This window comes from Tiliqua scincoides, chromosome 9 (assembly GCF_035046505.1).
Source record: "Tiliqua scincoides isolate rTilSci1 chromosome 9, rTilSci1.hap2, whole genome shotgun sequence".
In the NCBI taxonomy this organism is placed as follows: Eukaryota; Metazoa; Chordata; class Lepidosauria; order Squamata; family Scincidae; genus Tiliqua; species Tiliqua scincoides.
Window position 1 is genome coordinate 26,736,282 of NC_089829.1, and position 72,089 is coordinate 26,808,370.

The 72,089-nt window shown below is 45.3% G+C and overlaps 1 protein-coding gene across 1 annotated transcript; it reads left to right on the forward strand.

Moving 5' to 3' along the window:
- Positions 1–3,918: 3,918 nt before the first annotated feature.
- Positions 3,919–11,189, forward strand: HSBP1 (heat shock factor binding protein 1). The gene is made up of 4 exons (XM_066637155.1): positions 3,919–4,065; positions 5,588–5,654; positions 6,478–6,603; positions 9,138–11,189. The coding sequence occupies exons 1-4, from the start codon at positions 4,021–4,023 to the stop codon at positions 9,146–9,148; spliced, it is 249 nt and encodes an 82-aa protein (XP_066493252.1). The 5' UTR covers positions 3,919–4,020; the 3' UTR covers positions 9,149–11,189.
- The last annotated feature ends 60,900 nt before the right edge of the window (positions 11,190–72,089 follow it).

Sequence of the window (72,089 nt, forward strand, 5' to 3'; positions counted from 1 at the left end):
GAATTAAGTAACGCCATTGCTGGGCTACTTGGGTTACCTGGGAGAAGGGGACAAAAGTCCCCTTTTCCCGAGGAACCGCTGGTGGTGCCTGCGAAGTGCGCAGGATGCAGCAGCAGCCATTTTCAGCGCTGCTGCAGCCCTGGGCGCCAGGCAGCTCAGGATTCGGCTGCCCAACAAGGTCCTCTAACCACGAATGTGGTAAGACCACCTATGATCACATGTGAAAATGATTTCCTGCCATCTTTAACACTGGATGAACAAATCCTTACTTTTTTGAAAAGATGAAAACTATGCAAGCTTCATCTCTCTCTCTCTCTCTCCTCCTCCTCCTCCAGATACCCTTGGGCAGCAAGATATGGCAAACTCCAAGGTGTCCATTTGAGGACACCTGTTGCACCACCACCAGCAGCATATTGGAAGTCAGGTGAAATGATATTGTGTGAACTTCATTGCTTAATGTCATGTCAGTTCAGGTTAATTCCTTCTGGGACAGAGTTTTAAAGTCTCTGGAGCAGTATCACGTTCAGCAGAAGCAGAGCTGTTTTCTTCCAGGCACTGCAAAACTTATCGCAAATTACATCTGTGGATGTTCTGCTTTCTTCTGAGATCATAAACGAATACAGTCAACCTGGACAACATCTGAATGAATAAATTCTCTCATATGCTCTTATTTCTGACTCTCTCCCCACTCCCTTATTTTTCTAATTTTTATCCCTGCTAAATCACAGGCAGTATATTTGCCTCCCAAGGTTACTAACATGGTTAGCATTTTATTGGTGATTGTAACTAGCATAGTAATTCAAATATAGTCTTCCCTGTGAATCTGGAAAGATACGAATCTCTTTCGAATACTAAATCTGACTAATTGTTTCTCTAGCCTATGATTTTAGGAAGGGGTACAATTAAGTTGAAATGATGCATAACAGGTTAAAATGCAGAATAGATTCCCTGTACACAACAGCAGCCTGAGGAAGCAGACATGTTATGTGAAAATCCCCGTTTTCCTTTTAAGTTGTGTTTTTATATCTGGTTATGTTATTATGGACTAAAATATCATACGGGCCAAGCAAACAGACCCAATTTCCAAAAACCCTGGTAAAAGTCACAAGTTTACACAAACTCCAGCTCTCCATGCACACAGCAACAAAGACTTTAGCAGCAAAGACTTTAGCAGCAAAGTCTAAAGAGTACATTGTTGTCTCAATCACTGTAAATCGTTGCTTCAGTGGCTCCTATTGTTTTAAGCCTAATCCAATCACTGTTTATGTAAACCCATTTAAACTTCTCACACAGGCCAAATTCAGGTAAAGTCACCAGCTCACCATGACTCACAAGGAGACTCACAAGGAGTCTGGCATAGCTAATCATTGTTTAAATATTTCCTATTGTTGTAGCTTAATCACTCTTAAGTACCGTATGCAAACTGCCCCCCCCCCCCGAGGTCAGCCATGGCTGGTAGCTGACTTCCTGATCTTTGCATGCTCCCCGTGCCCCACTGTGTGTAGTGAGCAAGCGCATCCAGCTCTAGGCCATATCCGGGTCATTCAGGTCAGCATCCAGGTCAGCAAAAACCCTTTTAAGAGAAGGCTGGCACATGCTAGCTCTCTCTCTGGCTGCCCCTCCAAGGCAGAGGTCCTCCTCCATAGGACTCTTCCCCCCTCCTATCCAACTGCTCCTCAGGACAGGTAACTATATCTGCATCTGGAACTCCTTCCTTTCTCCCCCCCTTTTCTCCCCTTTTCCCCCATCTTTAGTTAGCAACTGGGTTATGCAGACCAGGGACCCCTAAAATCTTTTCCTTTCTCTAATCTTCTCGGATGCACTAAATACACTCTACATGCAACCACCATAAGCTAGGTACACTAGATGCAAGTGCTAGGACCAAGGCTCATCATTTTTCATGTGCATTGTGTTTACCTGTGTGCTTTGTAATAAAAATATAATCTTTTACTGAAAGTTATCTTTCTCTCAGTCTCTTTTCAAGCTAAAAAGGAATTTCTTTGCATTACGCTGTCTTGTTATCTAGACAAGCGATCCTGAAGTTTCCAAAAAGGGTAGTTTATTAATTCCCCTAAACAAAACAGCCCTTTTGGTAACAGGCGGCCTTCAGAGAGACCAACAGAAGTAGCAATTAAGCTTTTAACCAGAAAGATGTATATTGGAAGAGACAAGAAGCAAGATGAGAGACTGAAGAAAAGACATTGTTCAACGTGTCAAGAATGAAAGTCCACAGCACACAGCAGGTTTGCAGCACCAGGAGGCAATGGACCACACTCTGAAAAGAAGACATACTCACTGAAAGAAGGCAGAGGGATTTATGCCCTGGTAATTTGGATGATGATTGTGTGTCTTCCATAGCAACCACGCAACTCATTTTGTATGGACAGAACACTTTTGCAAATCAAGATCAGCTCACGCACATGTGCCAACTGACAGCCCAATCCTATGGCTGTTAAATGCTAGGCCACAGCTAAACTGCATGGCAACCCTTCCAAACTTCTGGAGGGCCAAACTACACAAAGGCAATTCAAGAACCGATTATTTCATTTATGGTACTTATTTTCCACTTTGTCACGGAGGGAGTTCAGGATACTTTACCACCCACCCACACACCAACAAAAACAGAAGAAGAAAAAATATAGAAAAAAATTATAGACATTTGTCTATAGAATTATAGATGAAAAAATTATATAGAAAATTATGAAAAATTATATAGATATTAAAAATAGATGAAAAATTAAAATTTATATAAAAATTTTAGAATTATAATATATATAAATTATAGAAGTCTATGAAACATAATGGAAAATAGATATTAAAATAGATGAAAAATTATAAATAAAATTTTATATCTAACAATTATAGATTATATATTTATATAAATTATAGAAAATTATGAAAAATTATAGAAAATGAATATTAAAACATGAAAAATTATAAATTATATAAAATTTTATCTAATAAAATAGAATTATTTTATATATATGTTATAGAAAATTCCAAAAAATTATAGAAAATAGATATTAAAATAGATGAAAAATAAAAAGTATTATTATATACAATTTTTAATATCTATAAAAATATATAATTACTATAAATCTATAGAAATTGTTATTTTCTATTAAATTATAGAAAAAATTGTAAGATATAAATCTAGATAAAATGCCAACTGAGCATTAAATGCAATTAAAAGGGTGTCACACTTGTTCAGTAGCCACTGAAAACAGCCCTAAACATGCTTACTAGGGAGCAAATGCCATGAAGTTCAGGGGTTTACTCTTGAGTAAGCCTGCATGAAGCTCCCCCTGCAGGGATGACATGCCCTGAACTGTAACTCTCAGTTCCAAGACTTGGCTCCTTTCTAGGGGCATTGCTTGTATTGTAGGCTCTTGCAAAGGCTTTCAGTCTCAATGGGACTACATCCCCCACAATACACCTCCCCCATACGTCATAGAGATGAGGAAGACTAGAGAGTCAACTAATCGTCAGCCAGTTCCGGTCTCATGTTGGAAAAGGCGTTCCGCAATGCTTGCAAAGTATGCGCTCACCATAGAGATGACGCCTAGAGCGACACCTCTACTCACGCATAGGAAGCGAGAGTTAAAATGGCGGCTTTGCGATATGAAAAAACTACACTTTCCCACAATGCCGCGCTTCTTAGGACATATAAAAACTACATTTCCCATAATGCAACTCCAATCTTCCTTCTCCCTCCACAGACTATTTTTAAGATATTTTAAATTTCACTTTGTGGCCTAAATGGGCCCACAAACCAGATTCAGGACAACCACAGAAATTAAAAATAAAAACAACATATCCACTTAAGCCCCTGAAAGGTGGAGAACTACACTTCCCAGAATGCCACGCTCCCGGCCCGTCCCTGTGTTCTCGCGAAACTTGCTGAGAAGTCGGTCCACGAAGAATTGAGGCGGCGAGGGCAGGACGACTGGGAGGGAGCGGGAGGAAGTTTCGTCGGCGAGGCTCGGAAGTGTCGCAGAGACCGGACCGGAGAGGACCGACATGGCCGAGACGGACCCGAAGACCGTGCAGGACCTCACCGCCGTGGTGAGGCGGCCTTGGGTCGAGAGAGGGAGGCGGGCGGGGCCTTGCTGAACGGCGTTGCTATGGTGACGGGCGGGACGTTAAGTTGCTATGGAGACGGGCGGGCATGCCGTTGACGTTGCTATGGGGACGCCGAGGGAGTGAGCCGTTAGAGTAGGGTAGGGTAGGGTGGGGGCTCCTGTTGCTAGGGGCAACGCAGGGCTAGTGGGCGGGGCGGCTGTCAGAAGGAGCCCAAGAGGCCACGCCCCAACTGCCAGCCTTTCTGGAAGGGGGTTAGTGAGGGGTTAGGAGGAGCTGCCTGGTGGGCTCTTCCCTTCTTTTGGAGAAGGGGGGCACTGCCATGGTCATGAGGACCCCCTCACTGCCTCAATACTTTCTGCTCACAACAACCTTGTAGGGTAGGCCAGTTTGGAACACAGACACACACACGTTCAGTCCCCACAGGCTCCCACGGCACTCTCTGCTGTCGCTGAGTGAGGATTCAAATGCGGCCCCACCCCAGGCCCAAGAAGAACATCAGAGCCCTGCTGGATCAGGTCAAAGGGGGCCCGTCGGCTGAGTCTGGACCTTGATCCGTTGTAAGAGCATAAGAAGAGCCCTGCTGGGTCAGGCCCAGGGCCATCCAGTCCAGCATCCTGCATCTCACAGTGGCCCACCAGATGCCTCAGGGAGCACACAAGACCACCAGAGACCTGCATCCTGGTGCCTTCCCTCGCACTTGGCATTCTGAGGTGCTGCTTCTAAACCAGGAGGCTGCAGGTCCCCAACATGGCTTGAAATCTGTGATGGGCCTCTCCAGAAATCTGTCCAATCCCCTCTTCAATGCATCCAGGTCAGATGCCGTCATTGCATCCTGTGGCAAGAAGTTCCACAGACAAAGTACCCACTGAGTAAAGAAATACTTCTTTTTTCTCTGTTCTGACTCTCCTGACACTCCATTTTAGTGGCTGTTCCCTCATTCTGGTGTTTCGTGAAAGGGAAAAGAACATCCCGACATCCACTCTGTCCATCCTCTGCATAATATTTTCCTGCATATCATGTGGCAAGAAGTTCCACGGTTATTTCCATGGTTAAAGCTTAAAACATTGCTGAACTTACACTGAAGTACACTGAACTTTCTGTTGAATGCTGGAGGGCAAATAATAACAGACACCTGTTGCCTTCATGCCTAGTTTACAAGCCTCACAGGGGTATCTCATTGGCCCTTGTTGGACACAGAGCATTGGAATGAACTGATCTTTTGGTGCAATTCAGAAAGGTACAGTGTTAACAGTGTGCAATAAAATTGTGCAACTCTCCTCTAGGTTAATGCACCATATCTGTGTACTATGACTCTTCTTCCCCAGTGTCCATAGGAGTCCCAGGGCTGTTAGATATATATATGCCATCACTTTCTCTTTAAATTTATTTTCATTGCATCTAGCACTTTTTTTTTTTTTTTGCATAAGGAAGTTTGAGGGATGAGAAATGAAATTTCAAACAATTCCTGTTTAAAGCAAAACTTTTTTTTTTACCCTCCCATTAGGTGCAGACACTGCTGCAACAGATGCAAGACAAGTTTCAAACCATGTCTGACCAGATAATTGGCAGAAATATCCTTTGGTTTTCTATGTTATAAATGATACTCTTTGTTTCTTGCCCACACTTGCAGAAACCACTAAATCCCCAAATGTCTGGCTTCCTGCAGAGGCGTCCACCCTCCATGATTTGTATTAATGTTAAATTATTTGAGCCATTGTATAATGACTTTTCAGCTGTGTTACAAAGCAGTTTATAGAAAACAATTATGATAACGAGCATCAGTTTTAAAATAATCCAACAAAACATCAAACAGCGTAACGGCAGTGCAAAATCCAGTTGTGTGTCAAAGGCTAGCATCTGCTAAAAAAGGCCCCTGTGTGTGGGCTTGTGGAAGATGCATTAGTTGAGGTCCTTTCCCACTTCTGAAACTCTCCAGAGGTACAGAAAAGCCTGAGAATCTTCCATTTACTTCTTGGAGATTTATTTCTTTGGACAGATGTTTAATAAATACTTTTCTTTAAATAACACAGAGCATCTAGACATGACTGCAGTGATTCTTAAAACAAGCCAGAAAGTTAGGTTAGTGTTGTTATTGTGTTGTTATAATGTTAGTATTGCAAACGGAAGATTGAGAGAAAATCATGGTTTGCTAAAAAGCCAAATGGAAGATTTCGACAGAATTTGAACTGGGGGCTTTCTGGCTAAGAGCTACTTAGTAACTTTTTGAGTTTGTTTTTGTGAGATTCTATCTGAATCTGTCGTATTTAAACCTTCGTTATTCTTTTCATCCAGCACCTTCAGGAAATCTTTGTAAGTAATGACTTCTTCCAGATCAATTGGTGTCCCTCTGGAAGTTGTGATCCTCCAGTTTTATTTTCTTTAACTGTGCTTCACTTGATGACATGAGCTGTCGCATTGACGACCTGGAGAAAAACATCGCGGATCTCATGACGCAGGCGGGAGTGGAGGAGCTGGAAGGCGAGAACAAGGCTGCTGCTGCCACCTCTAACAAGTCTTCAAGTGAGAATTGCAGTGGAACAATTTGATGTCTGCAGACCTGAGTTAAAAACATAAGAACAGCCCCACTGGATCAGGCCATAGGCCCATCTAGTCCAGCTTCCTGTATCTCACAGCGGCCCACCAAATGCCCCAGGGAGCACACCAGATAACAAGAGACCTCATCCTGGTGCCCTCCCTTGCATCTGGCATTCTGACATAGCCCATTTCTAAAATCAGGAGGTTGCACATGCACATCATGGCTTGTAAACTGTAATGGATTTTTCCTCCAGAAACTTGTCCAATCCCCTTTTAAAGGCGTCTAGGCTAGACGCCATCACCACATCCTGTGGCAAGGAGTTCCACAGACCGAACACACGCTGAGTAAAGAAATATTTTCTTTTGTCTGTCCTAACCCGCCCAACACTCAATTTTAGTGGATGCCCCCTGGTTCTGGTATTATGTGAGAGTGTAAAGAGCATCTCCCTATCCACTCTGTACATCCCCTGCATAATTTTGTATGTCTCAATCATGTCCCCCCTCGGGCGTCTCTTTTCTAGGCTGAAAAGGCCCAAACGCCGTAGCCTTTCCTCATAAGGAAGGTGCCCCAGCCCCGTAATCATCTTAGTCGCTCTCTTTTGCACCTTTTCCATTTCCACTATGTCTTTTTTGAGATGCGGTGACCAGAACTGGACACAATACTCCAGGTGTGGCCTTACCATAGATTTGTACAACGGCATTATAATACTAGCCGTTTTGTTCTCAATACCCTTCCTAATGATCCCAAGCATAGAATTGGCCTTCTTCACTGCCGCCGCACATTGGGTCGACACTTTCATCGACCTGTCCACCACCACCCCAAGATCTCTCTCCTGATCTGTCACAGACAGCTCAGAACCCATCAGCCTATATCTAAAGTTTTGATTTTTTGCCCCAATGTGCATGACTTTACACTTACTGACATTGAAGCGCATCTGCCATTTTGCTGCCCATTCTGCCAGTCTGGAGAGATTCTTCTGGAGCTCCTCATAATCATTTCTGGTCTTCACCACTCGGAAAAGTTTGGTGTCGTCTGCAAACTTAGCCACTTCACTGCTCAACCCAGTCTCCAGGTCATTTATGAAGAGGTTGAAAAGCACCGGTCCCAGGACAGATCCTTGGGGCACACCGCTTTTCACCTCTCTCCATTGTGAAAATTGCCCATTGACACCCACTCTGCTTCCTGGCCTCCAACCAGTTCTCAATCCATGAGAGGACCTGTCCTCTAATTCCCTGACTGTGGAGTTTTTTCAGTAGCCTTTGGTGAGGGACCATGTCAAATGCCTTCTGAAAGCCCAGATATATAATGTCCACGGGTTCTCCCACATCCACATGCCTATTGACCTTTTCAAAGAATTCTATAAGGTTAGTGAGGCAAGACTTACCCTTACAGAAGCCATGCTGACTCTCCCTCAGCAAGGCCTGTTCATCTATGTGTTTTGAGATCCTATCTTTGATGAGGCATTCCACCATCTTACCCGGTATGGATGTTAGGCTGACTGGCCTATAGTTTCCCGGGTCCCCCCTCTTTCCCTTTTTAAAAATAGGCGTGACATTTGCTATCCTCCAATCTTCTGGCACCGTGGTCGTTTTGAGGGACAAGTTGCATACCTTAGTCAAGAGATCTGCAACTTCATTCTTCAATTCCTTAATAACTCTTGGGTGGATGCCATCAGGGCCCGGTGACTTATTGATCTTTAATTTATCAATGAGGTCTGAAACATCTTCTCTTTTAACCTCTATCTGACTTAGCTCCTCGGTCAGGAGGGGCCGTTCGGGCAGTGGTATCTGCCCGAGGTCTTCTGCTGTGAAGACAGATGCAAAGAACTCATTTAATTTCTCTGCCATCTCTAAGTCTCCTTTTATCTCCCCTTTCCCTCCCTCACCATCCAGAGGGCCAACCGCTTCTCTGGCGGGTTTCCTGCTTCTAACATATTTGAAGAAGCTTTTATTATTCCCCTTAATGTTGCTGGCCATGCGTTCCTCATAGTCTCGCTTGGCCTCCCGTATCACCTTCTTACATTTCTTTTGCCACAGTTTATGTTCCTTTTTATTCTCCTCATTAGGGCAAGACTTCCATTTATGGAAGGAATCTTCCTGCCCTTTACAGCCTCTCTAACTTGGCTGGTTAGCCATGCGGGCACCTTCCTGGATTTAGTGGAACCCTTCTTTCTTTGGGCAGGCCTGTAAAGTCCAGAGCCGAGGCTGCCCCCTTTGGGCCATGGAAGGGTACAGAATGGTCTTCAGTTGTTGGGAGGGATTTAGATTTGCACCCCTAGCAGTACCAGTATCACTCATTTCTCTGTCTTGTAAGAGAAGGGGGGGGGGAAATGGCAAGGCAGACATATTACTTTTTTTTTTTTTAACAACGAGAGCAAGTCCCATGTTTATTTGGACCTGGAAGGGCACTGGTTGACTTAATAGAATGCTATACACAAGCTTCTTTGCTGTCGCTCATGAACATGGGCACTTGCCGTATACTCTGGCATTTATTAACATGCCTTATTTCTCCTCAACAGCTTGCCAATAGTCTCTGATGGGTGCTGGAAAGAAACACTTTTACAAGCCTACAGGGAAGAAAACACAAGCATTTTTGGTTTTGTTTTTTCAAGTACTGCGTGTAAAGGCATTTTTCTATGGCCCTGCTAGAATTTGCATTCTTAATGTACCTTGTATAGCTAGATTTGGATCGATTTCTATTTTAATTTCTTGTGTATTTGTGGGTTTCACAAAACGTTTTCGAATGATCACGTTCTATAAACACAGTTTAATGGAGCTCAACTAAAAATACTAACATTTGGGTGAATTTTTGTGAAGTCAGCACTTTTAAACATTTCCGTTTTAGCAATTGCCATTTTGTAATTCTTTTCACTTGTGTGGAAAAGACTAGTAGTACTTTCTATCAGCCTGAACAACAAATGTGTCATGTTTATGAGGTGCTTTTGTGGAACCAAGCACAGGAATAGAAGCACCGTGTTCCAAGATCAGTCATTGTACCAGTGTGTCGCTAAAGGGTTTAATAGTACAAGCAGTTTGCTCTTGGGAATTCAAACCCCATGAGCCATAACTCTTGTCCTTATTTTTTTTTATCATCAATGGAAGCATTTTGTAATTTCAGTGTATGCTTTTGGGCAGCTGGGATACTATGGTCATGTTTCAGTGAATTGCAGCCAGCACTGTCCTAGAAATAGGATTTGTGAGTGCAGGAAAGTTTCCTTAAGAAAGAAAGTTTATTCCCAGATACGAGGGCTACTGTTTGGAGCTGTTAGTGCCAATTATTCTATTCTAGCTTTTGGATTTTCTTTAAGGCCCAAATCCTAACCATCTTTCCAGCACTGACATAGCTGAAACAATGGATAGCTGTTCTGCATCCTGCAGTTGGGTGGCAGTCATGGAGGCCTCTTGAATGTTTGTTCCCTTACCTTGGAGCTGCATTGCCCTTACGTTGGTCCTGGAAAGTGGGTTAGGATTGCGCCCTAACACATCTATCTGTGATTTTTTGCCATTCGAAAAGCTCTACCATATATGTGGCTAAGTCAAAGGTTAACTTAGGAGTGTATGAAATCCTTTGAAAATGACTTAGTAATTGTTCTGAGGCAGCAACAAAACAAAGCCATTTTATCTTGCTTCGAAGCAGCATGGAAACAGAGCTATTCTCCAAACAGGAAGAGAGGTGAAGGTGCTTTTGGGAATTGTAGTCTTTGTGAGGACTGCAGCTATAGAAGTTCTATACTGTATTCTCACAAAGCCCTCCACTCCATGCATCCTGATTGTCATATTGTCTGCCCCCCATCCCTCACCAGCAGCTGCGCTTAGAAGCCTTTTCTGCTGCATTGACCCGTGTATAAGTCAACCCTTGTTTTCAAGTCAATTTTAAGGCTTAAATTTTTCCAATTTATACGTGGGTATATACTGTACTTCATTTTAAGGAAGTTATCGACGAGATGAGCTTAGAGATGGGTAGAGGTGGTAGGCTATGCTTCTAGTTGGTGTACTGCTAGCTACCATTCACACATTGGTGGTTGCAAGCCCATGTCTGTAAAGTATCCAACTTCATGTGCATTTGGATTTTAATTTTGCACCTATGCTAGCTTATAAAATGTGTCCCAACCCTAGACCATGCAGCCTGCCCTCTGCCACACTTGGATGATGCCAGTACCACTCTGGCTTGAGTTCTCAGAACCACCTTGTATGTGATGTTGGGAGGGCACTTGAAGTGTGCGATAAGATCATTTCCTCTCTTCTGGGTCCTCTTCGCTATTGATGAACCTTTTATGGTATTCAAAATAGAGTTGACAAAGAAGATCCTTACAGGACTGAGATATTCCGTACCCAAGCTGTTGCATGAAAACTGATACTGCTAATTATATTATTATTTATTACTTATTTATTTGATGTATCTTTGTCCTGCCTTTCCTCTCAAATCAGAAAACACCCACAGCTGCTTTCCATCAGTTTATATCAGCAGAGGGCAACACAAAACATTCAGACAAGAACCAAAGAATATTTTCTCCCAATTTTGCTAAGATATAATGAATGTATATATGCAATAAAGAGTCCATAAAAGCATATACCCCAAACTCCCAACATTCCTAACAAAATTAAACACACCAAAAAAGAAACTAATTCCCAAACACAACCTGAAAACGGGGGATTTTCTACTAACGTTGGAATGGTAAGGGAGAGTGAGACACTCTGATCTTAGAGCAAGACACTTGAATGGTAGGCAATTCCATGTATGAAGTGACACAATGGAGAAAGTCCTTTGTTACTGCTAGTCTTTTTTTGCTCGTGGTGGAACAAAGAGTGGAACCTTTCTAGAAAACCCCAAGTGAAAGACCATCATAAGGGGGAAATGGCTCTTTTGGGTACCCTTGTCCTACACCGTGTAGGGTTTCTAAAGTGGTTGGCTGTCACCATGAATTGTACCCAGAAATGACCTGGCTGCTAGTTTAAGTGATGTAGTGGCAGAATGATGTGATTGTCTTGCCCAGAGCCAATCAAGAATTATGCAAAAACATTATACACCAAAAGTAGTTTCCAGCCAGTGATCACAGTTGCCCCACTTGTAGCAATTGGCAGTCACCTAATTTTAAACTAAACACTGCCTGGGCAATCCCAATTAAGTCTTCTGGAGACAGGAAAGGGTGGTGTTGGCATGGCAGCAGAAACTGAGTAAAGCTACCTTAGAGTGTAGCCACCACTTAAATATCCAGGAGCAATGTGGGGTCCAAGAGCATCCCTCAACTGCAAACCTGGCTCTTCAAGGAGGGTGCTCCTTCCAGGTCAGGCCAATAATCTGTAACCCAGATTGCAGGTCCTCAGACTAATAACATCTCTATTTTATCTGGATTTAATTTCATTGTTGACCCTTGTCTAGCCTGCTACTGACCTTAGGCACTGAGAGCTCAGTCTTGAGCTCCTGTGGCACATGGCTGCAGCAGCACCAAAAAAGGCTGCCACCACATCCTGCGCTCCCACAGCAGCTGCGGGCGGCACCACGGAAAAAGGGAACTTTTGTTCCCTTCCTCCAGGTAAAGGGAGTAGCCACAATGGGGCTACTCGATTCACCACCAACCAAAAGGTCGGCGATGAAGTAAGAGCGTTTGTGTCAGGCGCAGAGCCTGACGCGAAGGCTCTGTATCTGGTCGAGCGTTGCTGGATCTGGTGGGCAAAGGTCAGGTATATACGTAGGTGAATTCATGTTCCAAAGACGCATTGTCAAGCTGTACAAGATTAAAAGGATTCATGGTAGTAGGTGCAAAGAGTGCATCCACTATGTAGTATGTAAGTCAAGAGGAAAGCAAGCGAGTGTGTTTTCAAGGTGTCTTGCATGCTGGTCACAGCTGACCCCAGAGTTATCCTTCTGCAGGGCAAGATGCAAGAAACAACACTTGGAGCAATTCCACTGGATGACTCTGTGGACACAAGAGTGACAGAAAAGTATGTTTTCTTCACTGCTGTGGATGCCACACAATAGGCCTTAAAATGGGCTCTAGTCCCTGCTGAGTCAGGTTCATTGCTGAACCACCATTAGTCAGGTTGCGTACTCAGTTGCTGCACTGTCAGCAGCTCTTGGAGAGCTGGGCAGGGAAGGGGGGAAGCTTGGCTCTGCAACTGGGCGGAGGACACATGGGTGCCCTCTAGTCAACCTGAGCCTGAGCAGACCCACCAGCCTTGGTAGCAGGAATCCATCAGGATCCTTAAACTTTAAACCACCCTGACTCCAGTCCCTGGTTTGCACATGGAAAGGTTTTGCAGGGCTGGTGTGAACTGAGAATGAGAACCCATATACACAGGTGTCATCATGGGGAAAATCAGTTATCCAAGTTGATTCTTGAGAAGTCATGTTATTATCTATGCCCAGCAATAGCTGAAAGGCAGCTGTGAGAAAGAAAAAGAAAAAAACATAGGGCCATCTTGGGCTTTTTCTCTCTTCCAGCTCTTCCTTCTTTATTTCATTGGAAAAAGTCAAGCATTTTTGCTCAGGGCAGTCATTTTTATAAATGGCAACAGCAGAACAAGGAGCAAAAGATGTGATAATCTTGTCTGAAAGACACACAGGCCAACATTTCTGCCCATCAGTTGGAGAGCAGCCTTTCCCTTGTTCACACCGCTTATCGGACGTCACATTAAGAAGATACAGGAGATGGTTGTTTTTCAACATGCCAAGGAGTTCGGAAAGAGTTGTGTTAAGATGGAAAAGGACAATTATAGAAAATGTATCCTGTATCCCAAGCCTTATACCTTCTGGTCTTGTTACAAGTTAATTCAGTTACTGAAAAGTCTTGACCATGGATCTTCACACGGTGCAAGCTTGACTTAACGGCAGCGGTTCCCAAACTGAGCCATGGCTGCCAAGGGAGCCATGGAAACCAGCCAGGAGAGTTGCGGGATCCTCACAAAAAGCCCACCACCCTATACAATGTCTAACAGTGATTTTCAGCCTTTTTCATCTCATGCACACTGTCAAGTTGCTAAAGTTGTCAAGGCACACCATCAGTTTTTTGACAATTGACAAGGCACACTGTGGTGCTTACATCGCCCCACTAATAAATAACCCTCTGCCAAATTCCAGCAGCACACTTGTGACATACCAGTGTGCCGTGCTACAGCTGATGTATAGGATTGTAGCCCTAATGGAAAGCTATGGCCAATTGCCCAGTAGGTCAAGGGAGCCACCAGTCAAAAAAGTTTGGGAACCACTGACTTACAGTATTTGCCACCACAAGGTAGGGTGATGGCCACATGCTTAGGTGGGTTTAAGATGGGAATTGGATAGATCCAAAGAGGAAGAAGAGGAGATTTATTGACGGCTATTGTCCAGGTTAACTAAGTAGAACCTCCTTGTTCAGGGATACTGTGCCTTTAAATAGCTCTTCTGGCAGACAAATGGGAAGGCTAGAGCTTCTGTGCTTTGCTTCTGACTTTTCCAGAAGTGTCTTGATGTCCCCCATTGTAGACAGATGCCATTGGTCTGAGTCAGCAGGATCCTTTATATATTCTTAAGCAGCAAAGCAACATTTTTATGGTGGAGGCTTGGTAACAACTGACTCACTAAGTCACTCTGCTTGGGCTGTTTATATGTTACAAGTGGATGCCACATGTTACTATTTTGGAGCAGAAAAACAAGACCTTATATGTATTCTTGCCAATGGAATTACAAGTTCCTTCGTTCTGCATGCTGTTGTTCAAGACATTCTGGATGAGTGGAAGGATCTCATAATTATTAAGACTCCAAAGACAGAAGGAGAAGAAGGCAAGAATAATGTCAGCCAACCTTGACGATGTATATGTTTGCATTTTATACTGTTTCATTGCTAAATTGCATACCTTTTTTCGTTTTTAAAAATCACTACCCATGCCACATTATCTCCAAGTGAAATATTGTTAAGTGAGACATTTTAAGTACCTTACAAACATTAGGTCATGATGGAGTGCTCCATGAGTAGTGATCAGCCTTCAAAGGTGGCTTGATTAATCGTTTCTCATTTGTTATTAATGTATACTTTTGCCTAGTAAAACTCTTTGTATACACATAGGTGCTGTATAGGCTGATCCTAGCCATATTTATGCAAGTAAGGAAGACTGAATTTAAAGAGACATACTTCCGGAGAAGGAAGAAGACCTACATTTGTATATATTAGGCCAATTTGGCAATCAGTCTAACACATTCTGATCCAAATTTTAAATAAAATAGTTCTGCACAAAAGCAGGAAAACCAGTTTGTTCAACACCAATTGACCAACAACTGCAGCTACATACTTAGAAAAGTGTTGCTATTATTTATATCGTTAATAATTTAAAAGGAAAGGATGAATATATAAATAAAAAAATAGACACGTGTTATCTTTTTTTGACAGGCAAATAGCCTGCAAGCTGACAACTAGCCCAGCATTAGGCTGCTGATGGAGTGGATCCAGCAAGCAACTTTGCTGCCCCCTCCTGCAGCCTCCCCACCTTCCATTCCTTCCCCTCCCTGCCCAGTTTCAACCCCACCCTGCTCCTGCCTTACTTGCTCCAGCAGCCGTGGTAGGGTCTGGCAATGGACGGCGAACACTGCCACCTCTTGCAGCAGTGCTCCCAAAAAGGGCACGAACCGAGTGCTCGGTGCACTGTCGGCAGCCCAATCTTGCATGGGTTTGGGCTGCTAGTTCTGCACATCCAAGAGCCAAAGAGCACAATTCCATCTTCTTAAATCGATCTTGTTAAAAGCCACTAGGCATCCCCCCCCCCCATTGAGAGCTGGTGGAAAGGTGAGTCAACCTGTCCTTGTTTCTTGATGCAAATCACCCCATCATGAAACAGCTATTAGCTATAGTGGGGTTTGTCTCTTAATTTAGCACATTCATACCTGGCTTGCAGGACCATGTGTACAGGGGCAGATTACAGAGGAAGATTAATAAACAGTAAAATGTATAGAAACAGAATGTTTGTTTAAAAACAAGTCGGAAAATCTGACACAAGCCACAAGAGAATAAAAAATAACATTGTTGTTTAAATGTCTGTGGAACAGAAAGGTCTTTATAGTGCACTTAGAAGGAGACAGAATAAGAGCTGATGAATTGTCTGTATTCAGAGGCATGTTTTTCCTGCTGCAACTAATGAAAGCTCAGAGGGGTGACTTGAGTTAGGGAATCAGTGCACAGGGAAAGGGTTAGGCCTTTCCTCACCCAGGTCTGCAGTCCTGATCCAAATTGCCCTCCCCACCACAGCTTTCACAGAAAATAAAAGACTGGGGGGATTTGATCACAGATCTCATGTCCTGCATGACTTGCCCCTGAGATGACGAGTTTATGCAGCGGATGTTTCTCTTGTCAGATAGTCAGCTGTAATGCAGAGAGGCACACAAGGGCATGATGGAGATCAGCTGACACTAACAATTTACTCAGGCATAGAGTCAGTCCTGAATCACACCCACGAGCGCATCAGTTGACCGCCAATTACTCAACATTGGCTGCCTCTCAGCAGAACGCATCAGCTGTTGCCATTAAGGCAACATGTGACGAAGCCGAAGCTCAAACCTTCTTGACAAATTGGAGCAACCTGCAGTGCTGGCTTGCCTCATTTTAAGCTCAGTTTGATTGTATCCAGGATGAATGGTGCCACACAAAGGCAGGTGGAGGACCCCAGTAGCAAGTCCTGCTCCCTGAGCAGCTCACATTCACCGCATTGTCTGCATGGAGTCAATCAACACCTGACTCTCCACATAGTAAATAAAACTTCACTTTTACCTGACATGCAAAGCACCTTACCTGTGTGATTCATATGTAATCCTTTACAACTCTCTAACATAACAGGTGTCCCCCAGTATCTGCACAGGATATGTTGCTGCCCCCCATGGATTCTGGAAACCACAGATAAGGGGGAACCCTATCTCTGTGGTCCCATAGCCCCCCCCACACCCCATTACCTTTGTCAATGTTGATTACATTCCCCCAAACTAATAAGGTGACTTGCTTGAACAAATGCTACAACTAAAAGCTTATCAAAAGTCGAGCAGACAAGCAGCTTGCAACCTAGAAAGGAGACTAAAAGCGAACATTCACTTCCTGCTTCCTGTTCACTTCCTGTTCACTTCTGTGCCACAGACTGCCTGCCTGCTTGTCTTGCTCTAAGCTTTTTGCTTTACAGTGTTTTTTTTTTCAAGCAAGACACATTCTTACTGTGGGGAATGTAATCAACAAAAATAAACATGATGGAGTCGGGGGGGGGGCCATGGGGGTGAATGGAATGTGGGGAACAGTGGATAACTGGGTATCAGATTTGCGGATACCAGGGAACAACTGTACTATGATCCCCATGTGGCAGGTGGAAAAGCTGATGCTAAGAAGAAAAGGCTTGCCTAAGGCTACCAAAGGGCCCAATCCTATCCAACTTTCCAATGCCGATGCAGCCACAGTGCAGTTCTGACATAAGGGAACAAACATTCCTTTATCTTGAGGAGGCCTCCATGACTACCCCCCCCCCCCACTATAGCATGCAGCACATATCCTGTTGGCACGGGAAAGTTGGATAGGATTTGGCCTAGTGAGTTTATGGCAGAGGAAAGGTGTGAATTGAGGGAAACCCCATTGGCTTTGGTTTTTTCACAGCTTGTGAAACAGGAATTCTCAGAAAGCAAGCATCACACTTAACTTGAATCTTGAGAGATACAAAACCTAGATTTAGCTTTTATATCTCCATCCCAGATTCAGCATGGAGCTATAAAACCTAGACTCAAGGGAGTCGAAATCTAAATTTCACAAGCAAAAAACTTTCCCATGCTCCAACCCTCCTTCTCATGATTTCCCATTCCTGTTATGAAACTTTTTCCTGCTCTACCAGCACATTGTTGAGGCAGAATTGGCTGCAGTGGAGGGACAAAAAACAAATTTTTGAATGTTCCTCTATGTGAAAAATCCTATTCAATTAGAACAAGGGTCTTCAAACCCCAGCCTGGGGGCCAGATGAGGCCCGTGATTAGCTCTATCAGGCCCATGGCAAGCCTCTAGTCCCCTGTGCACCTCTGGCCCACTGGACCAAATGCAACCGGGAGGTGTTCTGGTCCTCAGAACACCTAAAAGTACCACTTCCTGGTTTTTCTTTAAATAAATAAACCAAAAAAAAAAAAAACCCAAAAAACAGAAGCAATGTTTTTGGTCCCTCTGAAGGCCTTAGAAGGCCTGTACACGTAAATAAGTAAACACATAAATTTACTCCTGTACACGTAAATAAGCTACTTGTTGGGTGGGGGAATGGGAGTCCAGTTGAGGGCGTATTTTATTTCTGTGGTTGTTGGTGCTTGGAGAAGTCATGGAACTTTGAGCCCATTCATTCATTTATTTATTCATCTAAGTTCCATCTCTAATGTATTTATTTAAATTTTATATTTAAAATTAATTTATTTTTCTGACCCTTGACACTGTGCCAGATATTTAATGCAGTCCTCTGGCCGAAAAGTTTGGAGACCCCAGAACTAGGAAAATAGCATAGCAGGCCAAAGGCTGGGCTAGAATTTTTCCTCCCTAGAGTGCTTGTTTTCTACTTGCAGGGAGAGGGTTTTTTTTATATACATTTCGAAGCCTTCTTATGTCAATCAGACTGTCTTTAGAGCTGATGAATTTTGCTGACCTGTGACTTCACCTCTACTTTTGGCAAACAGTTACCACAGCAAAAGGGGGTTGGATTGGAAGACCTTGTAGGTCCCTTCCAACTCTATGATTCTATGAAAAGGCTAACCCTGTGAAAAGCCATGGGGGGGGGGGGGAGACAAGGGGTCATTCCAGTATGTGAAAGGTCAGATTGCTGGTGCAAAGGGGCAGTTTTTTCTGTCACTGGTGTTTGGTTTGATGTCTTCTTTTATATATCTCACCTTCCAAATCCCCATTTCCATTTCATGACAGATACTGCCCTCTAGTGAACAGTCTCTGCCTTAAAACATCAGATTTTTGTTCTGGTTAATTATCCAGTTGCCTTGAAATTGGAAGCTTTGATGCTATCACTTTCATGGCCCGCATGCAGCTTTGAAATGCGATCATTGCACAAGGCAGTGTGTTTACCATTAAGGAAATGAACAGGCTCCGCAAATCCTACTGTAAGCTACCTTTTGAACCTCGGCTGTGCATTGACGGGGCTTGAGGCTGGCTGTGATCTTTCCTCTGACTCTTCTGAAAAAAGAATCACTTGACAGATGAAAGGCAGGAAGAAGAGAAACTGAAGGTAGATCAGTTGAATGTGCTCCTGGCTGCAGTGCAGGGGGGGGGGGCAAAGTGGGCACACAAGAAGGTGTCATGACCCTGCTCTTTGAACAGCTCTAGGAGCAGCCTCTCAGCCCCAAACCACTCCCAAGTGCAACCTCGCAGACCTTCTGCAGGAGAAGAAAGTGGGTTGCCAGGCTCTGGACCCAAGGCCTCAAACCTTTCAGAGAGGGAGTCTGAACTCCCTGCCACATCAGCAGTGTGTAGCTCCATATCAGGACATTGGCCTTTAATATTCCCTACAGTTTCTTAGAGCTTAGAGGCAGGGCTGTGGCGCCATTGGGCTTATATTGCCATGTCCCATCACTTTGCTGTGTGAATCAGCCTGGAACCAGAATCAAGTGGAGGCTTCTTGAAAGAAGAGGATTCCACCACTGGTTCACACACAGAAGGACCAAGGAGAGGTGGCAGGATAAATACCCTGAAATTACTACCTGGCAAGATGCCTCATCCAAGAAATCTGCAGAGTTTGGAGACAATGTATCCCACCTAGTCAATTCCTTAGCTAGTGATTCTCCACAATCACCCAGGAACAGCATCAGTGTTGAAGCTGAAGTCCAGTCAAAAAGTTGCAGTGTTCCCCGGACCACATGACTTCTATCTTGGAGCCCTGCTTTAGAAGAGGAATCATGAACCAACATGTATTAAGAAGAGCACTGCTGGATTAGGCCAAAGGCCCATCTAGCCCAGCTTCCTATATCTCACAATGGCTCACCAGATGCCTCAGGGAGCACCTAAGACAACAAGATATCTGTATCCTATTGCCATTCCCTTGCATCTGGCATTCAGAGGTAGCCTACTTCTAAAATCAGGATGATGCATATACCCATCATGGCATGTAACCATGACATTTCATCCCTCAATCTGTCCAATCCCTCTTTAAAGGCATCTAGGTCACATGCCACCAACACATACTGTGGCAAGGAGTTCCACAGATTAATTACAGTATTAATCCAGTGTTCTGGATCAGGGTCCTGTTGATTCTCCAGGAATGAGTAGGTTCACAAAGCCAGCTGCAAAACATCTCACTTGTTGCCCTGTCATTGCTTCATTCTGTCCAGTTCCTAGAATCAGGGAGTGACTCCTTGGCTGGGCAGTTCCCCCACTACTTCTGCAGCCTTGCCACCTACCTGTTCCTTGACCTGCTAGACAACTCCTGCAAGAGGAGAAATTCAAGACACACATGTGACAGGAATGGAAAAGATGTGTATGGGCTCATTTGAGATTTGGTCTTCATTGAATCAACCTCTCTGCCATCAATGGAACTATCTATGGAACTTTTTATTCCTACCTGCTCCTCATGCTTTTAGCCTAGCTACCTCCAGCAGGTGGCTTATGCAACCTTGATTGATCTTCCACAGTCAAGTTGGCTCCTGCACCAACTTGAATGTGACTGTAATCGACCTGTATATGAACCATGAACCAAGAGCCTTTTAAGTACTGTGCTAGCCAAGTGGAGAACCTACCTGATCAGCTCTCATCTTTAAATTGCTCCTTGTTGTCACAGCATCTGCAACACTGTCGTTTCAGCACTGGACAGCTCCCACTTGGCAAAAGTACCTCACTTGTGCAGGAAACACCCTTGACCTTTGTTTTAGATTTAATGTCTAGCAATCCATAAATCATTAGTGTAGCTTGCTACATAAATGGCATCTGGGACCATTTTGGTACATTCTGTTCATCCAGCCTTCAAATCTTAATTCTGATATGTACATTTCTGCCTTCCCAGGAGCCAAGAATGAACATATTTCCTTCTGTAAATGAGTTGGGAATTTAGATACAGAGTGTAATCCCAGTGGTAGAGGGAAATAGGAAGCACTTAGCAGTTCCCATTGGAGTCACTGTGAGGAAGCACACTGCTCTATGCATTATACTCCATGGAATTTGCTTAATGCTCAGTAATGATTTTGCATAGTTAAAGCCACTTTCTTCCTTTGCAGTTTTGCTGGCACTGACTGTCCTAAAAATCAACACCAAGTTAACTCCAATTCTACAGCATGGCCAGGTGAACTCTACAGCCTGCATATATTTCTGCAAGGAATTTTCTGTGGATTTTTCTGGAATTCAAAACCTGGCCCAACAGATTAGTCAGGCCCATCAGTTAGGCCAATTGAGGCAATTGCCTCAGGCAGCAAAGTGGGGTGTGTGTGTGTGTGTGTGTGTGTGTGCACCTGCCTTCAACACTACTCCTCTTTCTGCTCCCTGCATTCAAAAATGAAGAAGGGGACAAAGAGGAAGAAGAAGTGTGGAGAGGAGGAGAGTGATGGGTAGAGGTGAGTCTACACTTCCTCTTCTATTTCATTCCCATCTTTCTTTTTGCATCTAGAGAGTGGTGGGAGAAGGAATGAAAACCACAACAGCTGGTGTTCTGTCTGATAAGGGTGTGTGTGTAATTACATGCAGTGCTTCAGGCTCCAGGAGGTCTTGGATCAGCCTTGTTATTATATAATATTTATATCTGGTGTTTAAAAAGAGAAGATCATAGAGCGGTTTCCTCTGCCGAAATCCTCTTTGTGATCCTTTCAACAGCTTTTCCACATCAATGCCTTCCTAATAATGGTGAAGACCTGCTCCTTGAAAATAGTTTTAAGGAAGGCAACTCTGTGGCAATTAAAGTAAGAAACAGAGATGATAGAGTATTGGGTAAAACCCACTGGAAGATCTCTTTAGGGTATTTAATATTCTTTTTATTTCCCAGAATAATATTTTTTGCTATCTCAAAGCTAATTATCAATTTGCTGCACACTAGGGAAGGCTAAATCAACTGGAGGAACAAAGGCAGTTTATTAAGGATTGGACCAAAGCCACCAGTATTGGTCACCCTGGTGGGAGGCAATAGCTCCACTTGATCTCAGCTGTAGACTCAGTTAAGTTTGGTTCCTACAGAGAACCCCACCCCACAACCAATAAGGGAGAACAAATTCAAAACCCTTTCCCTTTTTTTGGAAGTTGCACTGGGAAAATATATAGTCCCCACATCTGAAGGCTTCCCTAGATGCCAGAAGTGTCCCATAATCAAAACTGCAGCAAGTTCTGTAGGATTTTCCAGAACATCCCATATTTTCACTTCACTTCCAGTCACCCAATCACCAGGGTGTTAACTTTTCACAGGCACTAGCCAATCAGTGCCATTCACAACACATTAACTTGCAGAACTGTTTTCTTTCAGAGCTTGACCCTGGGCAGGAAAAATATATGGGAACTAAATTTTGGACAGGTACTTCCACCACAGACCCAGTGCTGTACTTAATATATGTGCATATTCCCCCCAAATGTTTACCCTCAATAATTCTCATTTTCAGAGGGACAGTATCCTATGGGTGCAATCCTAACCCACTTTCCAGCACTGACATAAGAGCAATGCAACTCCGAGGTAAGGGAACAAACACTGCCTTCCCTTGAGGAGGCTTCCATGACTGACCCCCAACTGCAGGATGCAGCACATGCCCCACAGGCACATATATGCCAGTGCTGGAAAGTTGGTTAGGATTGTGCCTTATATTACTAATTGTAAGGGAAGGAAGATAGATGATAACTATGCAATCTTTGTCAAGGGAGAAGAAACCACTTCCTGTTAAGCTCCTGTTAACACTTCCTGTTAAGCCCCTGGTCTTAGGAGGTTCTTGACAGCTAACTATAAACCTCCCTCCCTAAGGGGAGCTGAGAGATCTGTGTTCCATCTTTCCATTGCTTCCACCAGTTGTTTCATGATCGGGCAGCAAATTGCATAGCTCTGAGGTGCCAACACTGATACATCTCCATTCATCACCAGCACCGCCATCAGACCCCTCGAGGCTAATTTTGATGTTCAGGCTGCCAAAGAGATTATCTCCTCTTTTGCATTTTTGCCACAAAAGAACAGAAGATTTAGATGGTGAGAATCTTTGCAAGAATTCAATGACTTAGGAAGCTATAGCAAAGAAGAAAGATTTTGCAAGAGTGATATTTGCCACTGAGATATTTCTTTTCAATCTGGGTGCATATGGGTTCTGTATTTAAGTACCTCTCTGACATATAATTACCTAATAATAAAATTATATTATTAAATGAAAATGAATGCAAAAATACAATGGGATTTCTGACTAGAAAAAAGATAAACATTTAATCACATAATACACCAGATATAACTATAGTCGAGAAGAAAGGAAAAAAAGTCAAGATAATCTATATAACAATATCAGGTGACAGTAAGGGAAAGAAATGAAAAAAATAACAAAATGCAAGGACTTAGAAATTGAAAGATCAAGAAGATCATGAAGGCAGATCAGGCCCAGGAAGGGGCTTAGGATTTGCTGTGGCTAATCCTGCCCCAATCCCTGGCTTGATCCACTCTCCTCCCTGCCCCCATTACCACCTTGTTCTGCCTACCCCTTCCTCATTCCACCCATCCCACTCCCTGTTCAACCCCCTCCCTGCCTCCCTCCAACCCTCTGCCAGCTTCCCTCCTCCAGTGGGCCTCCAGCATCTGCTGGCTCATGGACCTGGCTGCTTGTGGCAGTGACAAGCCTATGTGCACTGACCTAATTGCATTTATGATGGCAGTAAAGAGTTTACACCAGCAGCATGCACATTCCACCTGCTGTTCCTCCAATGGGATTGGGCTGTTAAATACCCAGTGGGCTCAAATCCACAAAGGCATAACAGCCACAATAACAACAACAACAACAAGGTATTTATTACCGACTTTCTGGTCATCGGATTACTCCTCTGACTTTATTCAAGGCGGTTTACATCAGCAGGCATTTCTAAATCCCTCAAGGGGATTTTTACAATCATAGAGGTTCTCTCTTTCAAGGACCAACAACATTTCAGAATGGATCTTCCTGGTTTGGTCTCACTTCTGGCCTCCAGCTCTCCCACGCAGGCTGACAAGCAGCTCCATCTCTCACATGGAGGGCAGCCAAGATGCTTCTTGCTCACACCAAGAGCAGGTGGAATCACTCAGTTCAGCTTGTCAGCTGCTTCAAGTTTTCACCATTCTCAGCCGTTCAGGCAGCTGCCAGTGTCCTTGAACTGGTGACCTTCTGATGTTATCTTCAGGCTAACGGAGGCTCTACCCTCTAGACCAGACCTCTTCCCCTAAACGTTCACCTCAATCTAAACGTTCACCTCAATGGAGTCCAAATTGATTGGGTTCAAGAATTCAGATACCTGGGATCACTGGTACAGGAGAAAAAGGTAGCATCCACCACCAAATTCCACAACAGGATTGGCAAGGCAATAGTAGCGTTTGCCTCTGGAAAAAGGTCAATATCTCTATCAAGACCAAAATTTGCCTCTTCCAAACACTGATCTTGCCAATTCTTCTGTATGGATAAGAAACATAGACTCTGCTCAAATCAGATATGAATAAGCTTGAGGCCTTCCAAATGCAATGCTCGAGATAGATCCTGGGTGCCTCTCTTCATGATCGCCATCTTAATGAGTCAATTTGGATAAGGTGCAATCATCAACCATAAGCTGAAGAACAAATCCAAAAACAGACTGTAGTATTTGGCCACATCTGCAGAATGAACACCAGCCGGATGCCACACAAGCTCTGTTGGTGACAGCAACCTCCGTACTGGAGGGTTCAATGGGCAGCACCAATGAAAACATGGCTCAAAAGCATTGAGAAAGACCTAAGGAACCAGTGACTGACCATCGACAAGGCAAGAAATATATTCAACAATTGCAAAGCGCATCATGAATGACACACAGATCCCAGTAGCACCTACAGCAGCATATTGGTTGAGAGGAGGATGATCTGCTCCCCAAGTGCCAGCCTAGACCTGAAGAAGAAGAATAAATCTAAATGTAATGCTGTTCAATCCATTAATGCTATTGTTCTCTCTGACACTGATATGTTTTCCAGCTCCTGCTTCTGCCCTGCAAAACAAAATTAAGCCTAAAATATCCACAGAATGATTATAGCAGCATTCAAGGTAGTTTTAAAACTTAGGACTGTTTTTAGCTGACAGAAATTGGTTGTAGCAGGATGTGGTCAAAGAATTTCATGCTTCACCACCGGGTGGAGCTGCAGTCATTCTTGAGCCTGAGGTTTCTTGGATAGCTGCTATACATACATAGCAAAGGGGGGGGGGGAAACGACACCTGTATCTATCTAGCGTAAATAATACATTTGTAACACTCACATCAACAAGAAGACTTACACACAGGGATGTGCTGTTCAAATAAAGGATTAAATCTCTGTCATAATCAAAAGGATATTGAGTTGTAAATTACATGGCTTAAAATAGACCTGGACACAATTTTGTAGTGGTTATGGTAATAATAATCTCTCATCTTCAAGGAACATTTTGCTGAGAACATAACTACAACACTATCTTCTAGCAAAGGCTGATGTGGGCCCTGTTGCGAAAATGCCAGTCTCCAGCTCTCATTTGATTCAAGGAATTCACTTGTACTTTGCAGAGTAACTCTCTCCCCCTACTCTCAGCAAGCACATGGCAGGTGGTGTTGGATTGGGGTTGAGGTTAGTACTTGGATGGGAGACCACCTGGGACTACTGGGTGCTGTAGGCTTATACCATCGTCTTTCGAGACTGAAGGTTGCCAACCACCAACAACCCATGATTGGACTTTTCCTCCAGAAATTTGCTCAATTCCCTTTTAAAGGCATCCAGGCCAGATACCATCACCACATCCTGTGACATGGCATTCCACAAACTATCTACACGCTAGGTAAAGAAAAATTTTCTTTCGTCTGTCCTAACTCTCCCAATGTTCAATTTTAATGGATGTCCCCTGGTTTTGGAGTTGTGTGAGAGGGAAAAGATCATCCCTCTAGCCATCTCCTGCATAATTTTGTATGTCTCAATCATGTCCCCCTCAGTCACCTTTTTCCTAGACTGAATAGCCCCAATTGCCATAGCCTTTCTTCATAAGGGAGGTGCCCCAGACCAGTAATCATTTTAGTCACTCTCTTCTGTACCTTTTCCATTTCCACTATATCCTTTTTGAGATGTGGCAACCAGAACAGGACACAACACTCCAGGTGTAGCCCCACCATCGATTTGTACAATGGTATTATAACACAAGGTGGGAGGAGTGGGACAGACTGCATGAGAATGGAGACAGAAGTGGCAAGAGGGAGGAGGGTCATGTGCAGCAACTGGAAGGCTTACCAGTATGACCCAATCATTTGCAGCTCTACTCAGAAGTAGTCCCATTGTGGCCTGTCATTCAATGAGCCTGCTGGAGCCATGCCATGAGTTTGTAGCTATGAACTGCCTCCCTGCCACCTTCTGCACTCACTCATCCAGGGAAAAAACCTTCATTCAATGATCATCTGTTCTTTCAGAGATGGACAAGAGCGCCCTCTCCCACCTCCTGTTCAATGAAAAACCAAAGCATTAATCCTTCCCTGCTTCCTGGATAGAATTTCCTTGCTGCTTGCCCAGTCTGAGTGATGCCCCATGAGGCCTTTCACACTGGAAAAAAAGTAAGCAAGCACACTGAGACACAGACAGACTTGAGTCTACATGTGCGAGGACTTGTTTCTGAGTCAGTGACCTCAGACTCGAGTCAGTGTCAGAGTCGTTGACACACATGACTCCAGTGCACATGAGTCAGCCAAAAACACATGTTTTTGCGACTTGGACTGAAGTCACCTGACTTGAGTACCCATCCCTGGCAGCTGCCCAACCAACATGAGAGACAGTGTCCAAAAGAGCACAGGAGCCGCTCCAGGCCATCACATACACCACTGAACTACCTGTTCTGCTCTATCCTCTTCTTCCTTTCCAATTCAGGGAGTGGAAGAAGGAGGAGGAGGAGGAGGAGGAGGAGGAGGAGTGGGTGGACTGAGGTGGGCACCCCTTACTAACCTGCTGCCCAAGGCAACTATTTCAGTTGGCCTCACAGATGGACCTGCCCTGGTCCTCGCCCTGATGTGAAGATCAATGATTTTATTGAACTCAGTGGAACTTATTTCTAAGAAGACGTGTGTAGGGTTGGGCCTTATAGAACTTTCTTGTGATTAGCAGCAGGTGGCACTAGAGTGCAAAGTACAAGGCTCCAGCCACAATCACACTGCGCCGTGAAGTGCCTTTCTTTTTGAAAATGGCAAAACTAAAAGTCCCCAGTTTTGCCATCACAAGGAGCCCACATGTTTTCCCTCCTCATTCACAGAGAAGACAGAGAAACCAGCACACACACACACACACACACGCACCAAGCACCAGCCTCGGGGAGGGAGGAGGGCACAAAGAAAAGTGACACTTTCACAAACTGAGGACGGGGCTGCAGTGGAGAAAATGCTCCTTTGAAAAACTGTGGAAAGGCCATCCAAAACGAAAAACCTAATTTGAAGAGTTGCCGGCTGCTCTTCCTTGACCGAGCAAGACACAGGGAGGAGACAGAGAAGGTGGAAAACATTTGTGAAGAAGTCAAGCACAAGGGGAAGGAGAAGAGGGGCAGAGAGCGGCATGATGACACTCTGTACTCCTTTTGGAAGGACAGAGGGAGAGAAAGAGGGAGCGAGGGAAGGCAGGGGGCAGGCAGTTGGGTGGGAGAGACAGTCCGCTGAAAATTGGGGAGGTCGGCAAATCACCGCTCCAAGACTAAAGGCTCCATCAAGATGAGCCTCATCGAGGGTCTGTAGTCTTCACTACTGTTCAGATAGTGCTGGCTGAGCCTTGAAACAAAACTGCACATGCAGCAGCCCTGCTACAATCCACCTGAAGTCTGGTCATGACCCACTTCTGGGTCATGCTCCACCTGTTGGAAGCCTCTCTCATAAACAGCAGCTCTCTGGCAGGGGTGTTGCCCCGCTCTGCCTGGAGATACTTAACAGGAACTGACCCTGAGACCCTCAGCTGGCAAAACGGGGTGGTGCCAGTAAGCCACATCCTCTCTCCATGCACTCCCATTAACATGTTCAGTGGCAATCCTGGCCCAGGAACTGCCCAGGGCCACAGCTACAGGCTGCCGCCCCCCACTAGCCAAGCTGCCCCCCCCCACTGGTGGGCTGCCAACCCCTACCTCTCTTTAGGAGGCTCAGGGAGGCCACACACACCCTCCTTGACACTTTGAAAGCCTTATGAAGACCTCGGAGGACTGAAAAACATCCCTTCCAGTTGCACAGAGAAAACTGGAAGTGCCATTGAAGAAATTCTGAGGGCCAGGGAAGCCTCCCAGCCCTCTGAAGGTTTTCTAAGGGCTTAGAAATGTCCCTTCTGGTTTCCTCTGTGAAACTGGAAGTGATGGATTTTGGCCCCTCTGAGGCCTTTACAAAGCAGCATGCTGCTTCCCCAGCCCTCAGAACACCTCTGGGCAAAAGGCCCTGAGCCTGGTGCCCGGGGTATTTGTCCCCCTGGCCCCCTAGGTGTGCCACTGAACATGTCAGCTGCAGCAGCAAATGGTGCCTTAATTTTGTGTATCGCTTGTTTCCTGCTTTCCCAAAGCACCACTCAGTATGAAACAGACACTAATATCAAACCAACAGAAAGCGATAATGAAAGGACCTGCTTACAAGAACAATCCACCATTAATTCATAAAATAATGTAAAATAATTCATAAAATAATGTGGAATGATTTGAATAGTGCAATAATAGTGCAATAATAATAACTGTATAACAACAATTCATTTCATTGGTATATAAAACAACATGTTGCTGGCAACATAAAATAACCATCAGATGTATTCGAAAATATAGTAATTTTTTTTTTAATCAAACACACACTATTCAATTTCAGGAACAAACACAGCAATGATCAATGTATAACCATTTAATTGGCTGTTAACAGCAACAACATTATCATGGGAATGATAAATAGTAATCAAATTCATTACAAAACACATCATAATTAGGCCAAAACTTGCAAAAAACATCACAGTGTTCTGAATGAGGAGTTCCTGGATTGGATGCCTTACCGTGGCTGCCACCTACAGATTGGGTGGTGAAATGTCTGGGCCTGGTTTGTGTGTTTTTGGGCTCAGGTCTAGCAAAATGCTGATAGAAAAGCAAAGTTCCTGAGGTGGGGTGTTCCACATCTTGAGCACCCAAATCCAGCAAGCAGCACCCTGCATATTAGCCAGATCCACCTCTATAGTCTCCACATATTCATAGCTGTAACTTGGGTGGAGTCTGAGGGGCACATGCCCTGGGTGCTATACCCAGTCACCTCTGGGTTCTCCCTAGAGGGCAGGGCACTGCTGGCTTCTGTGGAGGCTGGGAGCCTCCACAGAAGACAGAATGGGGGACACAAATCCAGCAGCATCTTGCCCTTTGAGGAGAACCTGGAAGTGATGTCATGCGGCATCGTGATGTCACTGTCCTGACTGCCAGGGCAAAACTTTATGCCTCTGCACTTAATCCACATAGTTTGATGTACTCTACAGTACTTATTAAATGGGTGACTCCAGAGGGCAAACTGGAGCCTAATAAACTCTCTCTCTCTCTCTCTCTCTCTCTCTCTCTCTCTCTCTCTGTGTGTGTGTGTGTGTGTGTGTGTGTGTGTATGTGTGTGTTTTCCCCTCCCCAAGGAAAGAGGTTTTAATTTCCAAATGTCCACCTGAGACACAATTTAGCAGGGAAGAAAAATTAAAAACCCAGCAGGTTCCGATGACACTTTTCCCCAAAGTGGGAGCCAATTAGTTATAATCAATTAAATAAAATTAAAGGAAAAGCAGGCTGCTGAGGGAAGGGACAGGATAAATGAAATGACCTTCTGGGCACAAGGGACGGGGTGGGCGGATTGCGGAGGGGAACAGTGCCACCAAGGAAGGAGGAGAAAAATAAAAGCAGGTTTTAAGGAGAGTCAAATTTACAACTCTGGTAGAACAGAGCAACTGTCAACCCCAGGGGCACGTCAAGACATTTTTGACTGATTTGAATTTCTCTTCCCTGCTTTTTGCCAACAATTTCTGGTTAGCCTAGGGAGTTATTTAATTCACAAGCACCATCTTCTCGAAGCTGCAGCTCGTCCTACTTAAGACCGCAATGCACCTGACATCATTGTGGCGCTTTGGATAAAGGTTACAAGTTTGTCATTCATTCCAGAAGAACAATTTTTTCCTTTGTTAAACTCAAGAAACTCCTAAGCTTTGCCAGCGCAGACCTTCAGAGAGCGCAGATCAGGCTTGTGCTATGCAGAGAGTATGGTGTCCTTGTTTGAATGATGAATTGGAACCAGGGAGACCTGGGTTCGCAGCCCCACATGACCAATGAAGCTCACAGGGTAAACTTGGACCAGACACCATCTCTTGGTCTAGCTTACCTCTTAAGAGTTTTGTCAGGTTAAAGAGGAAGTTGACAAGGAGATCTGTGTATGCCATCTTGGAAAGGGCCAGTCCCATGGGCTACTTGGCAAACTGCCCTCTATGAGTCCCCTCCTATCTGCTGGGTAAACTTTGCTGAGATTTCCTTTGCCACCACTGGACAAAAGCAATGGGCGGGGGGGGGGGGGAGAAAGAGGACTTGGTCCACATGGTAAGTAGAATTCCCTTTGTAAATGGTACAGTTAATTTTCTTTCTATGTGAATTCACAATCTGTGAATTTGCTTATCTTCGAGGGGCAGAATTGCCACCTACCTGTCATTATCTGTGACTCTGTTCTCATTATCCACTAATACTGTGCTGGTGCCGCATTAAACGTGCATCAGTATTGGCCTGTGGAGAATCATTGGAAACATTTGTGTCCACTTCCACAGACTTGCCGCACCAACTTGGGCACCATCTAGGGGACTTCAGCTGACCTTTCACAACCCTGGTGATTATGAGTGACTGGTGATGAAAGGTCTCTGGAAGTCTACCTGAGGTTGCTCTGGGGCTGGGGAAAGCTAAGGGAAGCAGCCAAGAGACAGATGGATGAAGAGGACTGATGAAGCGACCCACTCCCCACTGCTGATCTCTGAGGCCTCGTTGTTTGGCCAGCACTTTCAACAAGTTGAGGGATCGTCAGGACAGAGACATTGCTGTTGCCACAACCTTCAATGCATCATGGGATATCCAGCCTGGGCGAGGAAGCATTGGCTGTTAGATATGTTGATGAGCCCTTGTAATAACCCATCTTCATACACTTCAAGTTAAGATTCAGGTTCATAGAGTATATGGTGGTCCCCTGGAACCTAACAAATCAACGATTCAGTATCTGCTAATTCACTATCCACTAGGTTTTCCGGGAACCTAACCCTAACAAATAAGAATTGACTACACTTCTGTCTTCCCTCAAAAAGGATTGAGGGCAGGGGACAGGAAGAAAAACAAGTTTAATTCATTGTCTCAGATTTTATGCACACAAGTTAGTTGATGGTTCAACATTTCCCCCTCTTCACCTGGAGCACACTTCAGGTTAATTGCCTGTTTCCCCCATTCTCCCATTTTTTTTCCTAATGAAGATATTTTCTTCCCATGAATATTTAGGGTGGATACACGCAAACCTATCTGGTAACGAACAAAAACAAAACAAAATTATATGCAGGCAAATTCTGGCATTTCATTAAAAGAGCTGCAAAATAAACAGTGGAATTCAGTGAACTGAGCAGCCAAAGCAGAAAACCATTTCCAACCTCACTGATCGTCGGGTTTAATTAATAATAAACTGTGCCATTCAGAGGGCTTTACCAAAAAAAAAAATGCATTTCTGGGGAATCTGAATGCTTTCAAAATGCATTCATTAAACAGATAGCTAGATCCATTCACGCCCTGTTTGATTAAGCACAATGCACAGTAATACATTAAGTCCTAAACGCTCCACTCTGTGTTTGCTAAATACCCTGCATTTCTTCAGGGCCTGTGCAATTTTGTGGTGTGCTTGGCAGCATAATAGCAGAAAACCCAAGGAAAGATTCCATTATAGGTTGCTATGGGGGCATTCCAGGCATAATCCACTGGGAATGGATTATGGAGTGGAGCCCCAGTGGGAGATGAATGGGATAGTGAAGCCAGGGGAGCTTCCCTTCCACTTTATTATTATTATTATTATTATTATTATTATTATTATTATTATTATTATTAGCAACCCCTGATAATTGGGTAAGAGGCACTTTTTCAAGTGGGTGCTCCTTTTTTTAGCAAGGGGAGAGTAACTGGCCCACCTCACCCCAGCAGTGTCTGTTCTAGTGGCTGTCTGCTGGTATTCCTTGGCATCTTTTTAGACTGTGAGCCCCTTTGGGGACAGGGAGCCATTTAGTTATTTGATTTTTCTCTGTAAACCGCTTTATGAACTTTTAGTTGAAAAGCAGTATATGAATACTGTTAATAATAATAATAATAATAATAATAATAATAATAATAATAATAATAATAATAATAATAATAATAATAATGTGGAAGGGAATGATAAATAGTAATCAAATTCATTACAAAACACATCATAATTAGGCCAAAACTTGCAAAAAACATCACAGTGTTCTGAATGAGGAGTTCCTGGATTGGATACCTTACCATGGCTGCCACCTACAGATTGGGTGGCATTATTATTATTATTAACTTTATTTTTACCCTGCCTTTCTCCGCGGAGGGACTCAAGGCGGCTTACAAACAAGGTTAAAACAAATTAAAAAACATAATTTAAAAACAGATAAATCAGATAAACAGATAAGAGCATATTAACAACAGATAAAACAGATAAAAAACAGCTAAAAGCATAAGCCTACACCATGGTTTCCTCATGAGGAAGCTGTTTGAACCATTCATGAGGCTATACTATATCTCCAAAACTAGATGTGATAGGGCAAAACGGATGCCATTTTTGGAATCGGCACCCCAAATTCATATCAAACCACCATAAAGTTTGGGAAAAATGTTTCTGACCCTCAATTTTGTAGGCCTGAGTTATTGATTTTTTGGGTGATGTGTACGGCTATATAAGGGGTGACACCAACTCTAGTGATGCCCCTGCACTTAGGCTGTGCATATGATATTTATTCTGTATGGTTTGGTACAGTAGAAGGTCTGTCATGGGGGTGATGCCATGAACTCTTGTGCCAGGAGATGCAAGCCCTAGTGACACCTCTCTAAACAGGGTTATCTGCCGCTCTCTGGCAGGGCTCTGCAAAACAGGCCTGCAGTAGAACTTCTAGTTCAAGGAAGAGAGGGAGGGGGAGTCTCACAATGATTTCCCAAGCCATTAGTTGCAGAAAGTCAGTATTTCTGGTAGGTCACACCAGGGAACAAAATAAACAAGCAAAGGCATGTCTCTGATTGGTTTGGCAGCATAGCAAGGTGCCCTGTTCTGAGTTAGGCCATCTAACTGACTGGACTAGCTGCACTGTGGTTTCAGGCAGGAATTTTTCTCTGCCCTGCTAGGGACTGAACCTTGGACTAGATGCGTGCAAAGCACTGACTTTTCCATCAAGTTCCAGCCCTTCCCTCAGCTATGGCCACTGCACTTAAATGGCTGAGTGTGAAAATGGATATACAATCAGAACACATCAGCACCCTATGATTTTTTTTAAATTAAACCATAAATTAAGCAGTGGGGAAGATCAATACTCAATTCTGTTTGGAAATGCCAGAGAGACCCACCTTCGCTGGAGTCCACCCATGTTCAGGTCTCTCTCTAAAACCATTAGTAAGTAAACAAGCACCAAGTTGCACTCCTGCTTCTTCTGCCCCCCCCCCCACTTTTGAAAAATGAAAGCAATTATGCTTCGCAGGAGGGAATTAATAACAAATGAACATTAATGACAGGTAGCGCAGCTACGAAATGAGCTAAGGGTGTATTTTCTGCCTGGTGTGACCCTTTCTTTATCGTGGAAACCGCTCATAACTTCCTGCCCTGAAGACTGCGCTACTGCAACTTTGGGGAAGCGCTAGGAGACTATTCAGGATCTGCAATTGGTGGAGGTGAGATGCTTGGTATGGACAGTGAGGAATCTCACTGAGGATTTTCCTAATTCAGATGTTTTCTGATTTGTCTGAATTCTATTTGAACCTCAGGGGTCGTGCTGCCAGATAGTACTGAGCCAAATGGACAATAGATTGACTCCGCATGAGAGATGCTCTCTCGTTTTCCTTTTCTTCATGCATTTTCGACAGTGGACACTGTTGAATTCAGAAACTTCCTTGCGAAGGGAAATGCTGTCGAAAGCAGTTTCCAGAAATCTCATAGTATTTGTGATGCTGGTTGAACTCAGATTGATAGCGAAAGCTGCTTCTGGGCTCCAACAATGCTCCAGGTCTGGATGAGAAGGCAACTGTATGAGAAGGAAACGGTTGAACCATTACACCAGCCTGGGGAGGAACAGATTGGGAAAATGATGACTCTGGATTTGAGTCCCAGAGCAAGCAGCCCATTACCAAGCTGTCAATCAGAGACACTCCCCCATTGGCCCCAGATATCATAATCACCACCTGCTCACCTGTGGGCCCATCAGGAGGTCTCCAGTGTAGAAGTGCAAGTCCCCAGGAACAAGTATGAGCTGCCTCCTTGTTAAGGATAAACTCCATATCAGGGAGAACCAGAACCTGACCGGTCTTCATGGCTTGCTCCAGTACGTAAAAGCTCAGGCTGATCTAACCTTTTGTAGACAGAAATTGTCAGCCTTGGAACGATCCAGCCCTAGTCCGGAGCCACCTAACAAATGAGCTGCCTGTTCCTGGCTCCCTATTGCATTCACCACTGCATTGTTCTGGGTGCCCCATACGGCCAGGTTGCTCTTGCAAGAACCAGCAGAAGAAAATCCCTCTTCACACAAAGCTTTAATTTTGGGGGGATCTGTTGCTAACAGATAATCCCACTAATTTTAGATGGCTCTGAGAGTGGATCAAACAAAGATTTGAAAAGGAATCAGTGGGTCAGTGGTTCCTCGGGCCAGCGTTAGGAGCTGTGGGGCCCAATGTGAAATTTTTGCAGGGCCACCACCCCCTTGTGGGGTTTCCTGCTCACCAGAACGAGAAGCAGTGGTGAGACTAACACACAAAGTATGGCGCCTGGAACTAGGTGATAACGTCACCACCAACTGTTTTGGGGGAGAGCGATTTTGAGTCAATCAGACCAAGGGGTGGGTGGCAGGGCAGCCTAGCAGCAATACTTTGCTTGCTGCATCCTCCTCGCAATGCCTCGGCAGAAATGTTTCCATGCCACAGCATCAGCTACAGAGCAAGGTGCCAGCTGCAGCTGTGGGTACTCAGCTTACTGCCCTAAGCAAGGGCCCCTCCAGGCATGGGGTCCAATTAGGCCAAATTGGTCCAATCACCCTAAGGTTGGCCCTGGCTTTGGGACCAGGTGGGACACATGTACTCAGTCCAGGCAGCGTCTCTTCTGCCGGCCTGGCATGGTACTACCAGGAAGTGATCTCTCAGACTCAGACAAGTGCCATGAGCTGCCAGTATAGCGTGGGGGCCCCTTAGGAGTGAGGCACAATTTGGCCAAACTGACCTAAAGTCAGTCCTGACCATGGCTATATGCAGACACCCATGTTCAGAGACAGCACAGCACAGCTGGTGGTGAGCTTTGCAGGTCTCCTTGGGAAGCAGGATGCCACTTTCAGCTGAGATCCAGTTGGACTCTTTTGCAGTTCTTAGTCACAGCAGCTAGATGGAACTTGCATGCTCAAGAGCAGCTGTACTGGAATCGCGGAAGATCTGGCGAGGAGGTAGATGTGGTGTCAGCAGTGGCCCCTTTAAGGGGAAGGCCTGGGCATCCAGCAGAGTGTGCTGCACAGCTGCAGCCACTTGAAGGCAATAGGGCCCTCAGGGATATAAGGAGCACCCGAGGCAGAAAGAGTTTGTGGGTAGCAGAAGGAGGAAAAGCTTGAGGACAGACTGGAGAAATTGGTGAATGGACTTTGGAGACACTGGTGTGTGGTTGCTGTGCCCAAGACCTGCTGAGGACCAAGGGGCTGCTGTAGTGATGGGAGGCTGCTGGCAGGAGAGAGGACCTCTGCAGGTTGAACAGGCAACCTACCCTGGAGGTGGGGTCCAGCAGGACTGCAGGGCAGAACCAGGGTCATTTGTTGGGGGAAAGAAGGGGAGCTAATTTGCTTAAAGTGGGCATAATAATCCAGGCAGAGCTTGGATTGGGATTTGGCAAAACAGCAGCCTACCTTTGAATACCTGTTGCTGAGGAACGAACAGTGATGAAGGGATGCCATTTCACTGACCTGCTGGTGTGCTTCCCAAAGGCACTGTGAGAAGCAGAAACCTGGAGAAGAAGTACCTTTAGTCTGATGCTCTTAAGCTTGCCTTGCCTTTGTGAGTTTAGGATGCAGTGAGTGTGCACACGGATGATGGAGCAACCTCTGCCCCCTCCCACAGAGGTCAGCATGCTCTGTTTGCTTTTAAGAGAACTGCTGAGACCAGAAGGGGAATTAAAATCCTCATTTTCTGTATTGTTCCACCTGGCACTGAATGCTTGAATCAACCTGTTTAATTTTTATTCTCAAGGAAGTTGGAAAAGCGAACACAAAAGAAGCACAATACAACCCACTCTGTGCTAAGGAAAGGTTCAGTGGCCACCTGAGGGCTCCCTTCCTCCCTTACCTTGGACAAAGCAAAGCTGTCTGACCTATGACGGGACAGGAGATTGGTTTCACAGCTCAGACAAAGCCATCAACCGCAGTGTGAAATCAGACGTGTTAGCTCAGCCAGGCACAGATCGTGGTATGTCTGACAGCCACCTTCCATTCAATGGCCAGGAGCAGGAGATATCCTGCAAAGACATAGTAACTGTTACCCTGCACATGCCTGATGTTGTCTGATCTTGGAAGCTAAGCAAGGTCAGGCCTGGTTAGTACTTGGATGGGAAACTGCCTGGGAATACTAGGTGCTGTAGGCTTATACCATAGTCTTTCTGAAGGTTGCCAACCACTTGTATGAACTCTGGAATGAGAGGAAGTTGTGTCTTTTGTATTTCATCACTGTCCTGTTGCCAACAGCACTGCCCTTGAGGCTCACAGTACCATTTCACTAATGCTCCTATTGCCCAGCAGGGTACAATTCTCAGGTTTTCTTTGGACCCATGGGCAAATCACTATTTTTGTGTTGTGAGAACAACAAATCAGCAAGTAAAGCTTATTAGTCAGAGATGGTCTTCATGGTTGGTCCTAACACAGGGACTGGGGATTGTTGCTAATGGACCAACACAGCTACTTGTAATACTTAACTAATCAGAACTAAAGCTCTTAGTTAATGTAAGTAGAACCCCACTGCATCCATCCAAAGGGTCAGCATTCTTTTTCCCACCACAGTGGTCAACAAAATACTACAGGGCAGGAAGGCAATAGCCCTCTCCTGTTGATTGGTGGCGGTGTACACCAAATCCCAAGCCTCTTGCTGGGCTTGATCTGCCTTCACAGTGTAACACGGACTTGTGCCAGCAACTGAGCTGGCACAGGTCCAATTTGACCCACAGTGGCCCCTGGGGCTTACCTGAGGGCAAGGGGACAAATGTCTACTTACACCAAGGAGACCTCTAGCAGCCAAAAATCCCCCACAGGGTGCAGCAAAAGTCATGTTGCTGCCACTGCATCACCATGCAGGGATTTAGATAGGCCACCTGCTACTGCTGCTTGCCTCCCTTCTACACAAACAGAGCAACTCGTAATATGTAGTATACTGTCCCTGACACCAGAGGTTCCATTTAGCGATCACAACAGATAGCCATTGTGATAAAATGGAATCTCCAATTGAAGAGTAGTAACTGACAGTCCAATCCTATGCATGTCTGCTTAGAAGTAAGTCCCATTCTAGTCAATGGGGCTTACTCCAGGAAAGTGTGCATAGGATTGAACGCTTAGTCCTTTTCATAAGATCTAAGCTTTCCATATGCAGGAAGATTTTGATGTGGGAACAGGTTCAAGTTGACCATAGCAGCTGCTGGGGCTTACCCAAATGTTCCCTTACCTTGAAGTACCAAAAATCCCCTGTGGGAGACTGTGGAAGACGTGCTGGCATGACTGCATCACCGCACATGGATTTAGGTAGAATTGCCTGTAAAATATATGTTTATCAGGAGCTAGAGCACATTTTTGCCTGCACAAAATCTCAGGTTCCACCTCTGGCATCTCCCTGGTAGGGCTAGGAAAGGCTTTACTCTGGCTGAAACCCAAGAGAACTGCTGTGAATGTAGGCAATATTGTGCTAAATACAACAATGGTCAGATTCAGGTAATATAATGTAGCTTCACATGTTCATCAAGGGTAGAGGAGATGCTGTGCGCACCATATTCTGTTCTTAACACCTGCAATGTAAAGGAAAGACTCTTGGTAAGGAGATGCTGGGCTAGATGGAACAATGAACTTTCTCAGGGTACAATCCTATTCACAGTTATCTGAAAGTAAGTCTCATCAAACTAAAGTACTGAGTAGATGCACATAGAATTATGCTGTCATGTGATGGCAGCTTGGTGTGTTCAGCTCAGGAGGGATGAGGTGCTCTACTCTACATTCATCACCAAGATAGTCTCCATAATACAGTCCTGGGAGTCTGATGCTCGTTGAAATAGAAGAAAAACTCCTGATAAACTTTCAACCTCTGCTGAAGAAGGTTAAATATGTGATGGTATGATAGACAAAAGGGGAATCTAAGAATACCCTTATGAGAAAGGCACTTAAAACTGCATTAGACAAGGAAGGAGGGAGACAGTTCAATCATGTATTGATGAGAATTATGCCTAATAGGAAGAACAATTACTTCTCACCTGAGCTCAGAAAGGGGAAAAAAACAACAACATAAAATCCAGGGCTGTTCTGAAGTTATCTTGTTTTTAGCTGGAAATAGCCTTTCAAAATGCCCATGCAAAGAAAAGCATTAAACAAGCACTGAGGCGTTTGTGTGTGTTAACCTGACCGTGTTGGAAAGCTTTACGTCTCTCCTGTTATTTGTAAGGCTTTGCTTGCCTCCCAGCTTTAAACCAGTGTATTAAGGGCGGAACATTTTGCCGAACAGCTTGAAGTCTTACTTGGAAGGAAAGCAAAGAGGCATTTCAGCCAGAGGGAGGGAGAGATCGACAGATTTGCTGGCTCCTTCTCCCTGGCACAAACCTGAACCCCGCTTGGAGGAAAGTGGCAGATCTGTGCTCCTCGTTGCAAAATACATTCTGCAGCCAGGAGCTAGAACCTGAAGTGTGAAGACTGACAGCACCACAAGGCGGAAGAGAACTGAAGGCCGTGTGCATCAAGCAAGCCTGCAACACCAATTCACACATTGTGTTTATTTTACAGCTTTCTGCCCTGCCCATCCACAAACGTTTCCAGGGCGGTTTACAAAGGAAGGGCCAAAATATTCCAAATAAAGCAGCAATGATCACACAAACAACAACGGATAAGCACTGGCGCTCCCCAACAGGAAAGACTGGAAATGTTTCCTGTTTAGGCTGGGACTTCCAACTGGGCAATGACAGGCTTTCTAGCTTCTGATGCTTACCATAACTTTGCTCCTGACTCCTACACGATGGGTGGCTGCCTACTGCTCCACTCTGGCAATCAGGCCTCGCCACTGTCTGCATAAATTGAAACCGTTCTGAAAGCACACTCTACAACTCTCCCCTGCGGCTGCAGATGACAGAGAAAGATTGCTGGTGGAAAGCAAGCTGGTCTTCAGGGAAAGGAATCTGCTGTTGCTGGTCTTCAGGACACTAACACTTCAATTCTATACATGCCTACCAGGGAGTATGTCCTAGTCAACTCAACGGGGCTTCTGAGCAGTGGTGTCACTAGGATTTGTGTCACCCGGTGTGGGAGGCCTGCACGTCACCCCATGCAGTGTGTAAGATTACCATGCAGTGGTAAGATTTCCAGCCCTCCCCAGTGCCCAGTTTAAAGTTCTTCTATTTCAGGCATATCAAGATAGACCCACCTGGCTTTGCAAATGCAAAATATAAAACATACCAGTAGAAGCCTCTTTTCTTTGTCCTTCTTGGGAGGGGGGGGAGGCTGCCTTCTGGAGCATTTGTTGTGCTCCAGTTCCATCGAATTGGGACCCTTCTTGTGGCCTCACATTCCCTTTTGCCTGGCCTGACCAAAAGGCAAGGCACGTCTGCCTACTCACGAGTAAACGTGACCATGTGGCTGAGTTTGCTTTCCATAGAGCTCAATAGACTGCAGGAGGGAGGGAGGGATTTCCTTCTCAGGTGTTTTGGGGGCTGCATTCATTGAATCAGGGCCATTCTGACATTGTTTGGAGTCCTCTCTGCCTTCCCTTTTTGACAGACTAAGGCAAGTTTGCTTACTCGTGAGTAAACACAGCCACGCGGCTTCATTTTGGGCTCAGACTTGCAGCTGGGAGGGAGGGACCTTCTCAGGTGTTTTTGGGGGGCTTCATTCACTGGATTGGGACCATTCTGATGTCATTGGATTCCTCTCAGTCTACCCTTTCTGACGGACTATGGCAAGTATGCCTACTCATGAGTAAACATGCAATATGGCTCAGTTTCACTTTCCATAGGGCTCCATGCATTTTTTCTTTCTGATTTTTTGGCCATAACTTTTGAACAAAAGGAGCTATTTCAATTTGTTTTTTGCATTGCGTTCCGCTGAGAATTCCGCATCCAATGGTGTATGGCACGATGGGGTAGCTCCTGAAGCCGCGATGTTTGCACGTTCTCCCCCCAGGGCGCGTCACCCCCCTGGCGCGTCACCCGATGCAGCCCGCACTCCCCGCACTCCCCTAGCGACGCCAGTGCTTCTGAGCAGTCTGGCATAAGATTGCACTATTAAGACCGTGTCCAAACGTTCACCTTCTTCCACATAAATATGTCTGTCCAATAAGGACTTCTTAGGAAGGTTCTCTTGTGGGTTCCATCATAGCCAGTTGATTTGATGGTGAGCCATAAAAGGGGGCTTCTTTGATCTGTTTAGCAGGGGGAGAGTGCTTGTCCCTCTTCACCCCAGTGCACTCTCTTTTCTAGTGGCGATTTCCTGGTGGTTCCTTCCGCTTCTTAGGGCGCAATCCTAACCCCATATGTCAGTGCTTTCCAGCACTGGCATAGCGGTGCCAATGGGACACCTGCTGCATCCTGCAGTTGGGTGTCACTCACAGAGGCCTCCTCAAAGTAAAGGAATGCTTGTTCCCTTCCCTCAGAGGTGCGTTGCCCTTATGTCAGTGCTGGAAAGCACTAACAGAAGGGATTAGGATTGCGCCCTTAGACTGTGAGCCCTTAGGGGATAGGGAAACATTTAGGGCGCAATCCTAACCCACTTTCCAGCACCCAAATAAGGGTAATGCAGCTTCAAGACAAGGGAACAAACATTCCCTTACCTTGAGGAGACCTCTGTGACTGCCCCCCACTGTAGGATGCAGCACATGCCCCATTGGCAGTGCTATGTTAGTGCTGGAAAGTTGGTTAGAATTTGGGCCTTAGTTATTTGATTTTCTCTGTAAACTTGTGTAAACTTCTCTGTAAATTTGTGGACTGTCCTGCTGAAAAGCGATATGTAAATATTATTCATCACCATCTTCCCAAAACAATACAATTTGCCTTCACACTGAAATTCCTGGGATCACAAAACTGATAAAATCATTTTAGATTACAAACATGTCGAACACAGTATACTAGATATAACAGTAGTTGACAAAAAGAAAAAATAATCAAGTTTAGATCATTGCTATTGCAATCGCAGGTGATAGTAGAATCGAAGCTAAAGAACCTGAGAAGATCACAAGATATCAAGACCTGCAAGTAGAACTTGGGTGTCCCTAAGTCAATATTGTGCCAATTATCATTGGAGCCCTTGGAACAGTGCCTAGAAGTCTGAAGAAACATATTGACATTGAGCAAATTACACCAGCTCAGTTCTACAAAACAACATTGCTTGGAACAGCAAGAATCCTATGAAGGTACCTCTGTGATTTCCAGGATCTTGGCTAGATTCCAGATTGCAAGGTATAGCCAGCCCAGCATAGGCTGTGATGAAGTATTATATAATAATGGTCTCCACTATGCAGAACTCACCAACTTTGCTGTCAGCATTTCATTTCAGCAAAGTCCACTAACCCAGTGGTTCCCAAACTTTTTAGAAGCCCTAGAGGCTGCTGCCTGATTTATAAATGCAAAGGGGTGTGGCTATAATAGTGATTGGGCAGCAATGGTTGCCCCCCCCCAGTAGCAGCTTGTTTAACCCTTGACACACATAGCCTATTCTGCCCTGTCAGTTTTGCAAACCACCACAATTGGATCACAACCCACCGTTGGATCCCAGACTCACGGTTTGGGAACTGCTTCAAGATCCAAATGGGAATGCCATTTCTCATGCAGTAGGACTCCTTAATCTTTCTCTCCTGAATTTGTCATCCTGATGCTGCTATTCACTGAACAGTTGTTTTATGGTGTTTTTATTGAGTGAAGCAATTATGGTGTTTTTTATTGAATGGTGCAAGTCACCCTGATTTTTGTTTTTAAAAGAAATGGGGATGTAAATTTTTAAAAAAAAAAAAAATCTCACTGTCTAGGGACCCCTGACCATCTGCAAGGGAGAACACAGTTTACATAAGAACATAAGGCAAGCCTCGCTGGAGCAGGCTAAGGGCCCATCTAGTCCAACTTCCTGTATCTCACAGTGGCCCAGTTAGATGCCTCTGGAAGCACTGAAGACATTGTTGTTGTTGGCAACCTTCAGTCTCGAAAGACTATGGTATTGCGCTCTGAAAGGTGGTTCTGGAACAGTGTCTAGTGTGGCTGAAAAGGCCAATTTGGGAGTGACAATCCCTTCCACACTGGGAGCAAGTGCAGTCTGTCCCTGGTCTGTCTCCCTGGCTATGGGCCTTCCTTCTTTGCCTCTTTGCCTCAGTCTGTTGGGCAAGTGCCTCTTCAAACTGGGAAAGGCCATGCTGCACAGCCTGCCTCCAAGCGGGCCACTCAGAGGCCAGGGTTCTTTCCTGAAGACAACAAGACACCCATATCCTGATGCTATTCCCTTGCATCTGGCATTCAGGGATAGCCTGCTTCTAGAACCAGGAGGTTATATACTTGCAGTTTGAAAACAACTGCTCTAACTCAAGCCCAGATGGTATACTGAGGAGAGATGGTTTTCTGTGATCTTAGGATGCCGAAATGTGATGATTGCTAAGGGAACCTCTGATCATGCGACTAATTCATCTCCCTTAAATAATGAAATGGTGAAAACAACTTAACACGTACTCCTCGAGTTGGAGAGATGATTGACATTTCACGTCACCTTCCTCTTCATACGTTGCCCAATTGTCTCCGAAGAGAGTATCAGCCTGGATTCTGGAGAGCACTTTACACACTGGCAAGGCTTTCCACTGCAAAATTTCATAGGAAGTGAACACTTATTTTTAAGACCTAGTGAAGATGCAGGTCTTTGGGGAAGACTGTCCTCAGGAAAGAAGTGGCTATTTCAAGGGCTTGCTTTGTCTTGGCCAGAAGAAATATTGATGCTTAGTTCTAACAGGCAAACGTAGAGTTTATTATTGAGCAATAAATCCTTGCAAAGGGAGAAACCCGGTCAGCCCAAAGAACAAAGCATACACACAGTGGTGGGATTCGGCAGGTTCTCACCTATTCTATAGAACCCCTACCTAATCCAGCTGTTGGTTCTAAGAACCGTTTGTTGGCCAGGGAGCTCGCACCTTGAAATGTCAGGGCTAACCCTCCTGGGGGCAGCAGCTGTGTGGGGCCAACCCGTCCTGGGGGAAAGGGGGTCGCTCCCAGCAGGTGCCGAGGCTGCTGGGGCTGAAGGGGTGATCCGGACGCGGCCGACTGGAGTCTCCCGCGACGCGGCTGCTGCTCACCAGCCCTTGAGAGCTCGCTTTCACAGCTCCTGCAAAAGGGCGCGAACGGCCGGCGGCATGCCCACAGATGCAGCCTGCTGATGAGGGCGAGAGAAGCAGCCCAGCTGCCCGCCCCGCGCCTCCCTTCCCCCGCCGAGCTGGCCGACTGGCGAGTAGACTGCTCCTGTGCCTGGAGGCTCCTTGGGCTCAGCTCTCCTGGTGGGTGGGGGGGCGCCGGCAGGATGAAGAGGAGGGTGCCGGAGCTGCTCCCGCCCAAAGAGCCCCCACCGCATGTCCATGGACACACAATGGAATTTACCTCTGGGTAGGCACTGAGCACAAGCCTAACCAGGTCTACTCAGAAGTTGCTCCTATTTTGTTCAATGGGGCTTACTTTCAGGAAAGTGTGGTTAGGATTGCAGCCATTGTCAATCAGAAGGCGAAGGAAGGAAGCATCTCAACCTCGTCACTGAGGCTGCGATCCTATCCACACTTTCTTGGGAGTAAGCCCCTTTGGCTATAATGACTTACTCCTGTGTAGACATGCATAGGAGTGTGCTCAAAGGCAGCAGTCCTAGCCACACTTTCCTGCGAGTAAGTCCCTTTGGCTATAATGAGACTCTATAATGAGTAGACATGCATAGGCTTGGGCTCTCATGCTGCAGTAAGCTCTGTTGACTATAGTGGGACTTACTTCTGAGTAGACGGGCCTGGGGATTGTGCCCTTACTTCCCACAAGCACAGGACTGCACCATGGGGTTGGTTTTCATCCTTGGGGTTTAGGAATGCAGTTTTGTGCCTGGGATCTTTTCATGCAATACAAGGTGTTGTTACACAATGATTGTATAATACACTATCAGACACATAGAGGTGAAGCTCCCACAGCTGAAATTCCTCAGGTTAAAAAAAGGCAGGAATGTGGCACAAAACATTACTTCATTAAGGGCACAATCCTATGCAGGTCTTCTCAGAAGTAAGTCCTATTGTGTTCAATGGGTCTTACTCCCAGGAAAGTGTGGATAGGATTGCAGCCTTTGAGCAGAATCCTATGCATATCTACTCAGAAGTAAATCTCATTATAGCCAATGGGGCTTATTCCCAGGAAAGTGGAAGTAGGATTGCAGCCTTAGGGCACAATCCTATGCGTGTCTACTCAGAAGTAAGTCCTATTGTGCTCAGTGAGGCTTTCTTCTAGCACCTGTGCAGTCACAATGCAACCCTGAGGTAAGGGAACAAATGTTCCCTGCCCCCCACCACAGGATGCAGTGCATGCGCTATTGGTACAGCTGCACTAGCACTGGAAAATTGGATAGGATTGGGTCCTAAGTCCTCTTAACTGTAACTTTCCAGCACCAAGTCCTGGAGGTCTCCTTGTGACAAGGGAATGTTTGTTCCCTTACCTCGGGACTGCAATGTGGCTGCATTGGCTCTGGAAAGTTGGATAGCCCTTAGGCTGCAATCCTATTCACACCTGGGAAGCAAGCCCAATTGACTATATAATATGATTTACTCCTGTGTAGGCTTGCATAGGATTGGGCTGCTATTCCCAGGTAAGTGTGCTGAGGATGGTACAGTTAGCATTGCTCCTTCTCTAGCAGAAAAGTTCCTTTAGCTTATTCTCTTCCTCCCCCCCCCCCCCATGGCAGGCTGACTAGAAATTGAAGATTTTTTGAACAAGTTTGCAAATTGGGTTTAGGTCTTATCACCTAATGAAGAAGAACTGGAGAAGCACTGGGAAGAACTTGTGATCAGGGTGAACCTCAAAACCTGCAAGGCTTGTTACATGTGCTGTTAATTTTCATTTTTAGGCTGGGTTGTGGGTGCTTGGGTACCTACACAGCTGCAACACTTTTGAAGGACTGTGGTGGGGAGGTTCTGCCTCACCTGCCTCCCCACCCACTGCAGGCCCCTGCTTTGCACTCCCTGGTCAGTAGCAGCCCTCAAACTAGTGGGAGAATCGCCACTAAAGTAGACCAAAGTGATGGGTATCTGCTGTTGCCTGTTGGAAAGCAACCTAGAAGAACAGTCCCCTCATAGTACTTTTTTGCTCATTAGTGAAACTGTCCTTCAAGGCTGCCATTCTCTCTCAAACCCTGGAAGTCAACAACTCCCCTTGAACTTGTTGGGCTTCTGAGTAGACATGCATTGGATTGCAGAGTTGGAAGTTGGAGGGGGAAGTTTAGAGTTCACTGGAATCCTTTTTGGGGCTGGTTGGTAAAAGCAATAGAGCAGCATTTCTCAACCAGTGGTACTTGAGGTGGTGCCCAGTGGTACTCATGGCAGGACCCCCCCTCAGACCTCCACTGCCTGGCAGTAAGACCAGCAATACGATGCAACAAACAGTGGTAGAAGGCTCAGTTCTGCTTTTCTTGCACTCAAAAAAGCCCTCCCATCTACCCTGGGAGCCCAATCCTATGCATGTCTACTCAGAAGTAAGTTCCATTATAGTCAATGGGACTTACTACCAGGAAAAAGTGGATAGGATTGTAGCCTGAGCCTCTTACAGTGGTTTGTTGCATCATGTCTAGCCTCTTAGTATGGAAATAACTGGTGATAAAGTCATTCCAGTTACTTCCAGTTGTACTTCCCAGAGGTGGGCCATGCAAAATGGTACAGCGGGCGAGAGGCAGATGCTGAGGAATGCTGTACTAGAACAAAAAAGAAGGGGAGATTTAAAGATGTTACTATGCTGTTGTTGCTTTTGGTTGATGATGAGGTGTCAGACTATGTGCTCAGTGCACTTTTGCTGACCAGATGTTCACCACTAAAAGTGAACCAGATCCTTGAGAGGATTGACTGCTCTGGTAAAAATCACCAAGTTCCCACTGAGAAGGAAGGTGGCCCAGCTCAAAGCCCAGTGCAGCAAGTTGGTTTGTGCAGATGTGAAGGTGCTATGCTGCTGTGGTGTCTCCAGATGTTGGTAACCTGGAACCCTGGCAGTTCCCACCTCCTCTTCTTGGTGCCTTCCTGATTTCAATATACAACTGCCTTGAGAATTCAAGAAAAAATGTCCATTTGAAGTATGCATTTCAGCCGCATGTTTATCCTCCTTGGAAACTAGTGGCCAGAGGCCTGTAAGTATGACTATAGAGGACAGAATTGCAGCCTTGCAATTTGGATTTAGACATTGGGTTAAAGTTACAGTAACTTGGTTAAAGTTACAGTGCAATCCTATGACTGTCTACTCAGAAGTAAGTCCCATTATGTTCAATGGGACTTACTCCCAGGAAAGTGTGTACTGTACAGTATAGGAGCGCAGCCGTAGTCTTTCAACTTCCTTTGCGGCAGACAATTGAAGCTGAGTTGCTCATTGCTCATTAGGACATAGAACCTGTTGTTAATTTATTTGAATCCCACCACTGCATACACACCTTACGACAGAGCTGCATGCTCACTGCCACTGGTGTGAAATCAATGGGAAATGGTGTGTCAGTGCGCATAATTCCAATTGATTCTGACAGGGTTTAAGTGAACCTAGCTTCCTCCAGTTTGCATCCAGACTGTCTAGCTGGGATTGTGGAAAGAAAAATCCAAATAAGTGTCATTGGGAGAGGCTGCAGTTCAGTGACAGAGCACCTGCTCGGCATGCAAAAGGGCCCAGGTGCAATCCTTAGAATCTGCAGGTAAGGTGGGAAAAGACCCTGACTGATAGCTGCTGCCAGTCAGTGATGACCGTTCTGGGAGATATATATATCTGGAAGCAAATCAAGCTTACTTTTGAGCAAATGATGTGGCATCAAGCAGTAGGTTGTGATGAGCAGAATACAGACTCAGCATGCCTTTCTCAATGAGCCTGCCTTTGCCTCCCACCAGCCTGCCTCGGACAGCACTGATCCATTGTCTGGTCACCACGAGCAACTGGAAAGAAGACCAGAAGGCAGTGGTTAAGCCTCCCACCCTCTCACTTCACTCCTTTAAAGGCTACAGATCAAATCACTCTACAAAAGCGATTTTCATTTATCTTCTCACATTGCACTGACCTCTATGGTCTTTCCCAGTTGTGATGTCACTTCTGGCTTCCAGGACAACCATCAGAGGAAGAGGGAAAGGCAATTCGTTACTACAGAGAGCTGCGCTAGAAACAGAGCCACAGAAGAGTTTTTCCGTAATTTTCAGCCACTGTGCTCCAAACTCCTACAGCACACCTGTAGACTTTCTGCAATGCATTAATGTGCCACCAGTGGAAAACTACTGCACTGCAGAGTTCAGATGTTGGTATGTTTACAAGTCTGTACTGAAATCAAGAGGACATAAGTTAGCCAAACCTCTCTGGTGCCTTTGAGTTTGGTGCGTTTAAGCACAATAAAGTCTCTCTGGATTTGTGCTTGTAACAACATATGAATTTATTCATTATAAAGAGATTTCTGTGGCTTACGTCAGGTCAGGCTATTAGCCGGAAATGTTTTCCCCCTTTCTTATTTTGGCATGGAGAAACTATTATTTTCCTGCTTTTGCCAGCCAGTTCAAGCAACTCTATCCCTTTGCACCAATTCTAGTGCACTGACTACTTTACATTTTGCAAAGCTGTAATTTATATGAATTAGAAGGATGTACATACAAAAAGCTTTGCTGCCATTTACATTGTGGATGTTACCAGGTTAACCTTTTTTCCTATTAAGTCATCTGAGCCTCTGTACCCAGGTATATTTTTCATGGGAGTTACAAAATTAAATGAGCCTCCAGAAAGAAAGAAAGGCAAAAAAAATATCCATGTATTTCCTAATTTGCTATGAAAAGAGGAAGTGGAAAATATATTAGAGTTGGCACTGTTGGATGTAATGCAATATTAATCTGATCTTACAAAACACGTCTGATTTTATTTAACTTTGGAGAAATGGCAAAGTCCTTGCAAATCTTGTTGCCTGATAGTTGCCCCCTCCCCCCCAAAAAAAATGAAACTGAAAAAGTAATATATATATTGAAAGTTACACTGAATAAACTCCATAAATCCCAGCAAAGAGGAAGAAAGGTTGGACACAATCCAGTTTAAATTCTTTGCAGGTCCATGGGTTTCCGTTTACAATAAAGTCCTAGGCATGTCTCCTAAGATGTTAGTCCAGGGGTTCCAAAACTTTGCAGCGCGATGACCCGCTGCATCCTCTGTGGTGGGTCGTGATGCTGCTGGTGGCGCTGGAGGCCTCTGCCAGCCAGGTGATGCATTCTATAGGCCCCTGTGAATTTCATAATGGCCCTCAGATACCTCCAGATACCACTTGCAGTTTTTGGAAGCAAACCAGAAGTGGCTTAGTTTCTGAGGGCCTTTTCTAGGCCTGCAGAGGCCTGTATAGTGGGTTGCCAGGCCAGCAGAGGCCACCAGAGGCTCTGGTAAGTAATGGGTCTTCTGGAATGGCTCCTATTTGGAGCCAGACCAACACAAGGGTGAGCAAGAGGGCCCAGATAGTGGCCCACTCTACTTGGGCTCATGATTAGTCAGTGGGTCACAACCCACACTTTGGGAAGTGCTTCATTAGTCCCACTCGGTTCAAAGAGGCTTACTCCCAGTAAGTGTGTATAGGACAGCAACTTTTAAAGAGCTTTTCCACTGAAAACACTGGAATGTTCTTTAAGTTACTTCTGGTTGGATTGTTCAACCTACAGGAGACACAAGCCGTCTGATCTTGGAGAAAGGATTTACCTCACCAACATTCAAACAAGCCTAGAAGGTCATAGATCCCATTAACAGGAGTAGTGTTGGAGGTCAATCAAGGAAGACCAGGACCATATCCATCAGGATGTTCACTAGGTCAGGCCAAACCCTGAACCATCAGCAAGGGTGGCAGTGGTAGTGCCCAAGGCACCTTTAGGATATGGGGGGAACTGTCTTGGGGGGCATACAGGAGTTTGCAACTGCCATAGGAGTTGCAAGGACTGTGGCCTTGGGGTTGAGTCGTTGCTTTATTTGAAAAAGCAAATCAGGATCAGCTTGGGTTTCACCTTGGATGGGAGACCAGAAGCTGCTAGTTAGAGACAGAGGAATGTGGACTTGTAAGAAATGGATAGCATTATGTGAACCAGCCTGAGGTGTGCTTTGCAGCTCCCTGTGGAAACTTAGAAAGCACAAGAGCTGTGCAGCCAGGATTGCACAATGGAGGGAAACATCTGGAGAAATGGAGGATTCCAAGAAGTTTCTCTCATAGAACAATATTTGTAAAAACCCCAGTTGGAAAAAAAATGAGGTTTATGATCAGCTTGCCTATGTAAACTGCCTTGATTCAATGTGACTATGAGTCTTTGAGAAAGGCGGTATGTCATGGACTCTTCGCTCACAACAGGAGAGGAAACTGAATGCTTTCCACATGCACTGCCTCCGACGCATCCTCGGCATCACCTGGCAGGACAAAGCTCCAAACAACACAGTCCTGGAACGAGCTGGAATCCCTAGCATGTATGCACTGCTAAAACAGAGACGCCTGCGTTGGCTCGGTCATGTCATGGGAATGGATGATGGCCGGATCCCAAAGGATCTCCTCTATGGAGAACTCGTGCAAGGAAAGTGCCCTACAGGTAGACCACAGCTGCGATACAAGGACATCTGCAAGAGGGATCTGAAGGCCTTAGGTGTGGACCTCAACAGATGGGAAACCCTGGCCTCTGAGCGTTCCGCTTGGAGGCAGGCTGTGCAGCATGGCCTCTCCCAGTTTGAAGAGACACTTGCCCAACAGACTGAGGCAAAGAGGCAAAGAAGGAAGGCCCATAGCCAGGGAGACAGACCAGGGACAGACTGCACTTGCTCCCAGTGTGGAAGGGATTGTCACTCCCGAATCGGTCTTTTCAGCCACACTAGACGCTGTGCCAGAACCACCATCCAGAGCGGGATACCATAGTCTTCCAAGACTGAAGGTTGCCAACAATAAATAATAAATAACCTGGCACTAGCAATGCCCATTAATCATGCTGGGGTTGCATCACATTGGAAACAGTCTATGGAAAATGGTTAGCAACCTTCAGTCTCGAAAGACTATGGTATAAGCCTACAGCACCTGGTATTCCCTGGCGGTCTCCCATCCAAGTACTAACCAGGCCTGACCCTGCTTAGCTTCCAAGATCAGCATTTTACAAATTTGCGTAATGCTCAAATCTGCCCCTAAAAGCCTTTCTTGGAGCCCCCGGAGGCTGCTTTTGGGTCACACCAGCCTGCTGCAGGCTTCCATTAGCCTCTGTGGGCCTTAGAATGCCTCCCAGATGTGACCAGAAGCTACTTCTGGTTCACAGATGCTACTTTTGGTTTACTTCTGGTTTGCTTCTGCAACGTCCTGTCGCATCCAGGAGGCATTCTGAGACATGTAGAAGCCTATGGATGCCCACAGCAGGCTGGTATAACCTGGAAGCAGCCTCTGGGTACTCTGGCTAAGGCTTTTGGGTGCAAATTTGATCATTGCTTCGTGACCCACTGTGGAGCACAAAGTGGGTCGCAGCGCTCAAAAGTTTGGGAACCGCTGGTCTACAGCACACCAGGTGATGACAGACCATCAAGCCAAGAACCCTTGTCTATAGTTGCCAACCATTGGGTCTTGCATCTTCTCATTTGGGATTTTGTCCCATTGAGTGTGCTTGGAATAAACCTGGAATTTAGGGTAGGGCCCATTTTGGGAATAGGAGCCCACACCTTTATTCACCAGACCACATCATGGACCATCAAAACCTGACTGGTCTTGCCCCCGATCTGCCTCTGCAGGACTCCCCCCCCCCACCTGCTCCCAAACTACGTCCCACCCCTAAATATGTAAAACCACCCCTGGTTCCACCCACTGGCCAAGCCTTTTGTAACACTGTCTGTGTCTATTTGTAACCCACAGGAACTACTACAGTGTTTTGAGACTGTCTGTCCCATCCCACTTTCACCACTGATACTAACTGGCCTGTGTTTCTCTTGATCTTTGTTCACTGGGGTCATGTCCTCAGTCTGGTGTCCTCAGGTGACCTCAGTGTTTGTAATCTGCTGACAACAAACACTTTGCAACTCCAGCTACATCATAAAGGTATTTTACTGGGCAGTTCTGTAAAGTCAAAATAACTTAATGATGGACAATAGCTCTATAGCCAGCCATAAAATGATGATTATCAAGGTAAGAGATGGTTCAGAGTTTTTTCCCAGGAAAACCAAGCACTTTCTGCAATAGCTGTAACTCACACTAGAGTAATGTTACCCAACATTTTTTTCACTTGTATACCCCTTGGCAGCCCATTTCCACAAATTGTACCCCTCATATTAGCAAAATGCTTACAATTAATACAGTTGCTGTTGTTTCAAATTGATGTTTTCAACTAATGAGCCATATCTGATAACACATGAATTGATGACCAAAACCTAGCAGTTGGTGTGGCTTTTGTAGCCAGCCAGCCGCCTTCCTTTCCTGTCTTGCCAGCCCCACAAAGCAATCTAATATAGATCTGCCTTTTCCCACCATTATTTTTCAAAGGTCCTGACAAGTACCCCTGGGGGTACATGTACCCCAGGTTGGGAACCATTGATCTAGAGTGAAAAGTTGCTCTTGTGCTTTTGTTTGTTGTTTCTGCTTTTCTCTAAAATAGTTGGCAACCTTCAGTCTCAAAAGACTATGATATAAGCCTACAGCACCCAGTATTCCCAGGCGATCTCCCATCCAAGTACTAACCAGGCCTGACCCTGCTCAGCTTCCAAGATCAGACAAGATCGGGCATGTGCAGGGTAACAGTTGCTGCAGTCTCTAAAATATGGTGATTTCATTTGGCTCTGAGCATTCTGCTATCATTACTATCTTTATTAAACAAAAGTTCCTCCTAGGAAGGGGAGGGAAGAAGGGAGTGAGAGAGAGAGACATATGGAAACAATTAAAGCATACAGTCGTGTACACAAGGATGTACACAACTGTATGCTTTAATTGTTTCCATATGTCTCTCTCTCACTTAAAGAGTCTTAAGTCTCTTAAAGAGTCACAAGTCTTTGATCTTTAATCTTCGACAAGTGAGTGATTGTCTTCATAATCAAAACCTCGCAAAGTCAGGCACAACCAGGGAAAGACCAGGCCTTGGTATCCAAGAACCTCCCACTTACTTTATTTTTCATATTTTGCTTTCTCCCCCTTGCAAATCATAATAGGGGTGGTAAACTTTTCACATATGCCCACTGGGAGCAATTCACAAGACAAATACATTTCTGGGGGTCACGCTTATGACATTTGTTCACCTTATTATCGCCTCAAGCAGGGTCTTGACAGATCTTAAATTCCCACAAAGACAATTCCTCAAGACAGGAACCGCTAGTTAGATTTCATTTTCTGCTGAGCAATCCATATTATTTTGCATGTAAAGGAATACAACAATACATTAGTTTGGCTGAACTGTTCGCTTCCCACCACTACAGCAAAAATGGAAAAGTCCACGATGTGAGGAATGGTTGCTGTAGCCTTTATTTTTCCCTTTGTATTTTCTTGATAAAGGCTACCTGACTCTATCACTTGCTAAGGTTTCCACCTACATTTTGTAAAAGTGAAATTTAAAGCTACATATCCATGCTGGGAAAGTCGTTCATTGAGTTTCTACCTGCCACTTCCTTTCTCACATTTTTATCCTGCTCTTCCTCAGACATTTAGAGAGGCCTACCTCAGTGTTTCTCAAGGTTTGTTCTTTGTACCACTTCGCATGGTTCACCTATTCGAAGTATGTAATGGAAATGCACAAGATCCCTGGAGGAGCTAGGGTGTGGTGTCAATAGTGGCCCCTTGTTCTGGCAGGCAAGCATGGGGTTAACACCAGGGCCTTAGACTGCAGTGAATGTGCTGCACAGCTGCAGCCTCTTGAAGGCAATAGGGCCTTCAGGGATAAAAGCAGCACCTGATGAAGGGAAAGGTTGGTGGGTAGTAGGAGAAGGAAAGCTTGGAGGGAACTGAACTGACTGAAGGACAGATGGGTGAGTAGACTTTGGAGCCTGCTGGAACAGAGACTACTGGAGATTGGTGTGTGGCTGTCACACCCAAGACCTGCTGAGGACCAAGGTGTTGCTGTAGTGGTTGGAGAAACTGCTGGGAGGTGGAAGGAGGACCTCTGCAGGTTGAACAGGTGAGCTACCCTGGTGGTGGGGTCCAGCAGTGCAGAACTAGGGTCACTGTTGGGGAAAGAAGGGGAGCTGATTAGCCAACACGTTACTCAGACTCAGAAGTGAACTGTGAGGCCCAGACTTTAGGATCTGGTGCCCTGGGAATGGCCTGTCAGGTCAGTTGAACGGCACTGCAGCCTAGGGGCCCCCACTGAATTCCAGAGCTCCATCTTCCAGCTTTGTTGGCAGAACAGAATGGAGATAGTGGAGAATATTAAGACACCATACTGGAATGAAGAGGGACATTATATGCAGAACCCATTAAAACTTATTATTGCCTCTCGTTATTTAGGGTGTACACAATTTCAACCAAATTCTATACATCAGCTCTTTTTGGGGGGGGGGGGTAGAGAAGTTAATCCATTTCTGCCTGGCCCACAGGTGTACACATTTGGTCCCTGTTATGTATGCAAAGTTGGGCAGAAATTGCTTAAAACACATTTTTTTAAAAATCCAAAACTGTGGACCATTCCCCTCTCACCTGAGAATTGATTAATTACTCATCCCAAGTTCATCACCAGTCTTATTGGATACACACTGGCCTATGTATCCATGAAAAATAAGCTCTCCCTAAAGTTTCTGCTGGATCTTCTTGATTCCAAAGAGCTCAGCAAATTGTAAGAAAAGTTTTTAATGGAATTGTGTGCGTGGAGTTTGGCGTCAACCAAGACCAGACAAGCAGTACAGTAGAAAGATCAAGATGAAAGTGGAGAGAAGATATAAAGGAAAATCGCACTTTTGAAGACTCCAAAGAGATATGGATTTCAATTTGATGTTCAGCTGATGGCTTAGCTGTGCTCCTAATTTTAGACTCTGCAATCGTTCCTGGCTATCACAGCTATCTTATTTAATCAAGAATTTCTATGCATGCATTGCTCTAGAGACATGATGGGAAAAAAATCCACCACATTTTCCCAGAGCCCTTGAGTTTATGGTAATAAGGGCAAATGTCTCCATAATTTATTCACAAGGCGGCCTAGTGCCACAGCAGAGATGTGAGATGCTCAGACAGGGGAACAGAGGAGAAGAAGGTCAAGTGAATCCAATGTCGTGGTTGCAAGTCAAGCACTGTTGCATGTTCCGCTCTCCTCTGGGTAGCAAGAGATCTCGGGGGGCAGGGCGGTCGGATTTTGTTTCCTTTGGAAGGCAGATTGCGCCTGGAGACCCCTCTCTCTCAGTAATAGTTGTTTTATTTACAGATTTATAACATGTTTTCATCTCATTCATGGATCAAAAAATGGATCTCATTTACAGTGCATTGTGTTTTATTTATTTGTTTGGAGAATTTATGAGCTGCCCTTCAGTCTCTGTTCAAGCACCTTCTCCTCATACATGACAGCAGACCCCTATCTACATCAGGGATAGGCCAGTCAATCTCTTGGTCAGTCACTTTCTCTTGGCCTAACGCAGGGGTGTTGTCAAATAGCACAAGGGCCTGCTGAGGGCTAGAAGTGACATCACTAAACAGGAAGTGACATCATTAAGCAGATAATGATATAAGCACCTTTTCTTGGAAACGCATGAACAGCAAATGACACAAAATATGCAAATCCTGATCACATTTTCAAGATATGGGAGAATCCAATTACCACGTGGGCTGCCATTTCAGCAACACTGCTACTGCTGTGACATCACTTTGCAGTTCAGCAACTGAGAGGTGCTCTGAGAAGTGACACCATGGTAGAAGCAGCACTATTGGAAGGAAGGCACCGGGAAAGCCCAATTATCACATGGGCCAAATAAATAGCTTCCATGGGCCATATCTGACCTCCAGCCCTTATGTTTGACATCCCTGGCCTAACCCATTTCACAGCATCATTGTGACAATAACACTGGATAGAGGGAAAGAACCTGATATATAGCTGTGAGTTTCATGGAGGATGAGACAACAAATGTTGTTGGCAACCTTCAGTCTCGAAAGACTATGGTATCGCGCTCTGAAAGGTGGTTCTGGAACAGCTTCTAGTGTGGCTGAAAAGGCCAATTCGGGAGTGACAATCCCTTCCACACTGGGAGCAAGTGCAGTCTGTCCCTGGTCTGTCTCCCTGGCTATGGGCCTTCCTTCTTTGCCTCTTAGCCTCAGACTGTTGGCCAAGTGTCTCTTCAAACTGGGAAAGGCCATGCTGCACAGCCTGCCTCCAAGCGGGCCGCTCAGAGGCCAGGGTTTCCCACTTGTTGAGGTCCACTCCTAAGGCCTTCAGATCCCTCTTGCAGATGTCCTTGTATCGCAGCTATGGTCTACCTATAGGGCGCTTTCCTCGCACAAGTTCTCCAAAGAGGAGATCCTTTGGGATCCGCCCATCATCCATTCCCATGACATGACCGAGCCAATGCAGGCGTCTCTGTTTTAGCAGTGCATACATGCTAGGGATTCCAGCACGTTCCAGGACTGTGTTGTTTGGAACTTTGTCCTGCCAGGTGATGCCGAGAATGTATCGGAGACAACAAAGATGCATACATAAACATCATAATAAACTGATAATAATTCTTAGCATTTTCATAGTGTTTTCTGAGTGTGCAAAGCACTTTACCTTGTTATCTTAGATGCAATTCTTACAACAAACCTGTAAAGTATTGGTATTCCCATATTGCAGACAGGAAGACTGAGGCTGGGGAAGGCCATCTCGGATAGTTCATAGCCAAGGCAAGATTCTGACCAGAGAAGCCCTAATTTGCAGCTCAGTCTCACAGCCAGCCACTATGATGCACTACATGAAACAGGCTGACTTGTGTATGGCATGAGACCTCACAGCTCCAGTCTCTCTTGTGCTCCATTCCAACTCTGGGGTGGAAGCAATTTACCCTCCCCAAAAGCCCAGATGCACTCATATATAAGGGCTTATTGGTGCAAATGGTGGGTTGTGACCCCTAGTCACATATCAAGGGGTGGACCGCTTCCCCAGTTTAAGTAACTATGGCAAAACGTGTTTTAAGATGAGTTAAATGTGCTTGGTGGTGAAATATTATCCCCCAGACATGATTGTGTGATTCTGCATGGTCCCAGAAATAGTTTCCAAAAGTTACTACCCTGGCTATGAAGTTAATTACAGAACAAGAGTCCCCACTGGCTGGCCCCCTGCTGCATTTCTGGAATGATAAACTGTCTATGGAAGTAAAACATGCAGCAGAGCCTTTATTGAATTTCGCTGAACTCATCCGCCTCAGGTCTGTCAGATCTGCTATCGATTCAGCAGCAGAGCCTTTATCTCTCTCTCAAAAATGGCAAAACCACTTCCTTGGCAACTCTGAAACAACGCATCAGGGGCATCAGAGGGGAAAACTTTTTTGCCTCTGCTGAGTGGGATTATCAACACGGGAGACAAAGCTTGCTCCAGAGCAGCTCACTCCAGGGAAGGACAAATGGAACTGGGTAGCCGTTGAGCTTTTGTGTTTTGCTTTTGCCCTTTAGGAAAATAAAACGCGTAAAGTCTCATGGGGGGGAGATGAATGCAGGCCAATGACACAGTGCTAAAAGTAGTTAAGTTGTCATCCTTGATCACCACTCATGGATGCAGAACTTCTGAAACCAATGCAAACACTCGGAGGCTTCTCTTAGAGGAGGAGGTAAATCTGTTTCTGGAATGTACCGTTTCAGATCATGGAGAGACAAGGTGTCACGTTGACTGAGTTCAGCTCCATTAAAACGAACAAAAAAAACTCTTGTACAGGTGTCTTCCCCCATATCCACGAACCCAGTATATGTGGATTCACTTATATGTGGTTCTCCACACTCCCCCCTCACCCATTAACTTTGTTTTTCTTTATTAGCAGCGGAAGCACACATTTTTTGCTTAATAGAGGGACATTCTTGCTTAACTGAGGAACGCAATGTGCTCCAGCCCTTGAAATTACTCAGTTGGCCCTTTGCTTGCAAGATATGATGTCACATTAAAAAAACAGTGATTTTTCTCTTCAAAAAAATGATGCTATTGCCTATTAGCATTTCTGGGAGGGGTTTATCTCCAAAGTTCAGGGCTCAGAAACAGCAGTTTATCTCCCCAAATACTGCTTTTTCATAAAGCTGTGCCAGCATCTCTTGAACTCTTTCTCCTAAAAACTCGGAGGTGTCATAGAGAGAAATGCATTTCTTTAAACATACATCTCATCTTTAAAAGCAGAGGACAACTGCCTTTGGTCAATGGACAAATAGTTTCTTCTTTCAGAAATAAAATTATGAACATCCTCTCAGGGCAGAGAGAACCGAACATAAAAGAATTGTAGTTCTTCAACCAGTATTTTTGCTCTGCTTGCAAATTATCTTCTAGGAAGTCTCATCTTGAATTGTTTGAAGATTGTTCTATACTCACATTACTGCCCTTATGTTCCCAGTACAAATATAAGACTCTAAGGCCCAAATCCTAACCCACTTTCCAGCACTGGCATAGCTGTGCCAATGGGACGTGTGCTGCATCCTGCAGTTGGGGGACACTCATGGGGGACACTCATGCAGTTGCCCTAATGAAGAGAATAAAAAGGAACATAAACTGTGGCAAAAGAAATGTAAGAAGGTGATAGGGGAGGCCAAGCGAGACTATGAGGAACGCATGGCCAGCAACATTAAGGGGAATAATAAAAGCTTCTTCAAATATGTTAGAAGCAGGAAACCTGCCAGAGAAGCGGTTGGCCCTCTGGATGGTGAGGGAGGGAAAGGGGAGATAAAAGGAGACTTAGAGATGGCAGAGAAATTAAATGAGTTCTTTGCATCTGTCTTCACGGCAGAAGACCTCGGGCAGATACCGCTGCCCGAACGGCCCCTCCTAACCAAGGAGTTAAGTCAGATAGAGGTTAAAAGAGAAGATGTTTCAGACCTCATTGATAAATTAAAGATCAATAAGTCACCAGGCCCTGATGGCATCCACCCAAGGGTTATTAAGGAATTGAAGAATGAAGTTGCAGATCTCTTGACTAAGGTATGCAACTTGTCCCTCAAAACAGCCACGGTACCAGAAGATTGGAGGATAGCAAATGTCACGCCTATTTTTAAAAAGGGAAAGAGGGGGGACCCAGGAAACTATAGGCCGGTCAGCCTAACATCCATACCGGGTAAGATGGTGGAATGCCTCATCAAAGATAGGATCTCAAAACACATAGACGAACAGGCCTTGCTGAGGGAGAGTCAGCATGGCTTCTGTAAGGGTAAGTCTTGCCTCACAAACCTTATAGAATTCTTTGAAAAGGTCAACAGGCATGTGGATGCCGGAGAACCCGTGGACATTATATATCTGGACTTTCAGAAGGCGTTTGACACGGTCCCTCACCAAAGGCTACTGAAAAAACTCCACAGTCAGGGAATTAGAGGACAGGTCCTCTCGTGGATTGAGAACTGGTTGGAGGCCAGGAAGCAGAGAGTGGGTGTCAATGGGCAATTTTCACAATGGAGAGAGGTGAAAAGCGGTGTGCCCCAAGGATCTGTCTTGGGACCGGTGCTTTTCAACCTCTTCATAAATGACCTGGAGACAGGGTTGAGCAGTGAAGTGGCTAAGTTTGCAGACGACACCAAACTTTTCCGAGTGGTAAAGACCAGAAGTGATTGTGAGGAGCTCCAGAAGGATCTCTCCAGACTGGCAGAATGGGCAGCAAAATGGCAGATGCGCTTCAATGTCAGTAAGTGTAAAGTCATGCACATTGGGGCAAAAAATCAAAACTTTAGATATAGGCTGATGGGTTCTGAGCTGTCTGTGACAGATCAGGAGAGAGATCTTGGGGTGGTGGTGGACAGGTCGATGAAAGTGTCGACCCAATGTGCGGCAGCAGTGAAGAAGGCCAATTCTATGCTTGGGATCATTAGGAAGGGTATTGAGAACAAAACGGCTAATATTATAATGCCGTTGTACAAATCGATGGTAAGGCCACACCTGGAGTATTGTGTCCAGTTCTGGTCGCCGCATCTCAAAAAAGACATAGTGGAAATGGAAAAGGTGCAAAAGAGAGCGACTAAGATGATTACGGGGCTGGGGCACCTTCCTTATGAGGAAAGGCTACGGCGTTTGGGCCTCTTCAGCCTAGAAAAGAGACGCTTGAGGGGGGACATGATTGAGAAATACAAAATTATGCAGGGGATGGACAGAGTGGATAGGGAGATGCTCTTTACACTCTCACATAATACCAGAACCAGGGGACATCCACTAAAATTGAGTGTTGGGCGGGTTAGGACAGACAAAAGGAAATATTTCTTTACTCAGCGCGTGGTTGGTCTGTGGAACTCCTTGCCACAGGATGTGGTGCTGGCGTCTAGCCTAGACGCCTTTAAAAGGGGATTGGACGAGTTTCTGGAGGAAAAATCCATTATGGGGTACAAGCCATGATGTGTATGCGCAACCTCCTGATTTTAGGAATGGGTTAAGTCAGAATGCCAGATGTAGGGGAGAGCACCAGGACGAGGTCTCTTGTTATCTGGTGTGCTCCCTGGGGCATTTGGTGGGCCGCTGTGAGATACAGGAAGCTGGACTAGATGGGCCTATGGCCTGATCCAGTGGGGCTGTTCTTATGTTCTTATGTTCTTATGTTCATGGAGGCCACCTCAAAGTAAGGGAATGTTTGTTTCCTTACCTAGAAGCTGCATTGCCCTTATGTCGGTGCTGGAACATGGGTTAGGATTGTGCCCTAAAGGCCCAGTCCTATCCAACTTTCCAGCACTGATGCAGCTACAGTGCAGCCTTGAGGTAAGAGAACAAACATTCCCTTACCTTGAGGAGGCCTCTGTGACTACCCCTGCACCGCAGAATGAAGCACATCCCCCATTGCCATGGCTGCATTAGTTCTGGAAAGTTGGATATTATCTGCTGAATATTATTAGATTCTGACTCCATGCAGGATTTGGTAACTGATTGGATTTATTTACAAGGTTATATGTACACCTGTTCTGCCCCTGTTCTGTCCTAACATGGGTCTGCACCAAGGCTTCAATCTTATACGTCCGTGTTTCTCAAATTGTGAGTCAGGACCTGCTAGGTGGGTCACAGGCCAATTTCACATGTGTCCCATTCATTTCGATGTGTATTTTATTTATAGCATATTGGACTTAATACTACAAGGGTATGTGACAGATCTGAACATTTAACAGGCTGCTATGTACATGCTTTTAACCATGATAGTCAATGGGGCTTACTCCTGGGTAAATGTGGACAGGATTGCAGCCTTTGGGATGTTTGGGGAATTTTTCTTTAAACAAATCAGCTATAGCTTGAGAGAGTTGGGAGGGCTCTTCTTTATTTTAAATACATTTTTAAACTTATTGTAAACTTTTAACATACTTACTTAATTAGATTTTGTCATAAGGGGGGTGTCAAAAATTTTCCTGCTTGATAATATCACCTCCAGCCATGACATCACTTCCAGCTTAATGACATCATTTCTTAATGACAAGATTCTGGTGGATCTTGACAGATTGTCATTCTATAAAGTGGGTCCTGCTGCTAAAAAGTATGAGAACTACTGCTATACCTGTGATTACCTGGAGGTAGGTCCCTTTATCCTCAGTGGGGCTTACTCCTGGGGCTTACTTCTGAGTAGACATGCCTAGGACCGGGCTGACTATTAGTTCACCATACTTGAATACAATACAGGTAGACCATCATGCCTCACATGTGAACATCTGGATGGCCACTGTCAGAAACTGAATGATGGTCCAGGTGAAATAGTCTCTTTTCACATTGGGTCACTGTTTGTATTGGGATAGCAGCTTCCCCATGAGGGTCACTAGGCAGTGACTTAAAGGCAAGAGACATAGCTGAGGACAGGTTGTTGGTCCCACAGGTTAGGAGAGGCTAGGGAGGACAGGCTAGGGGCGTGTGGCAAATCTGTACAGCTAACCTGTCAGAGAAATTGCTCAGATTGGAGCAACTGTTATACAGAACCAGCTAGCTTCCTATCAGTTATCAGATCCTTGGATATCTGGAAGAAATTCTTGACTGTCAGGGTGTTTCCGCAGTGGAACAAATTAAGAAGGGAGGTGGTGAATTCTCCCTCACTGGAGATCTTCAAGCAGATCTTCAAGAGTCTAGGAGGATTTCTTGCTACAGGCAAGAGGATTGGACTAGAGGACCTTGTGGCACTCATCCAGCTCTATGATTCTGAGTTCCTCTGGTTTCCTGGGTCTAAAAGTTGCAGTATCAGCTCCAGCCATTACTGAGGGGACACTGCAGAGCAGCAAAACCCTGGCCAGTAAACCTGTCTGCCCAGGGGTTCTCTGGTGGTGCAAGGATAAAAGTGCTTGAGCCTGCCCACCACAGTTGCTGACTTGAGACCCATGGTGCCCATGGCAGCAGCCATCCAGTGTTTGTCTCCTGTTGGAAGTCTTGTAATGGATTAAATGCATCTTGATTTGATGTAGTAAAATAATTCTTCTGTCCTTGAACAAGAGTTTTGTTGGCATCCTTCAGTCTCGGAAGACTATGGTATCGCGCTCTGAATAGTGTTCTGGAATAGAGTGTCCTCTCCAGTGTGCAAAGCCTGGGTAAGGTAGATATGGAGGATAGACTGTTACCCATGCAGCAAATCCCCCCTCTCCACGTCACTGGAATGGTCCAATGGAAAGGCAGAGGCCAATACGGTTGGTTCCAGCAGCGTCGCAGGAGTTGCCAGAACGTGACTGTGTTTAGCCACGAACTGCCTCAGGGACTCCGGCTCCGGATTTTGCCTCGAGGTTGACTCCTGAAGCCTTTTCCATAACTGGATGTAGCCACAAGGCAGTGGAGGTTTGGGATCAGAGTTTTCCTTCTCTCAGATGAGCTGCCTTCCCAGGCTGACGAGTCCCATCTCCTTCAAGCCACCCGACGACCGCAGGCGGGCCTTGCTCGGCACCCCTGGGCTACTCACAGCCCTGCGAGGTAGGCTGCAGCGTGGACAACTGAGGGCTTCTGTGATGTGCCCTTCCTTTCAGCCCCAGCTGCGCACTGGCTCTCGGGCCCAGCTGGGGCAGGATGAGTGCCGTCACCTCACCCCATGGCGGCCCCCAGAAGATGCCCAGGCTGTCCGTGCGCACCCTTGCAGTCCATCTTGGGCCACGTCTCCAAGAGAGTTCTGGGAACCCAGGCTTTGTTTTCCACCGACAGTTGCTCTTCGACCAGTAGGAAAATCTCACCTCATCCGTTAGTGGGATGGACCGCCTGATCTCACGTGGATTCCGCCTTCTCTTGGAGGCTGCATCTGACCTCACGAGGATGGGACAAAGAAGGGGGCAAGCAGCTAAGGCCTAGGAGAGAGGAAGGTGTATTTCAGGATTGTTTACTGCTCCTGAAGAATTTGTTTCTGTGGGGATGAACAAGAGTGAATACTTACAATCATTTAGTATAGATCAATTGTTCCTCAACTGTACAGCGATCTTCAACATGCCCTCTTCCTTTGTCAGTGTAAAACAGATTGGTGAACCAGGTAAGCTTAATTAAAACAAAAAACAAAAACCCAAAAACAAAAGCAAGACAGACGTCTCTCTGCTCAGGCAATACAGCACAGGTTCAGCTAATGGTGTTATGCACCGTCAGTTTGCACAGAGTACACAGCTACATGAGGGCCTTTTGAAGATGACTGTAATTAATGCCCCTCAGAAACATTTACCGGGGAGATCAGTAATTCTGCAAGCACAATAACTACAAACCCAGCTGACAACCCTGATATTTATATTCCAGCCATTGATTCACGCAATCAAAGCACCTTGTGATTGATTTCCGGTGGCCTGTGAACAAGGCTATTCGTTTTCAAGTGGTAACTGCGGCAATTAATTGGAAAGATGAACATCTCTGCTCGTTACATTGGAAGCAGGAAAAAAAGAGCCAGGAGGGCAGCTATTGAAAAAGGTTTTCGCGTGTGGCTTATTTTAGCCTAAATATCACAAAATTGCCCTCTTTAGTGCTTATCTGCTGCTTACAGAAATCTTCTGAATGACCACCAAGTTGTAGCTGGAAGTAACTTGATATGTGTATTGCTCAACATTCCACTTTGCTTTAAAAGAGTGGTATCCAGTTGGAAGAGAGTCACAGTCTGTCGTGAATATGTACAGTTTAGGCCTAGTAGCATGTAGAGCCTGAACCAAACTAAACCAGTAACAGAGAAGTGGCTTGCAGTTCCTAGCTGCAAGGATGTGAGTAACAACAGCCAACAAAATTAACAACTCAATGGAAGGTAAGAATGTAGCACCTATGCAAACAGGAAGGCACCCATCAAGCATGGAATGCAGCTGTGGATCTCCAGTGGGGAGGGGATGAAATAAGAGGGCTAGCATCCAGCCCCACTTCGGGAAGATTCTGAGTTTCTGATTGGAAAGTTTAAATAAGTACAGAGTCACCTCCGTCCTGTTAACCTGAGAAGTATAAGAACAAAGCCCAAGGGGTGTGTCTGGGCCCTTCCTGGAAAAGGTTGTGGGTGCAACATTCTGGAGGTTGAGAGCCTGGTCTACCAGGGGCATGTGGCCTCATAGGTAACCTGGAGCTGAAAGATCTATAAAAGAAAGCTGACCCAGGTGAGAGTTAGGGAATAATAGAAATAGCCAGTTAGCTTTGTTATTTTAATGTTGATATGTTTCCTAGATGTTTTATGCCTCTAGCATTTGCTGCCTTTTGTAACTTTATGTAACCCTATGTACTTAGCAAAGTAAAAATCCTTTTACTAAGTTGTTTCATTGTCTGTTGGGGACAAAGGTTCAGAATCCTGCCTAGCCGTTAAGCAAGCTACCAAATACTCATTGAGGACTAGTATCTTGAGGACTGAGGCTTTGATTAAAGAAGGTGCTCAGTGCCTGCAAGGGATAGGATGAAGCCTAGAGGGTCTCCCTGGACTGAGACACTGGCACATACAGGGTGGTCGCAGTACTACTGAACAGGGGTCCTTGAGAGCTCTAGGGTTCGAGAACCAAGAACTCTGAGCACCCCAAACCCCAGGAGTTTACGACACAGTTCCATTTAGGTGTTTTGTGCAAATATAATACAGACAAAAGGTCCAACTAGTCCAGCATGCTTCTGTCTGCAGCAGACAGTCAGCTGTTTTTGGGAAGTTCACCGGCAGAGCAAGCAGTAGTGTAGTAAGAAGGGGGGCAAAACAGTAAGTAGGGCAGGTGCGCTGCGTAAGTGGCCCCTCCCACTCACCTTTGGAGCCATTCGGGGCAGGGGGAGTAACATGCTCGCCAAACCAAATGGTGTCTCCTGCGCATTGCCCTCGCTGCCCAGAATGGCTCCAATGGCAAGTGGAAGTCCTATTTACTATCATTGTTAAAAGCATATACATAGTAGCTGGTTAAAAGTACAGATCTGTAACATTTACCCAAATGCAGTCACATACCATGGTAGCATCAAGTCTAATATATTAAAAATAAAATATTGAAATGAATGGGGACCCATCTGAAATTGGCTCGCGACCCACCTAGTGGGTCCCAACCCACAGTTTGAGAAACACTGCAGCACAGCTTCAGAGAGCAAGAATTCTAGTGTTTACCATACTTCTGGGGAAGTGTTCAGCCTCGCTTCCCATATGTTCCTTTGATAGAGTCAAAAGAATATTTTTTTAGATTGCAAGGGTTACATTGCAAGGGAATATGTGTGGGTGAAAGAGAAAGAAACCCAGAGAGCACAAGGGAACAGTTCTTCAATCTAATCAAGCCTGATTCTTCAGAGACTCCAGCGTTTCTTTTCGAAATGATTAGGCCACACAAAGGAAGTCCAAAAGAGCGAAGTGCAATGGGAAATAGTTACAAAAATAGAATAAGAAAGGATAATTTCCTAAGAGATCTCAGTAGCTGGGATGCCAAAAGCAGAAAGAGAAGTTGTATTCAGGAAGCACTGCTGTTTCAAAGCCAATAACAGCCGCTCACTGCCCTCATCTAAGATTCTGTAATTTTTTTATTAGACCATTTTATTTTTAGACCCAGATTAATGACTATTGAGTTTGCATCTTACTTCATCTTCCTTGTCTCAATTACATCAAAGTATATACTTTAAATCTACAAGGGAATTATATATTCTTTGATGTCCCACTGTAGCCATTGCTGTCAAGAAATGCAGGAAGCATGTACAAATGATGCTTCTATACAATTGATTTAAGCCTCACCGGCAAGGACAAATAGAACAACTGGAAATTAATTTTGTGCAATTCCAAGGGAAATTATTTTGGGGGTGGGGGGGGGCACAGAACAGAATTGTTGAGCCAGCTTCCCTATTCCTAGGCACGGTTTTGTCCTGTCAAGGGTTGATTAGCCTGTCCAGGTTGGAGCTTGCCTGTCACTCAATTTGTGATATGTATTGTCCCACAGTAGAAAGTCATTTGGAAGAAGTGAGGATCTACCAACCAGCTAAGTAGTGGCCTACACAACAACACTGATTAGCTCGGAGATGGCTTTACCAGCCAGCTGGGGGAAGATGATAAGGCCCTTCTTCCCTGGTGTAGTGCCTGAAGCATGTTCTTTGCCTAGTACAGGGACAAGCAAGAGGTCAGAACACAACATCCCACCTACAATATGCCAAGTGAGGGGTGAAGACCTTCTTTTGTTTTGTGGCTGGCTAGAACTGTTGGTGGGGAAGTCTGAATCTGTCAGGGCTGGGCTATAGATAGGAGAGACATGAAGTTGGGATGGCAGGGGAGGAAGAGCCTCACTGGTCATACTCCAGTGATACTCCAGAGACTATGGCAGCAGCAAGAGCTCAGCCTTCCTTGTGATTGTGCATACACTCCACCCAGTTTCTGAGTTGTGCAATCCCAGGGGAGGCTAAGCTCTTGCTGCTGCCATAGTCCCTCCCTGTAAAGTAACAGACCTGTGCCTGTTACTATACAGGGAGAGACTATGACCACAGAAAGAGCTCAGCCTCCCTTGTGCTGAGCTCCCTGAGCATGTGCTGAGGCTTCTTGCTAGCCGCCAGAATGCCTTACAGCACCACAGCAAGTACCTCCCCAACCATTCGCTTTGCTACACGTCACTGGTAGATAGCTGTTGTGTGGGAGCTGGAAAGCAAGAATCAGAGCCAGATGGATCGTGCTAGGAATCAGAATTTATTTATTTGATGAATTCATACCCCACCTTTCCAGTTTAAAACTTCACAAGGTGGCTTGCAATAAAATCAAACATAATACCTTTTAAAAATTAAAACACAGTAAATAGGCAGTGATAAACAGCAGGCAATAAAATAGAAGAAATAAAGTTTGGGAAGTACCAGGAGTCGGAACAAGCTGGAGCCAGGAGAAGTTTTTATTACCTATTTGTTACTCAGTGTCCTATCTTGAACAGGAAGCCTTCATCATCCCTTCCTGTTGAGGAGAGGCAATGGACAGCCTGAGTGGATGGAGCCTTTTTTAATCCCTGGGAAGCCTTCCCTGGCCAGGGAGATGCTCCAAATTGTGACTCACTATATAGGACAGATGTACATAGAGCTACATATTCCCCATTCTAGCTTTTGAAGTGTTTGATGAAATCTAAAGGGTATATTAGGGAGTGTGCATTATGCTTTAGAACTGGAAGATATGAAAGGCACAGAGAAACATAGTTAGAAAGGGACATCAGTGCATTACTGTCAAAAGGAAGCCACAGCACAAAATATCTCCATTGCATATTCACTATAGTTGATTTTATTCTTCTATCCTTGTTGACTAATGACAGTGTTGCTCACTCCACCCCCAATCTTCTCTGCGCTATTTAAAGACACTTCCCTGTTGGTTTCCTCTGTTTGACTATACCCATGTATCCTTCACCTTGTTTCTGTTATCAACTCCTGTCTTGAGAGAGACCCACAACCACCAATCAATCAGCAAGAAAGAGAGGTTAATAAGGAGGTATTTTCTTACAGAGCCACACTTTCTCTTATCATTTAAGGGTAGCACCAAGGCCACTTGCTCTAGGATAGGAATCCCCTCCTCCCCTGCTTGTTCAGTATTATCTTTGGTTTGGGGTCTATTTATATCTTCTTCTCCAAGAAGTAGCAGCAGTGTTAAATGCAGTGTCAAAATGGTGACATTGGCATAGGGTGCATGTATTACATGGTTTACATTACACCTTTACAAGAAATGTTTGAGGCAGCGATCAAAATAAAATAGTTAGAAAATACTGATAAAAGATCAAAAATGCATTAAACAAGACATTTTTAAAGGTAAACAGCAGAGGAGAAAAACTCATACATAACCCCAGCAGACAGCAGACTTAAGGTGCAATCCTATTTATTTGTAGCACTGACACAGTGGCTGCTGCACCAGCACTGGGTGTTGTAAAAGCACCATAAAGCAACTTTTGACACCCATAGAGTAAGCAGCACTGTATCCATCATATCCTATTTGCTCTCCTAAGCCTTTCCTCCCGACACGGGGTTTCTCAGACTTGTGCCAGTGATTTTGCTGGCACAGATCCGAGTAGCCTGATTGGGCAGGCTGGGGCTCTACATGGGGTAAGGCAACCCCAATGAGACCTCTAGGCTGCCCCTATCCAGTGCTGGATACAGCATGGGCCATGTGGCCCAGCTGCATCAGTGCTGGATAGGATTGGGCTGCCTGTCGATTAGAAAGATCACATCGAGTGAAAACCAGGCAAACTGGAGGCATGACAATCAAGCTTTGAGTAGGTGACGGCCTTCTGTTGTGGCTACCCCACTGGCCCTTGCACCTCAGTACTGTTGCCTCTGATGAGCACTGGCTCTTCAGTACAATGGAGGCATCAAATGTCCTCAGATGATTCCCTGGAACTCAAAATGGCATCTCCTCTAAGGCATGGCCAACCTGATGGTGGTTGCCATAAGGCCTTTTGGTCACAGGAGTGGCAGATTTGGGATGCTCTGCCGCCCAAGTCTGCTGCCAGCTGCCTCCAGCCCGCTGTGGACACAAGGCTCATTGATTCACTTCCCCTTTCCTCAAGAAGGAGGCAGATCATCCGCCTCCTGTACTGTGTTCCTCACACAGTTTTTGCAAGCATGGAAGTGAATCACTTCTTGCTTTATTTACAAAGGCCATGCAGGAGTACAGTAAGGAATTCCCCCTCCCACTATGCTGTGGCAGAGGCAGAAGCCAGCAGCATCTAAAATCACAGTGCCTCTGTCTCTTCTAGTTGGTCCCTGAAAACTGGGATGGACGTAACTGGATTATTATTTCAGCATAGCTAATATCACATCCAGAGGGGGTCAGTATGGAAGCGAGGTGAGTGGTGGCAGGAGATGCTCTAGCTCAGTTATTTTCAACCACTGTGCCATGGCACACTGGTGTGCCACGAATGATCCACAGGTGTGCCACAGGAAATTGGAAGAAGGTCATTTATTAGTAGGGCCAGTGGGGGAGTGTGTGGGCCCCCCACTAGTGGCATGGTGTGCCTTGTCATTTGCCAAAAACCTGATGGTGTGCCTTGACAATTTTAGTGCCTTGTCAGTGTGCCAAGAGATGAAAAAGGTTGAAAATCGCTGCTCTAGCCCATCACACGCCTCTCTTTCAGACTTCCTCTTCCCTTCTGTCCCTTCTTCCTTCCTAGGATATGGGAGGAAGAGTGACAGGACCACTGCGCCCTGGACAACTGTGTCCTGTTCAAATGCATCCTGGCACTGGACATTTGTGTCCCAATATATGTATATTTGTGTTAGATGTACTTTTTAATTTTTATTTTAGATTTTTATTTTTTTATGCAAAGGTAGGGTTAAGGTTAGGGCTGGGACAGGAGGCTTCAGATATATAACATGAGATTTGTTGCCCAGTTGTAGTTTTTTGGCTGCCCCATTATAGTGGGGTGCAAATAACCGGGACACAGAAACAAACAAAAAAACCAAAACAGACATGAATGTCCAGGGACACCAATGACTGGGATGCATTTAAGCAGGACACAAGCATCCAGGATGCAAATACCCTAGTATTGGAAGGAGGAGAGGCTAGGCAGGCACATCACCTGGTCAGAAGGAGTAGCATTTGCCATGCCACTCAGGCAGAGTGGTCTTGGACTGGTCCTCGTCCCTAACATTCCACAGGGAAGAGGGAAGATTCTAATGAGCCTGTTTAAGTCTGTAGTGGTGAATAAGCCCATAAATTGTATTGTCTTTTCCCAAACCATTGGTCCCATTTATTTACTGACTGCAGACTATTTATGCACCACACTAAAGCGATAAGAGATTGATTTACTCATTATGGCAAATCAATCAGAGGTTTCAAGTAAAAGCACATGCAGGGAGCATGTGCCGTATACCCACAAGAGGCAACCAGTTGGTAGCCAAATGTCCCGGCTTCCGTACTGCAGGACTGGGCAGGGATGGGAGATCCGACAGTAGCATAATTGCCAGTTGTTCTCTTCCATATTTTAGATCTCTTCAGAGCAAAATTGGTAGTGCAGAGGTGCATTTTGAGAATACTGCTTTACAGAGTGAGATGACATTCAAGATAGAAACTCCACCCTTTCCATATTTCTCAGAGATTTAAAAATTAATCCTGAAAAAACCAGGAGTGAGGACAACAGAGGAAGGATGTCAATAGGCAAACTCCAAATGTTTTTTTCTTTTTCCCTGGCAGGTTATTTGCTGTTTTATTACACAAACCAAATGCAATCATGGATTTTGCATTCACTTTCCCATTTTAATGTTTCCATTCATTATGCCTCCTTTTTGTAGCTAGGACATTATCTTATGGAGAAAATTATAACCCTCTTGGTCTGAGACCAACATGCTTTTGCTTAAATTGAGTTCAGAGTGATTTTCGCACCAGATATAGCATTTACTGCAAATTTACAGCAAATGTGGGAGAAAAGCTTTTAACTCACTTGATTTCTGCTTCTCCATCCCACCAGAGGGATTTTTCTTCATTTTTTTTTTAAATGAACTTGGTCTTTAATTTCTCTTACCATTGAAAACTCTTTGCACCATTGCCTTTGGATTGAAAAACTCCACTGGAGTATAGATTGAATGGACAGTTTGTAGACATGTAGGCTCTACCCAGGACTTCTGATGGATCCTCAGGCATCACATGCAATTCTCTCTCTCTCTCTCTCTCTCTCTCTCACACACACACACACACACACACACACACACACACATGCAGCCCAATCCTATCCACATGCCTCCTGCACCAATGCAGCAGAGCCAGTGTGGCCCACGCTGCATCCTATAGGAGTTTTTGCAACACTGATGGCTTCCTTGGAGAAACAGGACATTCATTTCCTTGCTCCAGAGTAACCCCCAGCCAGCGCAACGGAGAAACTTGCATCTGTGACAGCAAAATAGCTGGTGCAAGTCCACATTGCCTCATGTTGGTGAATTGGGCCTGGAAAGGGGGATAGGATACAGGGTGCGAGTGCCACCAAACCCAGCCTTGTGGGCCTGATCAGCTCATCACCACCCTTCCCCAAACCCTCTCTACCCACCCCACCATGCCTGCTCTAGCACATGCCTTTTCTGGATCAGGCAATGGTGGGACAGTGCAGGTCTTCGCACCACTGCCATTAACTTCTGTGCTGTTCTGATGTGCTTTACAGCAGAACAGGAAGTGTGGAAGAGAGTAGTGGGCACAAGCATCAGAGATCTCTCCTCCACACTTCCTCTTCTGCTCCATTTCCCTCTTTCTTTATAAATCATTGTCATTCTTTAGAGAAGAGAAGTTCCAACAAGAGAAGTTCACAAAGCTGAGAGTAGTTCACAAAGCTGATTGCATAGTAAAATAATACATGGTTCCTTGTCCCCAAAGGGCTCACAGTGTAAAAAGAGCTGCAGAAGTGACACCAGCAACAACCACTTGAAAAGATGCCATGCTCGGGATGAAGAGGGACAGTTGCTCCCCCCCCCCCATTAACTTTAAAAGGTTAGCAGGAGTGATAAATCTAGGGAGTAGCAGGAAGAGGAGGAGCAGTGGAACCAGTGGTGGCTGATGTGCTGCTGGGAGTTATTTGTCACACAACCTCAGTGTCCAGGAAGTCTTGAGCAAGCCCTGGGAGGCTATCATATTTCACACCATTTCTTACAGGGGGCAGGTCTTTAGAAACCCATTTGACAAATGAGGTTGCCCTATCTCAAGGTTTGCACGGATGTTTCAGGGTTTTAATTAGAACTGAGCCAAAATCTCACCCACCCACCCCCATAATTAACTGTCCCATTTGCACATTGAAAAATGGAGAGGGTGGGTCAACAATGTTGAAAGGAAGGAGAAAGGCATACCATTAGTGGCAGGATTGCTTGTAGAAACTGGAGGCCATCCTGCCACACTTCTCAACAATGCTACATGATGGCATAGTTTCATTTCACCTTGGGAACGGGAGAATGGCCACCACATTGAATGGCAGCCACTATTTCCCCCCTCTTCTATTCTTGATGCAATGTGATGATGCAGTATCATTCCAAGGAGAATTTGCACGAGAAAATGGAGGCCACCAGCCTGTGAGTGGTGGCCACCATTCCACTGCTCAGCACACAACTGACCCCCTAACTGATGCTAATAAATGCTACATCATTAAATAGCATCATTTGTTAGGCGGACTGTATGGGAAACAATGACCATTACTGGACCGAAATGTAGTCTCCCAGTTGCCAGGACTATGGTATAGCTGGAGCTGTGGCACAGAAGGCAAACGGGGTGGTTTTCTGGACGCCGTTTGCAAGATTGAAACATGAACAGAAT

Bases quoted from the DNA above. Each gene is read 5' to 3' on its own strand.
- HSBP1 (XM_066637155.1), top strand. From the start codon at position 4,021: ATGGCCGAGACGGACCCGAAGACCGTGCAGGACCTCACCGCCGTG. The intron at 4,066-5,587 runs GTGAGGCGGCCT...CCCTCCCATTAG, and splicing joins TGCAGGACCTCACCGCCGTG to GTGCAGACACTGCTGCAACA. The intron at 5,655-6,477 runs ATATCCTTTGGT...ACTGTGCTTCAC, and splicing joins TGACCAGATAATTGGCAGAA to TTGATGACATGAGCTGTCGC.